Source organism: Phoenix dactylifera, chromosome 16, assembly GCF_051530095.1.
Source record: "Phoenix dactylifera cultivar Ajwa chromosome 16, Ajwa_hap1_PhDact_Kaust_v1.1, whole genome shotgun sequence".
NCBI classification, from domain to species: Eukaryota; Viridiplantae; Streptophyta; class Magnoliopsida; order Arecales; family Arecaceae; genus Phoenix; species Phoenix dactylifera.
In genome coordinates, this window is record NC_143205.1 from 2,182,634 (window position 1) to 2,250,430 (window position 67,797).

Here is a 67,797-nt window from a genome sequence, read left to right on the forward strand (position 1 = left end):
GTGTCTGTCATGAAAGTTAGCATCATAAAATAACGAACAAAATGAAGGAAATAAAACCCTTATAATTTTTTGACCTTTTACTGGTCATACAAACAAAAGAGACGACGGCAAGAAAAGTCTAAGGTGTTGCCATGTCATTCGTAAGAACAATTACAAAACTAATTAGCCACGAAAAAAATATATTCACTTCCGAGTTCCGACCATTAGCAAGTATCCGTAAAAATTGAAAAAACTAGGGGCAGTCCCACCACCAAACGCCTCCGAACCTTTCAACATTTGGGAAGATCCGACTATGGAGGAGGCAGCTTTTCACTGGGGCCTCGGGTGGCAATGCATGAACCACACACCTACACGAGCCCAAAAAAACATAATTTTTTTTTTTTGGTGAAAACGGTAATTCATATAGCTCTAACATGCGTATATCCTGCCAAGTTAGAAGAAAGTAAAAAGTACAATGGGGCGGGAGCTCCACTGTGGACGTCTATAGGAACTCTCAGGAATGTCATGCAACATAGGAGGCGACCCAGTTTGTTGTCCTGTTCGCCTCAGAAAACATGTGCTGTCTGGTGCTCACCCAGCTCCACAACTAGCCTGCGTGTCTCACGAATAAGTGGATGACCATCTCCATACCTGTCCGCACCTTGTATCCACTCAATCACTATATATGAGTCCCTCTCGATATGCACCCGCTCGGCACCGAGCATCCACATCGCATATGATATATCCTCCCAGGCTGTCCGAAGCTCTACCCCAACTATGGTAAGACCTGGCGTGCGGCGACCCTCTGCTGCGATCAGACTGCCGCAATGGTCTCCGAACACAGTTCAATATTCATAGTTAAAACTAAGCGTTGATCGACGTATAAGGATATGGCATGGCCTAGCTCGAGCAGGCATTTCTACATGCAGTTAGTTGTACACTCATCGAGGTGTTGAGATCAGAGCAGGTCGGCATCCGATCTAGCAAGACGTCCAAGCACTCCGTCGACCTTCCGTCGGCGTAGTGCATGTCCGCCACCTGAAGTATCTTGAACTCCCCCTTCATCCCCTTGAGCTGGAGCACATGAGTGCACGAAGGGTGGGAGAGGGGAAGAGCGGATCCCGATCTCTTGTTCGGGCTCATCATATGTTTACTGTGGGCTTAGACATTGATACGCATGCCTACTTCACCGCAGCTACCATGATCATAGCTATCCCCACTGGAATCAAAATCTTTAGTTCGATCGCTACCATATGGGGAGGATGTTCGCCGCCGCCACCGTGTTGGAGGGCGGCTTTCGGCCCCAAGTCGCCACACCTAATCCTTCGCCTTATGCTTCTTTCGGATGCCTCAAGATGTACGGATGCGGGCCGAACGGGTAACGTCGGTTGTGTGCCAAGCTCTTTAAGTGACTATGGGAACCAAGACATGGGGAGGGTCTACTGGCTGTAGCTTGACCCGACCCTTGATTTGAGAAGAAAATAATCAAATACAAGAAGATATTTGGAGAGAAGTTTTAGAGGAAAGCTTGATTGATCCTATTCCCAAAATGAAGCTACAAGCATAAATCTAGAGGAAAATATGATTGGTCTTCCCTAGCCCAAGTCCAAGAGCAAGCTCAAGGACCGAATACAATAGGGCAAAGCCCTCCCAAGTCTAAGGCCGAAATACAACAAGGTTTTAAGGTGTTCAAAAGATCCCTCTCAAGCTTTCACAATACATATTTATAGGCTCTTCATGGGGGGAAAACAATTAATGGTAAGGTGGCTAATGGTGTGGCCTAGATTGGCCAAGGTGTGGCATAGGCTGCCAAGGCTTGGCCTAGGTTGGCCAAGGCCTTGGCTGCCCAATGCTGTCCAAAGGCTGCAGGTGGCTGGCAGGCCTTTGCCTCACCTGCTGGAGGCTGTGGCAAGGTCATGGCAGGCAACTGGGGCAGCTGGCTGGTCGACAGCAGGCTGGACAGGGCGGCCAGGGGCTGGGCACAGGCTGGCAGGGCGCCTGGGCGCGCGGCAAGGGCGTGGCAAGGCGTTGGGGCGCGGCAGGGGGCACTGCAGGGGGCGGCAGGGCGCAGTAGGGGGCATTGCAGGGGGCGGCAGGGGCGCTGGCAAGGCGCCTGTGCGCCAGCGCGGCAAGGGGCGCAGCACAGGCGCCGAGGCGCGGCAGGGCGGTCGGGCAGGCGTCTGCCGTACGCGCACAGGCGGCATGCGCAGGCGGCATGCGCAGGCCGCTGTCAGGCATGCGCGGGCGAGCGCAGGCCGTTGTCGGGCGGGCGCGCATGGTCAGCGCAGGCGGGTGCGGTCTGCGGCAAGGTTCGTTGGCCCAAACCTCGCCCAGTTGTGCTGGCGCGGGTGCGCAGGCGTGCAGGCGGGCGCGGGCTGTGGCGAGGTTCGCTGGGCCGAACCTCGCCCAGGGCATGGGCGCGAGCGCGCACGGGCAAGCTGACGGGCTGGCGGGTGCGCAGCATTGTAGCTGGTGAGGTTCTTTGTCCTGAACCTCGCCAGGCCTGTCTGTTGGCCTGGGTGCGCCCGGCACAGTAGCAGGCGAGGTTCAATATCCAGAACATCGCCTGGCACACTGTAAGAACCTCGCCAGCAGCATGGGTTGCAGCCGGATTTGGCCGCGGCATGGCTCGGGGCTGCGCGCAGTGGGCTCGGCCGAGGCGTGGCATGCATGGCACGGACCGTCCATGGATGTGCTTGGCTGAATGAAGGGCTTGGCCAAGGCTTTCCATGCAAACTAGTTGGCCTTGGCTTGACCCTCCGTTGGCCTCTTCATGGCCCGATGCCCTTCTTGGTTGGCGGCGCTTGCGATGTGGCGGCGCCTGCTTGGGTCCGCAACATTCCCTCCCCCTTGAAAAATTTCCTTGACCTCAAGGATGATGTTTGGCCACCGCCAATAGGGCTCCCACGAACCTCCTTCTCTTGGTCTTCTTCCCCAATGGATAAGCACTTGCCATCTCTTCTGTTTCCTCCAATCTTTTCTTGAGTACAAGGGAAGCTCTACTTGGATGCCATGCTCCAACCGATCAACCCCATGGTTGTTGTAGAAGGGCCTATGCTTCATGTCGAACATTTGAACATCCCTTCACCTTAATGCTTCATGGGTTGTACTCCTCATTATACTTTTGGCACCCTTAAGTGCCCCATCATAGTCTTCCTCCGCCTCCTCCACTCCTCCCCTTGGGATGTAGACAAGTTTGAACTCGAGCCATCATAGTAATTCCCCAAATTTTTGCCGCCGAAGGTTCACCGTATTTTTCCATATGTTGGTCTTGCACTCGTGGTCACAAATCAGCAGCTCGCTGCCGCTAAACATGGCACCAACATGGTCTTCTAGGCCTTCCACTACGCTCGAATTATCTTGAAGATAGATAGCTCGAGATTGAAGGGGTACCTCAGCTTGAGTTGGGGTTGGAAAAGCTGCAGAATTTGATGAAATTTCTGTGGTTGCAGAATTTTCAGCTGAATTTTAATGCTCATGCACGGCCACGTGATGTTGGGCTTCCTCTTCATTAACATCCGCTGTGTACTCAGTTGCAACAGCAAATGGTAGTGGCTTCGGTGCTGCAAGATGGGCTCCAAAATCATCCTTTTGAGTAGCCTCCGGTTGCAAGTAGGGAAGGCTCTTGCTGCAGAAATTTTGGGAATCACACTTTGGTTCTTTCGGCTCCTTCTCTTGAGGCCGTGGCTCTCCCATAGCATCCCTACCATAGTCATCAACACTTTGCTCCTTTCTCTCCTCCATATCTCCTCTTCGGTCTTCAAGCTTTAGATCATGGGAAATCTCCTTCTTGGTTTGTCTCATATGATCATAGCTTACCCCAAGCTTCATACACTCCTGGGCTTTCTCTAACTCCCTTTTTATCATCATCAATTGGCCCTCTCTCCACCTACTTTCCTCATAGCCATGCTCCCCATGGCGGATAGCATAGCTACAGCTTCATCACTCTCCCTTTCTTTCACGACTCCTGGGCCCTCTAACCTTTTGTTTCTCCTTATGTCCTCCCTCATATTTTTCATCATGTTTTGCCTAGGGCCATCATCATCACTTACTTCCTCATACCACCCCTGGCCTTGCCGTGAGACATATGACCTAGGCATGGCTCCATGAGTCCTCCTATACTCCCAACTCTCTATCTTTTCTTCTCTTCTTTTTTCTTCTCTTTTCCTCACTTCTTTCTCCCTTCTTCTCTCTTCTTTTCTTCTTTCTTCTCTCATCCTCATGAACTCATTTTTCTTCTCCTTAACTTTCCAATCCCTTAGATTCATTCTAACTTTGGCTAGGGTCTCATTTGCCCTCTTCAAACAAGCCTCACTCTCCTCCATAATGTTTACCATGTTAACCTAATTCTTTCACTCTAACCCTCCGGGCTTCATAAAAATTTCTTGTTCTTCCAAATCACCACTTCTAACCTCCTTTGGTCGTCACCCAAGGGATGAACCGACCCTTCTCTTTTATATCAAATAAGTTGTACACCACTCAATCTTTTCCAATTACAACAAGGGTTTACAAATTAGAAATCTCTCACCCCCGAGAGAGATGTCTTGATACTCTATTTACTCCCTATCCGGTAGAGTTGGGAAAGGGCACAAGGTACTACCACTAGCCTCCCTCTTGTGCCGTTCCTAATGTACCCTACACCAAATAGTTGGGTCAAATAGTGCCGGGTACTACCATTAGCCTCCCCATTGGCACCATCCCTATGATGAGCAAGGTAGAGATCAATCTGTTCCCTTCACAAGAAAAATGCTCGCTCCTCTTTTGCAAATAAGAATGATAAGTTGCTGAAATTTAAGTACCCAATGCATGCATAATAAACTTCTATTGTACCCTTCTACAAGCTCAACAATTAATATGAAGGTATCATGAAGCAAACCTCACTTCTAAGCATGCAATGTAATGTAAAACAACTTATCCCAACCCAATATAGAATCTTAATTTTTCTTGGGGTTGTAGGCGTTACCTCTTATGAAGAGAGATCTTCGACAGAGCTTCTCTTGGAACTTCTCCCGACGAAATCTCTCAATGAAAGCACTATTGTTGGAGGGCAGCTTTCGGCCCCAAGTCGCCACACCAAATCCTTCGCCTTATGCTCCTTTCGGATGCCTCAAAATGTATGGATGCAGGCCGAACGGGTAACGCCGGTTGTGTGCCAAGCTCTTTAAGTGAGCGTGGGAACCAAGGCAAGGGGAGGGTCTACTGGCTGCAGCTTGACCCGATCCTTGACTTGAGAAGAAAACAATCAAAAACAAGAAGATATTTGGAAAGACGTTTTAGAGGAAAGCTTGATTGATTCTGTTCCCAAAATGAAGCTACAAGCATAAATCTAGAGGCAACTATGATTGGTCTCCTCTAGCCCAAGTCCAAGAGCAAGCTCAAGGACCGAATACAATAGGGCAAAGCCCTCCCAAGCCTAAGGCCGAAATACAACAAGGTTCTAAAGTGTTCAAAAGATCCCTCTCAAGCTTTCACAATACATATTTATAGGCTCTTCATGGGGGACAAACAATTAATGGAAAGGTTGCTAATGGTGTGGCCTAGGTTGGCCAAGGTGTGGCATAGGCTGCCAAGGCTTGGCCATGGTTGCCCAATGCTGTCCAAAGGCTGCAGGTGGCTGGTAGGCCTTTGGCTAGCCAGCTGGAGGCTGTGGCAAGGTCATGGCAGGTGGCTAGGGCAGCTGGCTGGTCAGCAGCTGGCTGGACAGGGCGCTGGGCACGATAGCAGGAAGGCCAGGGGCTGGGCACAGGCTGGCAGGGCACCTGGGCGCACGGTAAGGGCGTGGCTGGGTGTTGGGGTGTGGCAGGGCGCGGCAAGGGGCGCTACAGGGGGCGGCAGGGTGCGGCAGGGGCGCTTGCAAGGCGCCTGGCGCGGCAGGGGCGCCGAGGAGCGGCAAGGGCAGTCAAGCAGGCGTCTGCTGCATGCGCGCAAGCAGCGCGCGCAGGCAGCTGTCGGGCGCGCGCAGGCTGTTGTCGGACGGGTGCGTGTGGTCAGGCACAGGCAAGCGTGGTCTGCGGCAAGGTTCGCTGGCCCGAACCTCGCCCGGTCGTGCTGGTGCGGGTGCGCAGGCGAGCAGGCGGGCGTGCGTGGTCGTGCGTAGGCAGGCGCACGGGCGCGGGCTGGCGCGGGTTGTGGCGAGGTTCGCTGGGCCGAACCTCGCCTGGGGCATTGGGCGTGGGCGCGCACGGTCAGGCGGGCGCGCACGGGCGTGCTGACGGGCTGGCGGGCACGCGGCACTGTAGCTAGCGAGGTTCTTTGTCCTGAACCTCGCCAGGCCTATCTGCTGGCCTGGGCGTGCCTGGCACTGTAGCAGGCGAGGTTCAGCATCCAGAACCTCGCCTGGCACACTGTAGCTGGCGAGGTTCTTTGGCTTGAACCTTGCCAACATCATGGGTTGCGGCCGAATTTGGCCGCGGCATGGCTCGGGGCTGCGCGCAGTGGGCTCGGCCGAGGTTGGGCGTGCTCGGCTGAGGCGTGGCATGCATGGCACGAGCCATCCATGGATGTGCTTGCCCGAATGAAGGGCTTGGCCAAGGCTTTCCATGCAAACTAGTTGGCCTTGGCTTGACCCTCTGTTGGCCTTTTCATGGCCCAATGCCCTCCTTGGTTGGCGGCTCTTGCGGTGTGGCGGGCGTGGATCCGCAACACGCCGCCGCCGGCGAACCTCCTCCTCGTCCTCTTCTGGAGAGGGTGGATCGCTCTTCTTCTAAAGATTCCACTGAGATAGCAATAATGGAGAGAAGTAGTGGGAGGACGAGGAGGAAGGAGAGGAGGAGGCGAGGAGGCATGGGAGAAGCCATCTCCAGTTGTCGTTGCCGTTGGTTCTCGGTTTGGGGGATTATATGGCAATCGCCTGATGATGATCCTACGGTTGTTGTTTATTTTAATGCAATCCAACAATCTTAATAAATGATAAATTGCACGTAGGACCAAGTTGACAAGTAAATCCAAAGCTAAATAAATAAAAAGTGAATTAAGGCAAGTTTGAGAAACTCTTATTTGAACTGTTTAGTCGGAGAAAATTCCATTTCTATTTTAATTCAGAGTGAAAATAAAAATACCTTAATTCTAACTCTTCTCCGATAATTCTAATTTTTATTTTTAATTATTTTAATTTTGATTTTGATCGTGAATTAAATGTACCTTTCGTTGCTATAAAAGCCCTACCTACTTATGGACACAATTTACTATTTTGACTTCAACAATCTTATTTTAATAAGGAAAATGACTTCATCTACTAGTTTGTGTAGCCTTGGATTTAAGCATATTCCATATGTATTCTTCATCCATATAGTTAATATTTTGTATGTTGATTGGATGGTCCTAGCTAAACACCATTGCCAAGTGCAACAGTAAAAGCTTGGGCCGGCAAGTACAATGATCGTGAATTAAAGCAAGTCTGGGAAACTCTTATTTGAATTGTTTTGTTGGAGAAAATTTCATTTAGAGTGGAAATAAAAATACCTTAATTCCAACTCTTCTCCGATAATTCTAATTTTTATTCTAATTTATTTCGATTTCAATTTTGATCGTGAATTAAATGTACCTTTCATTGCTATAAAAGCCCCAACTACTTATGGACAAAAATTTATTATTTTGGCTTCAACAACTTTATTTTAATAAAGAAAATGACTTCATTCACTAGTTTGTGTAGTCTTCGCTGATGTTTACTTTTAAGCATATTCCATATGTATTCTTCATCCACATAGTTAACATTTTGTATATTGATTGAATGGTCCTAGCTAAACACCATTGCCAAGTGTAACAGTAAAAGCTTGGGCTGGCAAGTACAATGATACAAATTCATGTCCCAAAGCACAAACTTTGGAAAAAAAAAATAGCAAAAGATTAGATTTTTGTGCAAAAAAAATTCCACAATTCACCAAAAAAAAAAAGTTGGTAAGGGTCAACCTAATTGTTGCATTAAGTTGGGCATCTTTGTTAATTCAAAAGGATGTGTTCAAATATTTTGATAAATACAAATTTTATAGAAAATCCTCTATAATAAGTTATACATACTCTTTATAACAAGCCGCAATGTGAGCTTGTTCAAGAATCTCAAAACACAATTATGAGTGGATCCGAGGTGCGGACAGGTATGAAGATGGTCATCCGCTCATTCGCGAGACACGCAGGTTGGCTTTGGAGCTGGGTGAGCTCCTGATAGCACATGTTTATCGAGAGGCGAACAGGGCTGCAGACTGGGTCGCCTCCTATGTTGCACGATATTCTGGAAAGTTCTTATGGACGCCTTCTGTAGAGCTCCCGCCCCCATTGTACTCTTTACTATCTTTTGACTTGGCAGGATGTACTCATTGAAGCTATATGATTGTCGTTTCTACCCAAAAAAAGAAGAAGAAGTAATTGAACCTTAAATGGCTCTAGAAAGATATTCCAGCTCCCTCTCGTCCTCCTACCAAGGCTATCAAATGAACTAAGCAACTTGAGAAGAGCTCAAGAGTGGCTAGAGATAAGCTTGAATCAAACTTGCTTCTAAGCTGAACGGATTAAGCCTAAATTAGCAAAACTAGTTCAAACTTAATTTCGGCTTGGCCGAGCCAAGAATCAACCTAGCTCGACTTGATAGAATGCAAATATTTTTATGTTATAATAGTTATAATGCATACGTGATAGTACATTATTGCTAAAGTTTTGTAGATTCTTGGTAAATTTGATTAAAATTTAAATTCTGAAATTAATTAAATTTTAATATATTACATCTTACTTTCATCTCTATATCTTTTCTGAAAGTTTTTCATGTCCAAGCATATTAGCATATCTTTTTTTAAGTTTTTGAGGTCTCTTCTTTTATAAAAGTCTATCATTTATTGAGCTTTTAAAAGAGGAATCTAATAAGGGTTACTTTTGGAGTCAAAAAAAAAAAGCGAACTGTAGCCACGTTTATAGAAATTAAGGATATACTAAGTAATATATAATTTGCAAATCATTGGATTAACGCTTTTTCCTTTTGGGCCATCTGGTTAAAGCTTTAGTTGGTGTATTCATTTTGTTCTTTGAATCAACTAAATGATAATTCAAGCTTGAATCAAGCATCAAAACCAAGCTTAAACTTAACCTTAAATCAAGCTTGACATGAAGAATCAAGCTATAATTCAAGGTTGAATCAGGCTTGTTCAAGGTTGAATTGATTTTAGTTGAATTAAAATTATCAAGCTAATTAATAAAGCTTATGTTTAGTTTAATTTAGCTCAAATAGAACTTTTTAAATAGTGGCAATTGAAATAAGCTTCATCTCAAAATTCAAGCTCAAAATTAATTTTAAACCAAGCTCGATTGGAACCAAGATCGAGCAAGCTCCGATTGATTACCTCCCTTTACCTCTTGCGTTGGATTGGCTCCGGTCTAGCCCTTGCCAGTGTCACCTATCTCATTAACTTAGGCCATACTTTTCTTTATACCCTTTCTCTTCTCTTCATTTTCTCCTCTTTCTCCCTTCCAAACCTTTGGAAATAAGGGTTGCCCACCCTGAACTTGTGGTGTCAAACCACAAGTTAAAAGTGAATACTATAAGCAATATATATGGTCAAAAGAACAAAAGAAGGCTTGGGTGGGACTTGATGGAGTGGACAATGGTAGCTTGGGGAACCATTGTAGTGCATAATCATGGTGTCACCAAGGGTAAGGGCCTGGATTAACCGAAATCCTACGCAAGCCCAACCCACAATTATAATGGGCTTGGAAAGGTTTAGACATTGCCCGAGCAGGGTTTGGATTCAAAATCCGGATCCGATTCAATTTTGAATTGGGTTTAGGCCGAGAGGGCACCCCGATCCAAAATCCGATATTTGAACCCATATAGATATATAACTTACACACATTAAATCTAGCTTCATTTTCTAAAATTTTACTAGTGTTTAGTTTAACTATATGAAGATGGAATTCTTATTATACTTGCTTATCACGGTCCTACCTCATTTTATTTTACTTTAAATGTTATTCATATAGCATGTGAACATTTATAGATGGCTTGGTTAAATTGATCTAATCAACGACCCTAAACCAACCTGATTTTTAAGTTTAGTTCAAATATTTGAGGTCGGATTTCATTTGGATTGAGAAATCCAAATGAAACTCTTTTTGTTTACTTTCTTGCGAGCTTTATTTAGGAAATGCAAAAAATTATTCTAGGGACACAAAAACTTTAGAAAATATTTGAAGCCATCCGTTAAATACAGAAATTTTAGAGAATATTTAAAACTATCCATTTAGAGTCCACATGCAAAGTCCTCATGTATCGGAAGCTGGTAAAAATATCGCCACATACTAAACTCTTCTTAATTATTTTAGAAAAAAAATTATGAGAACATATTATTTGAAACCACTCATTCAAAAATTTCTTAAAGGAAAAAAAATTAGAAAGCCTGCTTTTAATCATTTTAGAAAAATTTTCCTCTATATAGAAATTTTTTTATTTTTTTTGAAAATATAGATTTTTTTATTAATTATTTTAGGAAATACAGAAACTCTTCTTATTCATTTTTTGCCAATTCCATTTAGGAAACATACAAATCATTTTAGAGATGCAAAAATTTTAGAAAATATTTGAAGCTATCTGTTTAAGAGTCTCCATGCATCAAAAACCATTAGAAGTATCACTAGGCACTAGACTCTTTTTAATTATTTTAAAAAAAATTACGAGGAAATTTTTTTTTAAAGCTAATATTTTAAAAAAAATAGAGAAAAAATTATTTAAGAAAGCCTGATTCTTAATTATTTTAGAGAATACTTTCTTCGATATTCTTAATTATGTTAGAAAACATAGAAAATTTTATTAATAATTTTGGGAAATGTAGAAATTATTTTTAATTTTTTCGAGCTATTTAAATTTGAAGTGCAAAAAATATTTAAAAAGTATGTTTCAGTCAAGCAAATATTTCTTAATCATTGCAAAAAATGTAGAAACTCCTATTAATCATTTTAGAAAACATAAAAAATTTTCTTAATTACTTTTTGCTGAGCCTTATTTATATTTGATATGCAAAACAATCTAAAATGATTAGTTCCAGCCAATGTTATAGCAATCCAAGCGATTGGAAAAATTAGGAACCCACCGAAACCAACGGTCGTTATTGGTGCACGGCCACGTGGCGCGTTCAAGGTAGGCAATAATTTCTCCTATCTTTTGGTTCAAAACCCAACTCATTCACATGCGTATCTCCCTTCACGACAACTTCGCTCCATAACTCCTTTCGCTTTTCCCTGGCTCCTCTGGCCTTTTGACCAACGGCAAGAGCAGCAGTATTAGGACCAACTTTTTTTACTGATTTCTTCTCTAAAGACAGCAGCTAGTGGAGAAATATTTGCTATGACTAATTACTTTGCCACTCACACTTGTTCACACATTAGTTGCCATGGATTATTTCTCAAAAAAATAAGAAGAATAGTTGGACAGTCTACGCACAGGATTTCCTCTATAAAAGAACAATATAATACTATGGACTTATTTAGTTCAAAAAAAAATTTACTTAAATATTTTTTCTATTTTTTTTAGAAATAAAATATCGAAAAAAAATTTTTGGCATGTTTGGTTGATCAAGAGAAAGCGACATATTCTAAAGTGGCTTATGTTTGATTAAACATCTACTTTTTTTAAGAAAGTTATATGAAGTACCTATTATACTTTTAATAAAAAGAAAGGTCTTGTCCATGAGTTTTAATAGCTTGAGTATACTTTTGAAAAAAAATTGCGCATTTGAAAAAAGTTGAGAACTAGATTGTTTATTTATTTTCTATTAATAAATGCTTCCATTGGATTCCCTCCAAACCGAACTTTTAGGTGGTGGTCCAGTTTTTGTCTGGCAGCAATGTTGGCACTAGACCACTTGTTGGTTGGCGAGAAGCCAAACTTCGGCAGTGGAGAAGGGAAGGGTAGGAGAAGAGCCATTATGGGGCCTTCCATAGTTATCAGAAGAAAACCGGTTTGAACTGCGGTGGCTTTTTCCAGCACTGGACCCCATGAACGTGCTACGAGTGGAGAGTGATCCCCAAGGAAAAGCTGAAGCCACTGAAGGCGGTGGATGCAAACATATGAACTCCCCCTGACCACCTCACACAAAGCCAAGCTCTTTTGATTACTTGGGAGTACTAGTGATGCAATGAGCAAAGTTGGATGCAATGTTCTTATATTAAAACCTAGCTCGGCCAACTCGTAGCGATCTTTTGTTCTAATAATCTATCAGCAAATTGGTCAGATCTCAAGAAACGAGGATGACAAATATCCTGTTCGCCCACTTGCATGCATGTTCTCACTCTTTCCAAGAACTACATAGAAAAAGAAAGAAATAGCTTGCTTTGGCCCGTTAGAGCTCCTTCCAAAACGGAACCGAGAACTCTGACCACCAGGCAATTATATAAGGACAACATAAATTAATGAGACGGAAAGTAGCAGAACAAATGCCATGGTGAAGCAAGGACATATGCATTAATAAAAGATGGGCTTCTCTTTGTTTCATGAACCTCCACATCTAATCCCTAATAGCAAGAGATATTGCACCCTTCACTATATACACCATGCACACATGGCTACAGAAATAAGATGAGGCGATTGGCGTGGTGCACTACCACGTGGTGTGCATGGTGTAAAGTATTATTTCTCATAGAAAAATCATGCCAATCTTTTTTCTTCAGTAGTCAAAGCTCCCCTCATGGACCAACCCACTACAATTCGATGAGAGAGAGAGAGAGAGAGAGAGAGAGAGAGAGTAGCATCTTTTTATGCACTTTATATAGATCCCACAACCATAATGTTGGTCATATACGACTTTTAAAACTTTGCTCCTATTTTACATGCACTCTTCTACCACACATTCATCGTGATCTTCTAATGGAAGCGGAACAACCAAGGAATTGGTAAGCAACGACAACACAACAAAATACAGTAGAACATATTTCTTCAGATAGCTGGAGAAAGCATGATTACACACGCAAACCCATACGAACTGAGCCGGTTCACTAGTTTGGACCGAGCCGGTTCACAAGGACCAGAGCATTGCTGGTGAGCTGGGCCACCTCGACCACCTTCTTCCTGATGGTTTCCCTTGCACCACCGGACCCGTACTGCGACAGGCTATCCAAGCAAGTGTTCTCGTCGGTGAGGGCGGCGCTGGACCAGGTCTGGACGTTGTTGAGGTGCCACATGAACCGGTCCGAGCCGGCTCGGCCGAGCCGGCCCAGCTCCTGGGCCGAGTCCCGGAGCCGGTCCACGCTGTCGGCCAAGTTGTCGAGGCAGTCCCGGACGGCGCCGGCCTCGCGGGCCTTGATGGCCTTGGAGCCGCCGCCACCGGCCGAGAGGCGGGCTACGTAGGCGGAGGCGGACCGGGCCCGGTCGGCGCTGACGGTGAGGGCGGCCCGGGCGAGCTCGCGGGGGCTGCGGCGGACGGAGGGGGCGTAGGCGGAGAGGCACTTGACGCAGAGTGCCGGGTAGCTGGTGCTGCCGCAGGAGGAGCGGACGAAATCGGTGGAGGAGGTGGCGCCGGAGGTGAGCTCACCGGCGGAGATGCAGAGCAGGAGGAGAAGGAAGAGCCTCGAAGCAGTGGCTTCTGCCATTCTCTATTTCTCTGAACGAGGGCTGCCCTAATAACTGTGTGTGAGAGAGTAGGTTTGGCGTCCTATATATAAAGAATGGAAAGACATGGATAACTATATATATATATATATATATATATATATATATATATATATATATATATATATATATATATATATATATATATATATATATATATATATATATATATATATCGTTGTTTTTTTTAAAAAAAAAAAATGGAGTTGAAACAACGTAATAATCAACTTTTTAAAAAAATAATAAGAAAAATTCTGTGAAAGAAGTTGCATTTACTTATTCGAACAAAAAGAAAGAAAATGGTTATGTTTACGGTTGACTTACACTCCAAAGTATGTGCTAATTTTTATATTGGGAAGTAAATAAATGACCGGAGAATTTTTCGAGTTTTGAATTAATTCATTCAGCTTTGGATTAAAGACAACACCGATTCGTGCTGAATTTTATTAAGGGAGAAAGCTTTTCAAAAATAATGACCATCCATCCTGCACACACTTAATTGTTTTAATATTTTCTTAAGATTATTAACATACTATTTGAGTTGAATTAGTAGGGTATCTAGTTTACGGCTTAAGATTTAAACAATCCAACAAAGAAAGACCATGCAAATCTAAAAGTAAATATGTTTGCTTGTTAGTTTAACTATTTGTAGATAGGAGAGTAGGGACATTAATTTCCTAGTTGTTTGGGTTGAATATAGAAAAATCTGCCAATATTTTATCCCCGTAAAAGGCAGACTATTTTGCCAGACATGCATGAACAATGGAAACAACAAAGAATTAGAGGAACTACTATGGGATTGATAAAATCAAAGTAAATCTAGCTCTATAAACTATTTATAAGCAAAATGTTATAGAGGAGTAATGGCCTACTTCTCAATGGACCCTACTCAATTTTTAAAGCCTCTCAATGTTACTTGGTGGCAATCTAGGAGAATGAGCTTTCCCTTATTTCAGAATACAAGTTTTTACTTCAAGGTAATATCGGAGTCTCGATCATCTTCTAACAGTTTGGGATATAAACAACTGTTTCATGCTATTAGTTTCTAAAGTTTGACAAGTAATAACAAAGGAGAACTAGTTATCCAATTAGTCTACACTGAAGAAACGCAAATTAGTTACATTTCCTTATGGTCTTCACATGTCATTAATGTGGATTTATCCAAGTCAAAACTTGTCATGCCCTCGAGCCGAGTTCATGAACCGAAGGTCGTGTCAACCGCCGTATACTCATAAGGAACCCTCCCCAGAAGCAAGCAAGGCATCTCAACATTATATAATAAATATGCATTGGAACAATATAAATAATAATATGTAAACTTTATTTCAATAAGTAGCTTAACATTTAAATGTCTCATGATTCTAACAATATTTTAGGATAGTACATCAATTTAAATAAACTCTAATCTAGGATGATATGTGCCAAAGTTTTGCTAGTCGCTCTCCTATTTTGAAAACTCCGATCAAGCTAGTTCTCTGAATCTGTAAAAAGAAAATTATGTAATGAGCTAGATAACCCAGTAAGCAATGATCACTTTAATTAAATAAAATCAGGCAATCAAATAAATAATGATTTGCAAAAAACAAGCATATATGCAGTACTAATATACGAATCAAATCTTTCTTAAAATATTTAATTCTGCTTATAGATTCAAATTCTTTTAAATATTCAATTCATTTTATTGATCCTCAGCTATGACCACATCATCCTATGGCAAGGCATAATACCGACTATTCTTCTTGCAGTGAACTACGCATCATCTTGTAGCAAAGTCTTTCAGGACTGTTGGTCTGCTGGCGGTATGTCGCTAATCATTTTGGACACAACTTTTAGGATAAATCATGTGCCAATGTATTCGCCCCCATTGGCGGGGTCCACAATATAGCCAGGTCAAAATTTAAATAGTTCTAGATTTTATATTTTAGTTCTAAAATGATGCGGTGTCATAATCAATCAATTATATTCATAATAAAATTATATATCGTTATAATATTCTAAAATAATATATTATATAATAATATACTATTCATCAAATTCATGCATCGTAAATAATACCACTCAAAAGTTATGAATATAATAATTTTATATATTATTGATTAATTTAAAAAAGTGAAATATTACTTACTTTGCAAGCAAATCTAAAGTTCAATCCAATCAATTTCAAAAAAAGTTCTTCTAAGATTTCGGTATTTAAAAATTATATTTCTATTAAAATCTATCATAATTATTTCAAAAATAGAAATTCTAATTCCAATACTCTCATAGGCCTGATCAAGCAGGAGTGCTTGACATTGCAATTGGTTTGATCAAAGTGAAATTCATCGAATCATGGTTGGACTAGGGCATAAATGATTCAATAGAGATCGGAGGTGATCAAACCTTACAGTGTCTGGAAAGGGCTAGGGTAGGAGCTGACACGTTGCTCGACGACCCTGATCATAACTATTCATTTAGGTCCCTCCAGAAATCACTAAGAGTCGTACTTATGGAGTTCAATCAATCTAGAGGGAAAGTCCAGATAGAGAGAGAAAGTTTGTAGAGAGAGAAATAAGAAGAAAAATAAGAGGGATGGGCTCTCTCTCCTCCTCTTTCTTTCTTTCTTTCTTTCTTTCTTTTTTCTCTTGGGTAAATAGGGGAAGGAAGAGGGTGAACCGGTGGCTGACCATGGTGGTTCGGAGAGATGGCAGTTGGAGGTAGTGGTCGGCAACAAAGAGTGACCGGCGGCGGAAGCTAGCCAACCAAATAAAACACTAAAATAGGGCCCCGAGAAGGTGATTGTTGGCTTGATTGTTCTTGGATATCCCAGCCTACTCGCCGGCGGCTTGGGGGTCCGACTTTGGCCAAGGCAGAAGCAAGGAAGGGATGGGGTCTCGGCAACGAACACTGACAGTGGCGGTGGTCGAAAAAAGAGAAAGAAGGATCGGTAAAAATAGAAGATGTGAAACAGAAGATTTTTCAGTCAATTTCTAGCGGGTTTCTCGGTCGGCAAGTGGTCCTATCACAACAAGGGGAAAAGTAGAAGGTAGATTCGAGCCTTACCTTGCTTCGACAAGCTCTCCAGCCTCGATTTTCGATGGGCACGGTGAATCCAAGCCATGGACTCAATGGGAAAAAAGAGGAAGAAAAGAGGCGATGGTGGCCGGCGATCATCGGTGGTGCTTGAAGAAAAATTGAGTGGACCTTATATAGAGCAGAGACTAGGGTTTTCTAGTCTCGAATGTTGGTTGATTTGGTTGCTCTTGAAGGCGCTTCACCAATTCTTTGATGTTGAAGATATTATCTTTTGGCTTGCAATGAAAAATCTTGAATGATATTTTCTTTGAAGCTTTCTCTTTCTGCTTTCTTTTTTGGCTCTAGTGGATTTGTCTTTGTAATGTTTGAGCTTTTCTTTTTTTTAGTGGTCCTATATTTTTTATATTCTATGGAGAAGGTTGGAATACTTTTCTAGCCATTAGACAGTTAATAGAGCTATTGTAATATAAAAATAGTCGTTTTGATTCACAAGAAAACTAGCTATTACTGTTGTCAAGCGTACAGGGATGACTCACCGTTTTCTGAGGCCACTCGAGATTTTCAATAGTCAACTCGTAATTTTTAGGAGTTGTCTCGAGTTTGCTTTTGTTTTTCCTGTACTCTGTCTTTCTTCAATGGTACTTGTGGAGTCAGCTCTTTTAGTTTAGGGGTCAACTCGTCAGATGACTAGGGTCGACTCTTCAATGGACTAAGTTTTACTACTTTCTATCTTTCCAGTATGGCCGTTTTAGGTCGACTCGACTGTTTCTGGGTTCGAATCTAGTTTGATTGGAGTCAGTTCGTGAATTTCATAGTTCGACTCGCCAATCTGATGATTTTCTCAGCTCTCTATTTTTTCTCTATGGCCCTTTGGGGGTCGACTCGTTTTTGTCTGAGGTCGACGCTTGCTAAGTTGGAGGCGGCTCGAGTACTTCATGGTTCAACTCATCAACGTGAGAAATTCTTTGGCTTTCTGTCCTGTAAGACTGTTATAGGGTCAACATGCGATTTGCTGGAGTTGGCTCATGAAGGCATATCGGTGAGTGACAGTGTGCCGGAGTCGACTCGTTGCAATCTTAGGGTCGACTCTTTAGGTAGCTCAGGATGAAATTTTCTATGGTTGTATGTGAGCTTCCAAAGAATATTTGCATAGCCTTTTGAAGTTCAGCTTCTTGATGTGGAGCTTCAGATGGATCGATGATTTTCACTTGAGAGTGGCTGAAGACTTTCTTCTTTCTTTCTAAAATTTATCAATTAAACTCAAAGCAATTAATTATTCAACTTTTGACTCAACTGTTTTGTATCATCAAAAACAATCCTTTAGGATCAACAGTTATATTCAAGCAATTTCCACATTGTATATGTCCTTCTAGTTTGTAATTGATAAGTTGGTTAATATAAGGTGTTGACTCCTTTGGAAAGAACTGAGTCAACAGGTATAGGGTGCCCCTCACTATTTATCTTCCAGAAAGCATTTACAAGAACGAATACAGAATCCTGGGAATTTTGAACTAATGGGACATGAATCAAGAATTAATTATTGGTGACATATTGGATTGAGAAGGGTGAGAGTTGGACTCGCTTGATCATAAAAAGAAATAATAGGGTTGTAATGTGGATGCTTATAAGTTTTGATATTCTCTCAGTTTCTAGGTTTTGGAAAGGGGTATTGATTCTGCGAATGCATTCAACTACGGATCAAGATTTTAATTCCGAAAGGGAGATCTATTATCTTTTGGAAAAATATTAGGTTGGGATGTCGTAGACTTGCTCTCAATTTCAAAGATTATATAGAACTGCTAGTACAAGATGCTGTAGGAAGAAACCTAGCTATGAGGGTAGAGAAGAGGATTAAAACTTATAAGATGCTGAAATTTCAGTCCGGACCCAAGTTTTGATCAAAATTTCCTTATGAAGATGGGCAGTGGATGCACAATGTGCAATAGAAGCGAGCATGATTCTAGGGATTATGAAATAGAGATTTGTTTACAAAATTAAATGGTTTCTAGATAGAACAGACTAACAACATGGACTTTATAAGAAAGAAGAACTGAGGAAAAAGAATTCATCTTAGAGTTCGGGATTTTCGGGTTTAAAAATGAATTGTCAAAGATTATAGAATTAGATATTTAAAAGATTGTTATATAGCAGATCTATGTTATTGAGATTAAGGTTTAATGGGAAAAGTAGTTAAGGATTGGTAAAGATGAATAGCATTTTGATTCTATGCAAAGAAACAAAAAGAAAATAGAATCTGATATAGAAAAATTGAAGAACTTAAGAAGAAACATGAAACAACAAGAAAGACCTAATGGATAGAGAAATGATAGGAAAGAATAGAACTAGACTCACTCTAGAGAAAATGAATGGCACCCACGGGGTGGTCTCACACTAGGTCCATGCTTCTTGTAAGGAATCAATGTAAAGAACAATTAATATCTTCATACCAAACATGATCTCTATCCAATTATCCAGTCATAATGTTCATATAATATTTAAACTCTATATTTCTATTGTTATATTGCAAAATCTGGCACAAGGTCTCCTCTAATTTTTTATGTTTTCAACTTATATCTCTTAAAAGTTATGACTGTTTTTTTATTATTTTCTATTTTACCTCCTTTAAATAGTCCAAGTCAGACTTGCTCTCCCGCATGACATACAATGCTTCCACTCCCCTCTTAGGTCTAATAAAAATTAGGAAAAGGAAAAAAACCTCCCAATCGCTTTAGGCCCCCGATGTTGCTGTCTCATCCCATCTCTTCAAATTCTTGTGTATTGCATAAAATACTCCTTGCATCGCTAATGTGCCTTTTGCAAATCGAATGTCCTAATTCAAAGCATTTGGTTCTGCTGATGAGATCAAAAGCATCCATCAATTTTTTTTGCCTTAGATTACTTAGTTAGGCTACCATTGACCAAGGAATGCCAAACCAACCAGAGTTAGACAATTTGGCCTATACAAAACCGAACCGGCATCAAATTGGGATGGTTTCACCATGCAGGTTGATTCGGGTATAAAATCCCTCGACCCCTCTTCCCCCCACAATTTGAGCCATCGAGCTTCGAGAGCTCCCTTTGTTTTGCAAGGACTCTTTCTCTCAGTATCAGTTGGATAAATCTTGCTGTTGACTGATCTCATATATGTAATACTAGAGAATAATACTACCCTTCTTCAAAGAACAAGTTAAGAGTTTGAGACAATAAATAAATTAAAGGGAAATTCCATCATGAAACTTAGACTCCTTCAGCAAAACTCATGCATTTAGGAGGGCTTATTCATATTCTGGTCTTCATAATGTGAATTCATCATTTCATGTATCTCATGTAAGAGGCATTTCGATGAAGTTATGGGTGGTATGAAATATTGATCAGCAACTCATGCCTAACATACCGATGTAAGATTGGATAAACCACAACAAAGTTAGACAAAGCATTTAGACAAAAGCATGTGTAGCATGATTCCTCTAAAACCAAGAAGTCAAACAAATATGCAACAAACCTATTCACACCTACAAATATCTTCATGCGAAGATAGACAAATATTTAATCGCTGAGCAGATTTAGCCGCAACTATTGTGGATGATTTTGGAGGATTCAATTTTGTCAGGCCAGGCCTATTCTCGGCGAGTCTTACTTGAGGAAGACTTGGCTACAGTGGTCGACTGGATTCGGAGCAGGTATGTCAGGCCAGACCTGTAATCTTTTGTTTATGATATCTGCCATCTTGTGGGGGAGCTAGACTCGTTTCAAGTTGCGCACGTCTTTCGGAAGGCGAACAGTGCGACGGACTGGATCGCCTCTTTTGCAGCGTACCACTCTGGGATTATCTTCTTGAAGGATTGGAGCACGTGCCGATGGCACTAAAGTGTGTTTTATATCGTGATTATTCTGAATATACTCATGACTGATGCAGTGAGACACCGGTGGAAAAAAAAGAAAGGCATTGCAATATGGAGATAGCGGCCAAGCCTGAGCACAACGGACAATTCCCTGAATTGTGATGGTTAAAGTGGACCAAGAGAGAACCTCTCGAAGCCTCGCCACCGGGTGGTTCTATATACACCCCCCCTATTGCTCAGGACACCCCCCAAAAATTTAAAAAAATTAAATACTCTCTACACCCCCCCATTTGCTAAGGACACCCCTAAAAAATTAAAAATTCCTAAATTACCCCCCACCCTCCCCACCCCCTCACCTAAATTGCTCTCTACACCCCCCAAACCCCCCCCCCACCCCGCTCTTCCCCTCCAAAACACCTCGCCAACGCCCAAAACCCCCCCGTTCCCCCTTCTCCCTCTCGTCGCCGGCATTCTCCCGATCTCCGACCACCTCGCCGGCTTCTCCCGGAACCACCTCGCCGGCTTCTCCCGAAAATTTTTTTTTCACGGTTCGTGCTCCGTTTGGCACTGGATCGCCGAACAAAAGGCTTCTGTTCGGCTGAACAGTGCCGGACAGAAGCCTTCTGTTCGGCACGGTGCAGCCGAACAGATCTGTTCGGTTGAGGGTTGCCGAACAGAAGGCTTCTGTTCGGCACTGTTCAGCCGAACAGAAGCCTTTTGTTCGGCGATCCAGTGCCGAACGGAGCACGAACCGTGAAAAAAAAAATTCGAGAGAAGCCGGCGAGGTGGTTCCGGGAGAAGCCGGCGAGGTGGTCGGAGATCGGGAGAATGCCGGCGACGAGAGGGAGAAGGGGGAACGGGGGAGGAGGGGTTTAAGGGGGGTTTGAGGGATGTTTTTTTTTTTTCTTTTCAAAACGAAACGGAGGAGGAGGAAGGGGGGTGTATGAGAAAATTTCAAGGGCAATATGGTAATTACACTAAAGGTTAGTTTGGGTATTTTTTTTTTGGTTTTTGGGGGTGTCCTGAGCAATAGGGGGGGTGTATATAGAACTACCCCTCGCCACCTCCTTTTGTCCATACTCATTGATGGTAGCATTGAAAGTGGATCCCACCTCAAGAAATTGGTGGCGGCGGTGGTGGCCATGAAGGCAACTAATTGCCCTTTCATCTCTCATTTACTTTTTTAGATAATTTGGTGCTTACTTAAAGCTAAAGCCGCTTGGGGACATGCTACAAAATTGAAACGTATCTTATCCTCTTATCATATGCAATCTGGACAAAAGATGAATCTAGCAAGTCACATGCGTGTTTCATTGTCAAATCTCTTGAAGGTATTAAGATCAGAATCGTGGAGACAACGAAAGTTTATGAAAAAGTTTAGGAACTTGGAACTACTTAGGTGTGCCATCTTCTAAATGCTCTTGTCGGCTCATTGAATTCAAGGCCGGATGCATGGAAATGGAGACAAATTTTATCAGATAGGTAGACTAATCTTCAACCTTGGCATCAATCCCAATATACTCAGATGTCCATTTATTGTAGTTGCTGCTATCCATAATCGAAAAGATTATCCACTATATCTTACGTCCGTTTGCTTTGTTGTGCATACTTGTTGCTTCGCATAAATGAAAAGGCTATTCTTTAACTATAGATCATATATTAAGAATGTTTTAAAATATGCGTAGATAGATGAATGAAGATGTTTGGAGTGCTTTAAGATCCGTGCAGCGGGTGATTCTTAAAGCACCGGTCATATGCTAAGGATTCTTTAAGATTAGCTTCACCCATAAACAACTAATATAAAAAAATATTTAATTATTAATTTTAAATAGGCTCGGCTTGGAGTCCGATTAAAAATAAGTATATTTTACACTCAAAGCCTGACCCACGATTGGTTCTAGTGGTCACATGATACCATTCTATGGAGATAAACAACAAGTTTTGTTTGGGACGATTTGGAAAGTTGAAGGGTTGGTCGGAAATTTTTTAAAATTAAAATACAAGATGTTCAAAATTAGAAGGGTTTCACTATAATTTTTTTAAAATCTAAAAACTTTGGAAACTCACATTTTTTTTTTATTTGTTTGGGAGGCCGGTGCGGCGTGGGAGCACGCTTTTCCCACTCCATTTTCGAAAGCGACGGCAGACCCAAAGCGCACCAACTCACGGACCGCGCTGGCATCCACACTCTTTGCCGGGTGGCCCAGCGAAACAGCTGTCTTTTGCGCGGTTCGCCACACCCCGAAAAAAGCGAGCTATACAAATAGCGTGGCACGGTGGGGGGGCGTTGGCGTTCAGATCCGATCAGCGTTGGCGTTCAGAGCGGCGGTAGCGGAGATGGCGATCCGAGGGAAGAATGGCGGTCCGGCGGCTGCGGTGGTGGCACTGGCGGTGGCGTTGCTCATGGCGGCGGTGACCGGATCGGCGCAGCAGGTGCCGGCGTGCGCGTCGAAGCTGGTGCCGTGCGCGAACTATCTGAACTCGACGAGCCCGCCGGAGTCGTGCTGCGGGCCGCTGAAGCAGGCGGCGAAGGATGAGACGGCCTGCCTCTGCTCGCTCTTCAACGACAAGACCGTCCTCCAGGCCTTCAAGGTTGACATCGAGCAGGCCCTCAAGCTCGCCAAAAACTGCGGCGTCGACGCCGGCACGTCCATCTGCTCCAAGTCCAACACCACCGCCACCGGTAGGTGTAACGTCATCGAGTTCTTTCCCTTTCCCACCTTGCCATTCCTTGTTTTCTCCGCCGCGTCCTTCTCTCGCGATCTGATCCGGATCAGTTGAGCCGTCCGATAAAGATCGCGTGGATGGAATCTCTTGCCGACCAAGTTCCTTAATAAAACAAAAATCCCTGAATTTTTCTTTTCTTTTTCTTCTTCTTCTTCTTCTTTATTTTTTTTCCTTTTTCATTTTTTGACCCCGTCTAATCGACCGTCCTTTCTGGGTGTTTTTCTTTCCCCGTTTGCAGCTTCGACTCCGTCTGGGTCCAATGCTACTACAGGTATGCCGATTGTGCCATAATTTTTTTTAATTAAGTTGAAGATTGTGGGTTTCAGCTTGATCATAAGTTTCTTTTGGCCCTGTTTGGAAGCAACTTGGTTTAGATGATATTGGCTATTATTGTTGGTTGGAATTGTTCAGTCTGGAAGAGTTTATGTTCTGATTAAGTATGCAGTAGTTTATGATTAAGGATTACAGCTGCAGGTCTTGCTAATTGGGTTAATTTGTTAATAAATTATAATTATCGCTGTTAAGTATTTAGTGCTTCATAGATATCCTCTCATGTCATTATTATTGTTGTTGCTCTTATTGTTGCTGGTGTTGCATGTTATGTATTTTCTTTTATTTTTTAAAATGTTTATGGAATACCAACTGCCTGAATGTCAGACATACTACATATGCAGTATTCAGGCTAGATGCTACAATCTTTCGGTAATGGTTTATGAAATTACATAAAGTCGTCACATTGTTTATGTTTGTTATTATGAATATAAGACCATTGGTTCATATGAAGCATAAAAGATTTCACTTCCTTGTACTATATGTTAATGGTATTCTTGAGCATTTGTTTGCTCGCAAGGAAAATTTCTTGGGAAACTTATTTTCCTAAGAAGATGTGGTTTTCCATTTGTTTCTTTTGCTGAAAAATTGGGAATATCTCACATCATGGAGAGTTCTTATTTTTCTTTTCCCTATACTTCGTTGCAGCCAGGCGGGCTTGTTGCTGGAAATGATATAAAAATTATTATTGAAATCATAATCAGTTATTTCAATTATTGAAGCCTATCGTCAATTGTTTCAATTATTGAAATCAAACATCAATTTCCCCTGTGGTTGTCTTCTTCTACAAAGACATTCAAGACAATTATATATAGGTGTCAGAATCATCTAAAACAGATCCAAAGATTAGTGGGGTTGGCATAGGTTTGTATTGGAAGAATGTTAGAGTTTGAAATAGAAAATTGTAAACTGATGGATACTCAAATTGATAAGGGTTTGAAGCTAAGTGATGATCGATGGTCAATGGTTGAGAAAGAGATAGTGTCCCATAGTCTAGTGGAGTCAACGGTCTTATGTACACGATGCTTTACACTTGTAGGTATTTATTTTGATGTGGTATTGAGTCATAGGGCAGTCATATTTGTTTCAAATCCGACCCGTTGAAGGTGCTGTTCGGGTGTAGGTATTAAAAATATCATCGACCCATCGGGTCTTTGAATTGGATTTGGGTATGTTAAGACTTGTACCCCACCAAATGTGCATTGGATTTGGGTTGGGTGTGGTTCAGTTCCAGGTTCCCATCGGATACCAAGTAATATATCTTGAGTTACTAATCAAGCTAAAATCATCCATTCTTGGGAATGTTTATAAATGGAACATCCAATTCATGCTTTAAAAATGAAAACATGACCATGTTTTTGTTTCTTCCATTACAATTGAACAAGTAGTTGACAGTTAACTATATAACAATGATTGACTAAAAAATTGAAATGATATACTTAAATTAAAGTCAAACATAAATTCCTAAATATGTTCCTGTGATTAGTTTTATTCTTCCTCCCCAATTAAATATAAAACAAAGTTTTTTATGTTAAGATCTTAGAAGGTATATAAGTACAACTAATATTATCCATATGTGCGTATAATAAACTAGGTAATTGGTCAGGACCATGTCGGTTTAGGTGTGTAATTGGTCAGGACCATGTCGGTTTAGGTGTTTTCAACTCTTGAAACCTCACATCAATGCCCGTATATATCCCCTTAGGCCTAGTTTGATTCTTGGATAGCTAACTAGGGGGTGGATAGCCTTAGCCATCGGCATCCACATCTTAGACATTTAACCATGAAGCTGAAAAGTGTTTCGATTGTTGCTCAGCTAACCACAACAAAAATGTGGGAAAAAACATTTGTTAGGTGGTTAACTTATATCGATAAAGAAGGCAGCAATAAGAAAATGTAAAATGTGAAGGCAGAAGGTTGTCAGATGGGGAGAAAATGAGGGAAACGGAGCTTAACCAAGCGGTTAAAGTTATGCCCCCTCGAAATACCTTTGACCAAGCTAGCTGGGTAAGTGGGCATTGATTGGCCCAGTTAACCACCCAAAAAGTGGTGGTGCTTGGCTTATTAAATAGATACCACCACTTTGTGAGGGGTTAGCTAGGAACCAAACTAGGCTTTGCTGGGTTAGGTCAGGCCGAGTTTGAGTTAGGTATATCTTTCATAGACCAGATCCAAAATTTTCATTCGTTCTGACTTTGGACTCATACTTAACCAATTCATTGGCACATCCAAGTTGGGTCCTGGTTAGGTACCAGGTTTATGGGTTGGAGTGACAGCCTTAGTGGATGTTATCATAATCTTAGGTTAACTTGGTGGTTATCTAACAAATCCTTTGAAACTTATGCGGTACAAAAGACGATATACCTTGGTGTCAAGGATCCATTCTAAGGGAGCAACATTGCTATTATGCAGATTGGGGAGTTTATAACAGTACATCAGGTTATGTGTTCTTATATGGTGGAGCAATCTTCTAAGCTTTCAACGAGTAGAGAACAACAACTATATCTTCAACAAAAGCGGAATATATAGCATGTTGTAATGCTGTTTGAGAAGCTATTTGGTGCAAAACTTTATAAGCAACTTGAACATTGTCCATGTTAGAGCTCCTATATCATATTTTGTACAATATCTCAACCGTCACGTTGGTAGAAGAGCTCAAGTTGCATAAGATGTTGAAGCATGGACTGCCGAATCAGTACTGGGACTCGTACTGGTCGACGGTCGGTACGGTTCGGTACCGAACCAGAACCGGTACGGCTAGGGCGTGTCGGTTCCATACCGACACACCCAATTTTTTTTATTTTTCAAGAATATTTAATTGGTAATTATACTTTTTGAAGTTTTTCAATATTTTTAAGTGCAATTTGACTTTTTGTTTGGTGTTGTCTTGATATTTTTTGATATTTCTATGATCTCGGTTTAATCTAATGATACATTTTATTGTTTTAAAATTATACAAATCATAAATTGATTAGTAAGATATTGTATGCTACAAAGAATAACATAAAATATCCTTAATTTAAATAGTGACGTAAAAAATATAAAATAATATAATCACTGATATACATTTAAAGTACAACATACATACCGATATCTAAAATCGGATCTAGTGGCGATGATTATTCTAGATATCTGGATCATAAGCATAGTCAGAAGACATATCAACCCATCCTTTAACCAAATGACATTGTAGTCTTGAACGTTCATCCCATAAGGAACGCGCGCCGGGTCATAAGCACTCTTGAATTTTTCGTTGAAGCTTTAGCTCTGACAGATGTCCTTTGGTTGATAATACGGCTGTGGAGGGGCCCATCCGAATATATCGGTAGCAAAATTCTACCCGTGAGATGCTCTGGGCTGTCTAGGATAGTAGCCACGAAAAGATGCCTCATATGCACCAGATCCATATCCGTATCTGTATGGGTCATGAGCTGCCTGTGGCTGTAGATAATAGGATCCAGTATACGACTCGGAATCTGATACATCTATGAATCCTACTCCACGTGCGAGGTCATCTGTAGCTGCATTGTGTCTTCCTGAATCACCTCGAGAAGCCTGTGTTTTATATGCAATCGTATCATCGCGGACTCTACCAGATCGTGTATCGTGGTTCCTTAGTGTATAGCATGCGTAAACTGGGATCACCGATATATTGAGGACCACTCTGCGACTGTGTCTCATAAATAGTGGTCTTCTCTCTTCCACTTTCTTCATGGCCAGCAGATCCATGACTATCGAAACTGTCATCGCTGCTGCTCCAAGACTCTTTGATACTCTCATTAGGGCTACAGGTGCCTTTTATTTTTTTTGGTGTGCTGGATAGCTGTATTCTTACCCTTCGTGCTTCTCTCTATTTGGCTATGTTGCCCTCCTAGCCGAGTCCACCGGATAGTGTAGTGGCCTTGTCAGTTGGCTATCTCTGAGAGTGTCTTGGACAAAGAGTTATGTGGTGACTGCGTTTCCTATGGCTGTAGCTGATCAACTGCCTTGCTGTTCGTAGAACTGGAGCCTGACTCGTAGTACGAGGGTCCAAATCGAGCTCTATGCTGGGCCACCTCATCCAGCTATCACTGATCATTCAGGCTCGCCTGCATGGCAGTTTGGATCAGTGCCTCCTCGTCATTTGGAGCAGACACCTCTTCTGACTTTCTGGAGTGATAGAAAGGTGACTCTACCGCTCGACGGTCCACCTCCGCCTTCATTTTGGTAATCTTCTCGTTTGCTGCTCTGAAATCAGCGAAGTGCTTCTTCATTAGCTACTGAACCTTTTGTGGGCATTTCCGATATATAAATACATCGGAATAACCACCAGCGAAGTGCTGCTTCAACCTTGTTACCACTCCTTTTTTAAACTCTGTGTTGCACCAGTTGGACTGCCAATGGTGCCGGCTTGAGAGCATTTGCCTATGCTTCTAGCCAATATTATGCTCTGGATCTTTTTTTCCTTGATGGCTTCATTCGTGCAGATTTATCAAGTATGTCAGTTTATCAATTATTTAAAATTAACAAAATATTAATACGACGTCAATATTTTTTATCTCAAAAAATGTATTTGATTTATCTAATACATAACCCTATTTTTTATATTTATTTATATATATTTTAATATTTTTTTAATTTTAAAAAAAAATTTATATATCATAAATTCAGAAAAATATGATTTCTACCTCATATATTACTTCTGAATTATCTAATATGTACTACTAATTATTTTGTAATTTTTGGAATTAACTATATATTTGAAATTATTTTTATATTTAAAATTATTTTTAAATATTAATATTTTAAAATTTAATTTCAGCTTAGATCCAATAATAAATGCTATATATATTTTTCTAGGCTCTCGAACATGCATAAAAGACTACTTATTTCTCATTTTTTTTAAAAATTTAGGATTGGGCTATTGTGCGCATGATTGAATCAAAATTTGAATGAATGGACACCAAATTTTTTTATAGAGAGTAACTTGCATGTCCTTAAATATGTTTCTGATTTTACATTTTTTTTAAAAATATCCTTTTTTATCTAAAAATATATTTTTAATTTTTAAAAATTATATGGAATCCAAAAATTAAAATTTTTTATGTTAGTGTGTACATCGTCCATAGATTTACACCATATAAAAAATATCAAGCCCAAATCAAAAAATTTGGCATGATTTTCTCTTATTTTATAATTTTTGAGCTATTTTTTCAAGCCTCCTCTCAAAAAAAAGAATGAAGAATATAGGAGAGAGAAAGCACAACTTATTTTGCCTTGGCTTTTTCTTCTGATAGTCTGAATCTTGTTTGTGGCTTTTTTGGAAAGAGAAAGTGACAAAGCCTGTGTTAAATTCCGTTGGGAAGGCCTTCTTGGGCCTTCCCAACACCTTCAGTGGCTTTTAAAGGCATTTTGCGGCCACTGTGGCATTATTGCCATAGTGGCAATGTAGCAATAATGCCACAATGGCCGCAATAATGCCACAGTGCCCATAGTCAATCCGGTCAAAACCGGGTTGACTCGGTGCAAACCGACCGGTTCGCATTTGTAGCAATAATGCTGCAATGGCCGCAATAATGCCACAGTGCCCATAGTCAATCCGGTCAAAACCGGGTTGACTTGGTGCAAACCGACCGGTTCGCATTGAGTCAGCATCAAATCGGCTGGTTTCGACTCGAAAAGGATCGATTCCGGTGGGTCCCTTTGCGGTTTCGGCTCATAGGAGCCGGAACCGAATTTAAATGGCAAACTGACCCGGTTTCGCCCTGGTTAGTTCGGTACTGCTTGAACCGGATGGTTCGGCCTGATTCAGCAAATCTTGTGTTGAAACATATCAAGAGGAAACCCTTATGTACATGAACAAATGGAGGAGATTATTCTAAGCATTTATTGACAACAAATTTTGGTAGGCCCAGTGATGGCAATGACTAGACCATTGGATCGACATGCGTTTGCATTCCATGATTAGTTAGGACTGTGAAGTTTATGAGTACCATATGCATAACTTATTATGATGGATTTAATGGATTATGTTCTTATGTATTATTGTTCCTATTTTGCTTATGTATTTTACATTCATGCATAACATAAATGCACCTTTGTTTTGAAATCCCGTGAACAAGCATTGTTCAACATTTGTATGGTTGAAACCATATACCTCAGCCGTCATGTTGGTGGAAGAGCCTAGGTTTCATAAGATGTTGAAGCACATCAAGGGGGAAAATTAGGTCCAAGAACAACTAGAGGAGATTACTCCAGACTCTTTACCAACAAGAGATGTTGGTAGGCCTAGTGAGGCATTGTAGACCATTGGATCGGGATGCTTTTGCATTTCATGATCAAGTAGGATCGTGAATTTTATGAGTAGCATATATATAACTTATTGTGATGGATTTAATGGGTTATGTTCTTATGCATTATTTTTCCTCTTTTGCTTATATATTTTACATTCATGCATAACATAAATGCACTTTTCCTTGTGCAATCATTTGAACAAGCTTTATTCAACATTTGTATTGTTGAAACCTGAAATCATATACTTCAGCCGTCACACTGGTAGAAGAGACTAAAGTTGCATAAAGTGTTGAAGCACATCAAGGGGGAAACTAACTATGTACAAGAGCAAATGGAGGAGATCCCTCTAGGCTATTTACCAACAAGTGATGTTGGTTGGCCCAAGGAGGCAGTGACCAGGACATTGGCTCGAGATGCTTTTGTGTTTCATGATCAATTAGGATTGTGAAGTTTATTAGTAGCATTATATGTGACTTATTATGATAGATTTAATTGATTTTGTTTTTATGTGTTATTGTTCCTATTTTGCTTATATATTTTACATTCGTGGATAGTATAAATGCACTTTCCTTGTAACATCCAGTGAACAACCTTCATTCAATATTTGTAAAGTCGAAACCATCCTAATTAAGGAGAATGAGAAGGTGCGTGAGTATGATAAGCACTTTGCCTTGGCTTGAACAACATGTGATCTTCATTTTTTTTTTTGGTGCACTGGCGTCTCACTACATACGGTCGTGAGTATGTCCGAAATACTCACAGTGCAGTGATCTTCATTAAAGATTGATATAATTTGCTTATTGTTTAGCAAATTATGCAGCCTATGTGAAGCTAGATATAATGATTGAGATGACCAACACGAGGTGTTATACTATAGTATCTTTGACAAGTAGATGATGTTAAGCCTTCATTCAGGATTTGCCGAACCATCCCAACCCAACCAAGAACCAGGATGATTCGACTTGTCGGGATGGTTTGATCTGTAAAACCTCCGAGACCCCCTCAAACCCTTCTCTCTCTGCCCCCTTCTCCCTCTCTCTCTCTCTCTCTCTCTCTCTCTCCTTTTGCCTGATTAGAGCTTCGAAGCCTTACCATGCAGTCGCTGAATGCTCCGCCGATACTTGAGATGATGCCACCATCATCGTTCAACATCAATGCCAAAGCCAATGCCCTCAATCAACACCAATGTCGACACTGACAACACTTGATCGATGTCAATGCCCCATATGCCTTTCTATTTTTTTCCTTTTCCCTCTCCCTCTTTCTCCCCTTCGTCTTCTCTTCGCACACCCAATTCTCCTCCTTATAGGGTTATCATTAGGGTTTTCTCCCTCTCTCCCCTCCTGTTCTCTCGATTCGTTGTCTCTAGTTCACTTAAGCTCGGTACGGCATGTTTTTGTATCATACCGAACTGATAGCTGGTTGGTATAGCCTTCGGTATTGGTCTGGCAAACCTTGCCTTCATTCTTGGCACCATGACATCAGACGTGATGAGATGTTCTTGAGATGATATACTATAGGTGACTCGATTGATTCTCATTCATCATTAAGTAAATAGTTACATGACTTTGGTGCCTTCAGCAATTGTTCACTTTATTAAAAGGATATAAATTAATGTGGCTAGTTTGACTATATATTCTCAAGGTTACAAGTTAATTTAACGCCTATAATGAATGCCAGCTATAGTTGTATTTGGGAAATGCCTCTTATCGATGACAGCTATATTTGTTTTTGGCGAATATCTCGACATCACTCTTTGACTACGAGCAAGTTAAAATAGGCAGTTTTGTTACTTTTTCATCGGTGATATTTTTTAGCTTCAAGTTATCCAATGCAAACTCGATGTTTTCCTAAAAAAGTTACCAATCCTTATATATTTACATCTAGGTTTGCATATGATCTTCTACTCGATAAGGTAAAAAGAAAACATATCCTAGAGCGCACTAGGTAACTCCCTCTCTCCAACCCAAAGAGTGTCTCTAGAGTGGTTGGCCACGTATGAAGCTATCTAGTCGGCAACCCCGTTGGCCTCTTTGTAGATGTGCTTAGCCTAAAAGGCCACCTCGCCACAGACCAATGCTCGGATGTCTTGAATTAAGGGGTGGTACTCACCTATGCCGCCAACACTCTGCTGGACCCAACCAATAACCGTAACCGAATCTCCCTTAAGCAGTACAGCTCTAGCTTGCAATACACGCCGAGCATAACCTAGACCAATCTATGCCACCCTCAGCTCAGCCTTCGAGATCGAGGTGTCGAAGATCTGGCAACGAGCAACCACAACCCTCCTGGAATCCGGGCCTGTGATAACAAAGCCTGCTCCTCCCCTCCTGCCGCCATCTTGCACGCATCCATCGAAACTGACCTTAAGAAAACTCGGAGGTGGAGGCTCCCAGGTGATGAACACCAATCAAGATGCTATATAAGCAGAAGTAAAGCCCCAAGTGTTCTGAGCTATCAAAGGTTCAGCCAAGAAATCCGTCTAACTAATCTCTGCTGCTTGAGCCCGGGCCCGCTCCACAACAAACCTCGGCGAGGGACAGCTTTCTTCAAAAGTTCAGGCATTCTTGGCTAGCCAGATCTGATAAGCAGTATAAGTCACCCCAATACCCGTCTGCTGAGACTGCGGGGTGATAGCCCACTATTTGAGCACTTGCAGGAAAGACGCTGAGTGACATCAAACGTCTGGCGGGGGCGCAGCTAGCCTATAAACCCTCCTAGCACGTTCACACTGGAACAGGATGTGGTCCACAGTCTCATCCACCTAGCACTTAAGGCACTAGGGGTGAATGCCCAGTCCCCTCCTACACAACACCACTCTCGTCGAGAGCCGGCCTCAGGCCACCTTTCAGAGGATTAAGGCCACCCTCGTGTGGAGACCAAATCACCAGATCCAGGCACAGTCCAACCCTGGCTGCTGCACACTCTGGAGTAAGCAGGCGACATCACCTACTCCGACCCTGAGTTTGCAGGATGTACTCCACACCTTGACGACTGGACTGGCATTCCCCAGGATCGGAAGCAACTGGATTCTCTCTGCCAGATGATCCCCAAACAACCGACCAATCTGGATGGTATCCCACCCATCCCCTCCTAGGCGAAGAAGACCGCATACTCGAAGTCCATCTAGGGCCCCGAGGTTGACCATAGTCGGCCAGAGCCACACCGGGAGTGAGTCTATCCAAGGATCCTCCATTGCATCCACACTCCGCCCATCCCCGATCAGCCACCTGGAGTTAGACATGGTCATAGGCACATACCTGCAGATCTCCTGTTAGATAGAGGAGCACCTTCGGCCACTTTGGGTTGCCTCACCAGTCTACACCGGACCATATCGAGTTGTCATCCCCTGACTCTAGAAATACTGTGGCTCCAAGACAAATCTCACTGTATGCTAGGCAATCAACGCCTCTCTCCTCATCAGAAGAGACTGCACCCCCAACCCTCCCTCGCAGGTCGGCTGGCAAATCGTTTCCCAAGCCAACAAATGCACACTGTGGCCACCCCCATAGGATCCCCATAGAAAACTCCGAAGAAGCTGCTCTATACTCATCAGCACAGTCTTCGGAACTACTGTATTGGACATAAGGTATACAGGCATAGAACTCAGGACCAGCCTGATCAGAGTCACTTTGCTCATCATGGACAGGCCGCCTTCCAACCCTCCAGCCGCTCTTGAATATGCTGTAACAAACTATGACACTCTGACACCCGCAGCCTCTTCCTAGTGATAGGAACACCCAAGTAGCTCCAAGGCTCCTCCTGCTCCCTCATACCAAGAAGCCCTTTGATCTCCTGCCTTACCTGTATCTCCGTTTTCGGACTGAAGCAGATGGTAGACTTGTAGATATTCACCCTCCGACTTGAAACCTCATAGTAGTTCTCTAGAACCCCTCAAGGGCCTGCACATCCCTCATCCTTGCTCTAGCCAAAAGGAGGCAGTCATCTGCAAAAAGGAGGTGAGAGATCGGTTAGGCTTCGGGGGCTGGAATATAAGCCTTCAACTCCCGCTCCTGACAAGTAGCCCGCAAGGCTCAAGAAAGCACATCAGCACAGATAATAAATTGATACTGAGTCAGGACTTGCTGGTTTATGGGAAGAGGAGGGGGAAAAGTGTGGTCAAGGGGAAAATGACAAAGTGACTTATGTTTTGTTATAGATATTAAAGGAGAGAGATCGGAAAGTTTTCCTCCCATGGGAATTAGTTTCCCACTTCCCATGGAAAATAGAAACCCATGTGGGATATAGGAAACCCACTTTCCCATGGGCTAGGTAAAATTCTTTTTTTTTTAAGAAATACCCTTAATCCTAGTGCTTATATCCTTTTTTTTTTCTTGTAGTCAATTTGTTAAGGGCATAAAAGGTATTTTACACAACTTTCCGCTCAACCAAACATAAGTCACTTCGGAAAGTATGCTTTCTATGCCATTTTTCCATGGCCAATCAAACATACCAAAACTATTTTCCTAGTTATAATATACCCAAGCATTAGCTTTCAAGGAAACAGTGAGATAAAATTCTGTAAAATTCTTCCTGTGAACCAAGCGAGTTCTAATATATTTAGTGTGTGCTATCATAAGAAGATCCCATCAGAAGAGTGTGCTATCTCTAACTGAAGGATATATATATATATATATATATGTATGGATGCATGCATGTATGCATATATGCATGTATGTATGGATGCATGCATGTATGGATGCATGCATGTATATTAATTGGTCTAGGTCTTCAATTTGAAGCGGCCATGAAGAAAAAATTTTAACTGATTAATGGCATACGGGTCATTGCCAATCAGGATCACATCATCAAGATAGACAAGTATAGTTATCAAGGAATTTCTATGATGGCAAATGAAAAAAGAATAATTGGACTTTGATTGAACATATGGAGCATCATGAAAGCAATGAAAAAATTTAGAAAACCATTGGTTTGAAGCTTCTTTTAACTCACTTGATGTTTTGCAGATGGGGAACATGATTCTCCTCGTGTCATGCAAAGCTAGGTGGGATAAGCATATAGAATTCCTCGTGTAGATATGATGATTTGCAAACAACAAACATGAGTCCCCCTGTCATGCAAAGCAAGAAGATTTGAATATAAACTTCCTCATGCAAATCCCCATGAAGAAAAGTATTGTTTAAATCTAGCCTATGCCAATGCCAAAAATTGGAGTCACGAGCTTTGAATTATGCGGAATTATCAACATATCAACGGTTGTGAAGTTCTCACTATAGTCTTGTCTCTCTCATTGACTACAGCCTTTGCCACAAACCATGTTTGTAGCATTAGTTGGTCCATCAAATTTGGCTCCTGTATGCCCATTTACACCCAGTTATTTGCTTTCAATGTGGAATGGTCGTGAGAGTCCAGCTATTACTTTCTTCATATGTCTGAATTTTTTTTTTGGTTGGTCATAGATTTTGGGACCTAGGATCATTGGCTGCCTAGGAAAAAGGGTGGAACATGCTTACAGATAGGCATATGAACGATCATGAGATTGGATTGAGAGAGTTGGAAAAGATGTGCAATTAAAATCATTAATCCCTTAGGAAGGGCAATTAATGAGATTCTCTTATTAAGCATCTTGAACCAAGATCAGGCGCTAAAATAACTTCTGATTGTAAAGGTCATCTCATGGTAATAGCAAGGTTGATGCATCTTCTTAAATAAGTAGGGTTTCATCCAAGATTTCAGATCATGGTTTGCTGTTCTATCCTGTACCATCCAATGTGGAGCGTATCGTACCATACCGAAAGAAAATCGATACAAAACTTAAATTCAACTTAGTACAAGCCCTGTACCACCCGTACCGAGGCGTACTGCCCGTATACCAACCTATACCGAGGTTTTTCGAGGTGAGTACTGGTCCGTACTGAGGCATACAGACTGTATCGAGGCGTACTGAGATAAAAATTGAGAAAAATAGCTGGAGAGCTATTTCGGTACAAGAATACATCGTACTGTACCTTACCAATAAAGTACTGATACGATACTTGCTACCGAAATTGCAGACCTTGTTTCGGATACTGCTGGTACGGGCTATGCAAATAGTACCATACCGGTCCGGGATCTTTTGGATCGGTACATAGTGTGGTGCTATGGGATGCAGTCCCTTATTGTGTTGGTGACTAGAACTATACTATTTCTACTAAAAATCGGTACAACTTCTAGTACCAGTATTTGAAACCTTGGTCCTTTTTCAATTGAAGTAGCTAATTGGAATGATAGCATAGATCTTGATCCCGAGCCATGACCTTAGAACTAGGATTTGGTAGAACAACCATTGAAGGGCTTCTTTATGAGAACACAATGTGATTATGGTCTCACGATACACCATATCTCATGAAACAAAGGTGCTCAAGAACTATGTAAGCTTTCTTACCATATAAGGAAAATGCATCTCTTGGCATGAGGATAAAACTTAAAACAACCATTTTAAAGTATACTTGAATAGCAGATAGGTATGTTGGGCTCTTACTAATTTGATAGGCAGCAGTTAGGATAGTCTCCCTCCGAGTATTTTTATTCGCAATAACTCCATCCTATTGTGGTCTATCCATGCAACTAGTTTGATGAAACACCCTCCATTCCTGATGAAATGAAGTTGTGTCAAATTTCTGTCAATGCTTGCTTAGCTTTTTGACTAAATTGGGTTTCTGCAAGAATAAAGAAATCCTGTAACAATTTTCGAGCATTAGATTTATAATGAATTAGATAGACCCTTGTGCAACATGAGAAATTGTCAAGAATACTAGGGAAGCAATGACATTCATTAAATGAAGATGTTTTACAAGTCCCCCATATATTGGCATGTATCAAATGGAAGGGCCTATACTAGAAATAAACTAAAAGGAAATGAATATGAGAATTTTATTTTGTCAAGGGAATAACATCACAATAAGAAATAGAAGAAATATTCATTCCAACTTGTGACTTAGATAAGGCTTGTAAAGGTGCCTAAGATGGATGCTTATAAAGTCTCATTGCTGATAAAGAGATTTCCTTACTCTAATTAAACAATTAATTTGGTTAGTTTGCTAGATAATATCAAATTGAAACCAAATCAAGAAACTACAAAGGCATCTTTTAGAAAAAAGGAAGGAGAAAGAGCGACAATGGCGATCTGATTCCAATTCGACAATTTGAAGGTGGACTTCTTGAGAAGTTACTGGAATTAAGACAATCAAAAGATACTACCATGTGATCTACTGCACTAATGCCTAAAATCCAAACTAAGAAATTTGGTAGAGGCAACTAAACAAAGAGATATATCTGATAGGCGAGTAGTTGAGTGAGAAGTACCTGCTTAGTGGACCATGTGCAGTAAACAATTAGAATTTAATCGAGCAAATGACAACACTATTTGGGCATAAAAGGAAAAGAATTCTGAGATGACATTGGAGATGGTTTTTCTGAGCTTTGACTTGCAACTAGATTCGTGAAGGAAGAAGTAGAAGAATCACTCTTGTGCAAGTGTTGTCCTGAAGGATAACCATGCAAATTGTAACATTTATCAATCATGTAGCCCACCTAATGACTGTTGTCAAACATAGGATGATAGCGTCAATTACCTTAAGACTAAATTTTTCTTAGGGATTTTTTTTACATTTATCACAATCATGAACTTGAGTTGGTGGATTGGCTGAGCAGCTAGGCAACGAACTCCCTTGATTGAAGATTAAAATCGGAGATCTCTCATTGTTCTTCTTGAAAGACCTATCATAAAGCTTTGTTCATTGGTGGTATTGGATCTATGAGAAATACCTGACTTTCCATAGCAGAATATGTCCTTAACCCCATTAAAAATTGCATAGTTTGCCTCACCTATTGATATGCATGAATGGTTTTCATAATCCCATAAGAACAAGTAAGTTGGGCTGATTTGCACTAAGCTCGTCTCATAGAATTATCAAATTTGCAAAATATTTTGCATCATTATGTTGCTCTAGATGTAGCCCACCTCTTTCAAGTTCTTTACAAATTGAGTTGATGATCCTAGATATGACTATGTTGTTGCATCTGACCCACTAAATGTTTTGGGATAAAACCATTTGTGAAGCCAAGTTTATTCTTGGCACTTGATGCCCTTAACATAGCATGACACTAAGATGGATAAGTGTCTCCAAACAAAAGGCCGAGAGATGGGAATATTCTCTAATTTATGCAAATGCTGAAGAAAATATGGAGTAGAGAAATCATCATACTTCCCACTAGTGTTGTTTGAAGGAACTATAGAGTTGTTAGAGCTTGCCATTATTGTGACGAGGGTGAGTGTATTTGTGATCTGGTTGTGGATAGGATCAGTAATGAAATGACCACGAAAAGGAACTAGATAGTGCAGTGTTTGGAATGTAGGAATCACCAAGTAAAATGATGTTGATTAAGTGACAGTGGTTTAAAAAATGTGGAAAGAACATTTAGGAGTGAATGTTAAAGACTCATCTCATGAAGTAGGAAAACATAATGTATTACTATAATTACAAGTTTTTAAATATTGTGGGATAGGGCTTTTTTTTATGGAACGGGATGTCCCTGATCTCGACAATTACGATGGTGGATGTCTCGACCTATCGCGGTCCATTTCCTGACTCGTCCTGTCCCAACACTCCAGATGGTGCCTTGTCTCGGCACTGAAGATGGTGAGATGCCTTGTATCCAATTGGTATTCAAAACCTTGCTATAATATTTAATATTTCCAAAAAGCTTTTTGATTAATGGGAGAAGTTACGATGCATGATGATCTCCACCAACTTTTTCTTTTTTTCATAGTTGCCACCCTCTAACAAATATTAATACTGTTCATACTATCAAGGATTCGAGTCCCGACGGGATGTCCCATGGGACACTAGGACGGGGTATCATCCCGAGTGTTGGGATAGGACCATCCTGCTATTGTCCTAGCGTCTCGATTGGTATGTCTTGGGACATCCCCTATCCCATGTGTCAGGATGGGGCAGAATAGCGGCACGTCTCGTTCCACAGGAAAACTAGGACAACCGCATCCCACAGGATTTTAAAACTTGCATACTACATCAATCATCCTGAAATCCTTTTGGATCTTAGATTAGTTGCACATCCAACTTGACCTTTGGTCCTTATTGTGTAGTCAAAAAAGTTCAGAGAAACGATATCTTTAGAAAATACTCTTCATGTTGACTGTAATCTTGAGCACAAGAGTTTTATTTTGTATTTTCTTGGATAGCTAGACAACATTTTAGGTAACTTGGATGTTCTTTTCTTTTTCCTGTTGTGGATGGATATGCTGGAAATGCCACCATGCCACTGTCCAGGTTGAACTGGTAACCTCTCCCCAAGGAAGAGGGATGCCAAAGTGCTAAGAGCTGTTGACAACTTGAATTGTCTGATGTACATAATATTTCCTTCTTTGATTTCTCATTGTTTCTTAACAAATCTAGCATACATCAATGTTGCTGCCCATCATAATTATAACTGATATAATTTGTCAAATGCATATCAAATCATTTCTAGCGGTCGTTTGGTTTTGCATCTTACTAAAATGGATTGATGTGAAATCTGAAACGCATGGGTTTTATGGAAAATGCATGTTTGGTTGCTTATCATGAAACTTGTCTTTGCAAAATCCAACAGATCGTGAACTGGAAAAATGAGTTTTATGATAAACAGGTCTCCCCTTATTTTTCTATAACCTGTCTTATAGAAAATCAAGTTTTGAGTATCTGTTCTAAGCAAGGTACACTGTACAGACCCAAATCGGGTGGTATAGGGTGTACCATACTGTATCGGTTCGGTATTGGTACTTGGTATGGATAGCATACCGACTCGGTATGTCTGTCGGTATGCCAAAAAAAATTTGTATCGTACCATACCGATACTGTGCTAGTGTGGCACAAATACATGATCCTATATTGAGATGGCAAACCTTGATTCCAACAAATGTCACAGATAACTAAACAATCTCTTAGCATCTTGTTGTAGCCCATATATGGAGCTAAGCCATGTGTGAGGGTCTATCATCTTGGCAACAAGATTTAGAAATGTAAAATTAAGAAAATTTAAAGATCATAAATGATGCATTGGTAATCTCAGGGGAGAGAATGCTCAAATTGTTCAAAACTCATCCTTTATAGTGGCAAAGTAAGAAATTTCCCTTTCCTTTTGAAGTCAAAACAAAATTGGGGAAAAACCTATACATGATAAATCTGAAATATTTTTAAAATTCAATTGAATGATAGGCACTACCTGCAACAAGGATGCTTATTCCTGACTGGATGTGTGATGCATGTATCTTGCATAACATGTGAATCTTCTAATGACTTGCACATCGATGGATACTTTGAAAGGATGCAGTTTTCTTTACATAAGACAGATGTATCAACATATGAATCTTTCAAGTCCATTGTTGAAAATTACTACACAAGGTTTGCTATATCGATCGGTACCATACCATACCGGATGAACCGTACCGGTACTGAACCGGCATGCAGTCTCGTACCGTATCGAGTGACACCTCGTCATTTTGTACCATACTGCATACCGATATTATGATAGAATGGTACTAGTACTGGGTCCGATACCGAGATGGCGAACGCTACTGCTATATCTTTGTTCACGGAAGTTATATTTGTTTTGATTCAAGGGTGACAATGCTTCACATAACCGTCACAGGTAGTGATGGCTATTTTTTCGAAATAAGTTTGTACCTTTATTGAAACTCGATCTTGCAAATTATGTTTGAATATTCAAAAGGAATTTAATACTCCTAACAGGCTCATGTGGTATTGTTTTCATTTTTAACTTGTCAAAAGGCTCCCTTTTCTCAGGTCAACTGATTTTGTCCCTTCCCAGTCATTTGTCATTTGGTTTTTATTTTTCTTGGATTATAACCTCTTTTCTGTTTCCACTACCAGAGTGGTCGCACAAAGTTGGCTCTCGCAAATTAGAATTTAGCATAGTTATGTTGCTTGTCTCATCATTGGAAAAGTTGGTGTTACTTGGACACATGGCACAGGAATCTGAGACATGAATGAAACCTCACTTTGGGGGATAATTCTATATCTTTTAGATGTATTCTTTTATATACAATCTATACATATGATGAATGGCTTCATAAATTGATAGAATCTTTGCTAGATGTTATGTTAGACTTGACCACTTGCATGCGAAAGTGCTAAAAGTTGTATAAGTGTGTGAAACATCAGGAAACCTAAAATATGCAATGTGTACATAACAAATCCAGAGCACTGAAGAACATTCCAATGTTGTTGTACTTATGTGGCTAATCTTTTTCTTTCTCAAGGTGATCCAATTCATGATAGCCAGACCAACATTGTGTTATCAATGTTATGAAGAATTCACGCAGTCGTGAGCTGGAAAAAGCTTATACTTTGTTGTTGCAGCTCTTGCATCATTTGTTAGTTTCTCCGACTGGCCTTGTGTCCAGCCTTTAATCTGCTTGCATTTATACTACTATGACATGTTTATTTTCTATGAACAATTGAAATAGTTAGGATCTTATGATATTTGACTGAATTCTACTCCATGCTGGGGGTGGTGGACACTAAGTTGTTTACTTAAATGCCATAAAAAACTATAATCTATGCACACATACAGAGAGAAGGTAAGCATAAATTAGTCTCTGTTTTCTATTTCTGGGTTAAATTTTAACAGTTTGAATGGCATTTCAGCCTCTTCTGTGGCAAAAAACGACAACTCTGCCATACATGGTGTAGCCTGGTTCGGAATGTCAGGCATGGCGAGCTTGCTCTTGTTCTGGTGGTCAGTCGTTGCATAGGAAGTGCTTGGTATCAGCCTCCTAGTCTAGGGAAAAAAAGAGAGAGATCTGAATACAAATTTCGGTAGGTTGTCAGTGCTTCTAGTCTCGATCTTTTTGTTTGTGTCTAACTTTGTGGGGTGTTTATCCATTGTGTTGCTAGAGATCCTGTACTTAATAAACTCTTTTCATCGTATTTTGAAGTATTATCAATAAATATCTGTTCTTAGTATCGTGTTCTTTAGCTGAATAAATATTAGTTTTTGTTACATGAAGGCTTGTAAGTTCCCATTCTTATCTCTTCTTGCAAACATTCGCTACAGATTTAATTTTATTCAATGAACTAACTACCCAGCAGGCTCCTCTTACCACTCCCTATCCCATGGTCCCTATTCTTAAATTCACACCTATCTATCTTGCCCTCACCTAATAGTTCAGGTGGTATATGGTGGCAATGTGGGGGTGCCACCTCTGGGGTTTGAGCAGATCCTTCTTGCCACTCATTATCCATTGTCTGTTGGATCTTATCTTTTGATTGTGGTTAGACCTGCATTTCTTGCCTCCTTCCATGCAGCTAAGCTCACTCCATGCACTTTCCCAATGCTCATACGATACACCGAGGGGGGGGGGGGGGGGGGGGGTCTCTGTTATTTGAACGAAACCCTGTTGCCACTCATGAGAATTTGACACATTCCAGGTTTGAAGCTGGAACCTCTCTCCCCAGTGCATGCTCTGTATAGGTACGACCAATAAGAAAAGCTAAGTCCATCTCCATGGTGGCTGATAAAACTTTAATAGATGTTGGATGCTAAATTTAATTGGCCTGAGCATGATGTTTGCTTTGGTAGATTCGCTTGCAATACACCCAGGTGGTTCCAGTGCATGTGCTATTGCACTGGTGGAGTTTAGATTAGTTATAAACTTCTTTGGAATGTGATTCCTCAGAGTTGTCATGGCTTGTGATCCAAGTATCTATTCACAGAAACCATTCCTTTGATTCGAAGATAGTGAATCAAAAACATGGTTTTCTAAACCTGCAGATGTTGGCAGAGATGAAAACCTTGATCAGAAATTTCTTGTTTACCAGTCTATTTACTGCATTGTTCAAGATAAGTTTGGTCTAGTATCCTCTCTGTATCGTGCTGAAATGCTGGCTCAATTCATCAAGGGTCCAAATCTGCGAATACTCTGTATCTGCTGCCCTAATTCTTAGAAACATACAAATAAAAGTTTGGGCTTTCTGCTCATATATCATCAACACATTTGTGATATCAATAGTAACATCTTGCTAGAGCCAAAAAAATTGCCTGCTAATCGAGCACTGTGTTGAGAATGTCAAGATGGCTTGTGTGGATCATCTTTAGCCAGGGATGTTGATGATTTCTGGCAAGATGGCTGTATGTATGGTAAATTAAATGCCACTGTGTACCCATGTATGATCCAGGTGCAGTAGGTCTGATTCCCCTCAAGAAAAAAGTGAACACCGCGTTCCCGGGATCCTTGCAGCAGACTGTGGAACCCTATTCTTCAACATTTTTGAGATCCTCTGCAGACAATTCTTAATCAGAATGGAATGATTTGGTCGTTTTTGCTGTTTCAGTGTTAAATTTAAATACAACATATTACATCTACCTCAGTATGATAGCATCTAGTGCTCACACCAAAAACTTTTGATAAAGAAGTAGCTGGAGTAAAGAGAATTAGAATGTTGCTAATACTAGGCTAATTAATCAATTTTGATATGGAATGCAGATCCATGTGGAGAATTTTCCAATCTCTCTGGCCGGTGGAAACTCTTTTTCCTATTCTGGCTCTTACTAAGCAATAAGCATTTCTCATGTACCTGTGTTATGTTATGTTGCTCTTGGCGACCTTCTCGGCTTATTCTGAATACAATTTTCTCCGTTATTTCTGCTGCATGACTATCATGCTGCACCGATATTATTGTTGCTTAAAGTGTATCATGACTATCATGACTAACACGACTACTAGCAATCGATCAGGTTTAGGTCAGTTCTGTTACAGTGTTATTGGAACTTTAAAGTCATATGGGCAGGACTTCAATTTTTCATCTACTTTTCGAGCTTATAATAGCGGACATGAAATACTCAGGTTCCATGATGGGTACCTAGTACTGATTGGACACTCGTTAGCTTTGGGTATTGATCCTACAACCACTTCTGATAGGGAGCCCTGCTCCCAAACTATTTCTGCTTTGCTTTCTTCACTTGTAGTGAAAGGGTGTTCATACTGGTGCAGGTCATCAAATAGTTCAGTATTCCTTTCCGAGCGCATCTCCCTGTTTCCCACACGTTTCGCATTGCAAACAACGGAGTACAAAGAGAAGAGTGTTCGTGTTGTGTTCGTTCGAGTGGGCGATTGCATCCAAATTTGTGGGCAATCCGGGATGGCTGAGAGTGAACAAGGCGGCGGGGAGCTCAGCCGCCGGTGGGAGTTGGGGACCGCCGGTATGGGGTGAGGAGAAGGAAGGCCGGGTGAAGTTGGGGGGATGGGCTACGCACCGGACCTCAGAGGAGGAGATGGAGAATCTCCAGCAGCATTTCATGGCGGTTCTCAAACTGTCGGAGGAGCAGATCGACGCCTCGAGAAAAGCCTGGGAAAATCGGGTGGTGGTCATCCGGAGTCTTGGCCGCCAGCTTCCGGTGGAATGGGTGGGCCAAGACATGGTGCTCCGAAGGAAAACCAAGCACGAGGTGGAGGTTGTGCCACTTACCAAGGATCATTTGGCCCTCCGCTTTAAGACAAAGGCCGACCGGGACATCGCTCTCACCGGTGGTCCTTAGGTGGTGGTGGGGCAGTTGCTAGCCGTAGAGTCATGGGCTCTCGACTTCGTTCTAGGGCCGCACATGGTGAAGACGGTGGTGGTCTAGATTCGAATGCGGAAGCTCCAGGTGGAGTACTCGGCGAGTGAGAACATTCTGTAAATCGCCATGGTTGCCGGTCGGCCGTTGGCTGTCGACGGCATCACGGAGTAGCAGAGGATGATGGGATTTGCGAGAATCAAGGTGGCCATCAACGCCACCGCCCCGCTGCTGCTCGGAGTCCAGATTAAGGGTAACTCCAAGGTTTTGTAGTAGCCCTTCGTATATGAAAATGTGCCCAATTTCTGCTACGACTGTGGGCAAATCGGGCACGCTGAAGCGACCTACCAGTTCCCGGCAGAGGGGGACGTGCAGGATTGGATGAGGTCCCCTGCTTCCATGGTGGTTGAGATGGGTGGAGACTTGGGAGGCCGTGGTGAGTCGGATTCGACCTTCGACGAGATAGCCTGGTGACCTATCTTCATCTCTTGGTTGACGGCGATGAAGATTCGACTGTCGCGAGCTGTGAAGGGGTTGCCGCAGTCGAGAAAGACGGCCGAGTCAACCCTAGAGTCGTAGTCCTCAAGGCCACAGTCCCCCCCTAACCGACCAAGTTCTTTTGGTTCGTCGTCAGGCTCGGACGGGTGGTAGAAGGCAACAAAGGTGATGCGGCGGCGATCTTCCCTGAAGGACCGCCAGGCCGATGAGGGTGCCAACTTAGGATCTGGGTCTGGGGTGACTCAGGGAAAAAAAAAAATTCTCTCTTAATGCGATGAGTCTCAAAATCTATTATACATTGCGCTATTATATAACTAAAACAAAGTTTTCATTACACAGCAAACCTAACTTGCATTAATTGTTCTGTTTTCATGGAAAACTATTACATGGAAAACCATCTTATTCTTTTCTTTGAAAAAATAAGATGGCGAAAATTTTGTACCAACTATGGTGTAATCTACAACCATATATGAATATGTGGTCTAGGGTGTTAGATGCTATAAATCTACAAACGTCACACATTCAATCGAGCTCATATCGGATGGGGGGGTCCAGGAGCAGTTGGAGTGTCTTGTCCATTCACTGGAGTGTTCATTCTCTCCTTCCATGCTGCAACAGTGGACTTCATATGCCATCCCTCTTAACTAATACGATAAAGTCATGGGCAGGGGAGATGAAGGGCTTCAGCTTAAAATATACACTTCGATATACAGCAACTCAACTGTTTGAGGATGACGAAATAGGTGATGGAATGGTTGAGTAAGAGTGCAATAAGGGAGGGGATCTGCGTGAGAAAAGAAACAAGCCAAGTTGGAAGCTTAGGAGAATAAGAGCTCTTATGTGCTGGCACATCATCAACCATCACCATCACACTAGAACAATAATACACACGGTCAGGTCATTGCAGTTGCCGGGCTCCTTTCAGAGGGAGGCTTGTGGAAGGAGAGAGACCAAAGGTTGTGTTTTTAAATATAGAGTTTGGTGGGTGGGTGGGATGGCTCCGGAGTCCTTAAGGCATCGCCGGAGCTGCGCGTGAGAAATGGGGAGGCAGCCGTGCTGCGACAAGCTCGGAGTGAAGAAGGGACCGTGGACGGCGGAGGAGGACAAGAAGCTCATCAGCTTCATACTTACCAATGGCCATTGCTGCTGGCGAGCCGTGCCGAAGCTGGCAGGCCTGCTGAGGTGCGGCAAGAGCTGCAGGCTCCGGTGGACCAACTACCTGCGGCCCGACCTCAAGCGAGGGCTGCTCACCGAGGCGGAGGAGCAGCTGGTCATCGATCTCCATGCTCGCTTGGGGAATAGGTCATCTTCTCTTCTCTTCATTCACCTCAATTGAGCATGCACGCACGGAGGCACAGCCATGCACCCTGCACCTATCTTTCCGCTTAATTTCCCCTTCACCTTGCATGCATTTATATGACCATGACGTAGAGATGATAACCATAGTCACCAATTTGGACTCACAAATTAAGTGAGGGAAAACAGATTGTATATTAGAATTGCTTTACAAACTATACGAAAAAGAATACTATTATTATTTGGTTAATGCGATGTAGAGGACGAGAGAACATGATATTAGGTTAGATCACCATAATCTGCCATATATGTATTTTTTATTTATTTTGAGAAATAATCTGCCATCTATAAGGTGAAGGAATTTATTATCTCATGGTGTAGAGTATCCATCATGGTAGGTGCTCCTTTCTATCTCAAGGTGACCTAATCCACAGTTCTAGATGAGAACTCGTACAAACAATATTCATGCCATAACTCTTAACTCTTCTCTGTGGGCCCTCTCTCTCTCTCTCTCTCTCTCTCTCTCTCTCTCTCTCTCTCTCTCTCTATATATATATATATATATATATATATATATAGTCTGGATGACATGATAGTTCTTAGCATGGGCTTGATGCTAAAAATTTAGTGAAAATTTTTGATGTGCCAATTTAGACACAAGGATCAACACTATACACGTGGATCAACCCTTCGTCTTTTTTTTTTGGGTCAAAAACCCTTCGACGTCTTCAGTGCTTGACAATGGAAGGAAACGCAAAACATAAGTATTGTGGATGTTAGGTCACATCGGTGTAGAAGTAACTAGGTATTAAAATTTCCATTTTATTTAACAAAATTTGGGTGAAGTGGTTGACAGGTCACATATGGACGACCACAAACTTATCCATGTTTCAAACCTCCGTACGGTCATGATGCTGAAATATCCATATGACTAGGCTTGAAGAAGAAAAAACAAAAATTATGAATAATTTGCATGGCCAGCGTATAAAAATAGGGTTATTCCTTAGAAATCTTTCTAAAGTGTATTAGTCCTCAGTATAGCCTAAACCTTGTTTTGTTTTGGTGGGTTACTTAGAAATTTTTCTTGGTATATTATCATGGTTTTCCATGTTTTCCCCGACTTTTCCCCCCGTATATTATTTCATGATACCTTTTAAGGCCAATACTTCCCCGGAAAGTAATCCAAAAATTTAATTTTAAGGCCAAATATTGGCTACTGCCTTTTCACAATTTTTCATTTATTCTATTCTTCTTCCAATTTCTCAAGAGGCAATTATACGTGTCGCATGACGGTTCAATCTCGTTCACTTAGATAATTACATATGAAATGTTTTCATATCTTGTTCTGGCCAAGGCTTCTGATTCAAGAAGAGCCCATATAATTGAGCAGGGATGACTTCGCATGTATCAATTAGATGTTAAAGTTGTGATCCTGTTGGCTGCATCGATACACCAATTTGAAGCACTAGTTATAAGAATTTAGAAATTAGCTAACATCTCCTTTCTACTACCATGAGGCTTATTAGCCGCTAGTTCTCTCTCCTGAATGCTCACCAGCTACTTTTGACCTAATTAATTGGTTGGTGAAGGTGGTCCAAGATAGCTGCAAAGTTGCCTGGAAGAACAGATAACGAAATAAAGAATCACTGGAACACTCACATTAAGAAAAAGCTTCTGAAGATGGGAATCGATCCAGTCACACACGAGCCAATCGACAGGCAACCAAGCCTGCAGAAAAGCTCGCAATCCACTGCAGCAACTGAATCGAAATCAGATGACCTCCAGTTACAGTCACAAGGATGCGAAGGCCAAAACCACTCTTCTGAGAACTCGAGCCCACCGGAGGAGAGCTCGAACACTAGCAGCAACGACCCGGTGGTTGGCAGCCTGTGGGAGGAGGATATACCTCTCATAGATGAATCATGGATGTTTCCATGCAATGAAGACGACTACAGCAGCGTCGTCGGGCCATTACCATGGGAAGGGAGCAGCGAGTGGCTGTTGGATTATCAAGATTTTGGAATAGGAGATATGGGATTGGGGAGCTCGGCTATAGAAAATTAGCTGGGCTTTTAGACAAACAAAGCAAACGATCTTGGAGTCGTTACTGTGATATGAGCGAAGCAACAAATTGTAGATAATTGTAGATAATGAAATAATGATTTGGCTAGGGAAGGAACGCTGGATCCCTCAATTCTAGTTGATGGGAAGTGGGATTCAAGTAGAAGGCTAGTTACCCTTACATACTGGTACTTGCTTCCCAGTCCAAATGCATGTATTATGGAGTAAGGGAAGTGTTTGTCCATAAGACTTGAAGTATGGTTGTGGAAAGTATTATACAAGGTAAATGTGTATGTTGTATATATGCATACTAGCATCGACGTCTATATGTGAAGGCAATTGATGTTATAATGATTTAAGCAATGAACAGTTATGATTAGATATATGTCATGCTCGATCCAATTGCACAAGCTAGGCACGAGGTAGATGGCCGCATGTCCATATAATTTTATCCCTATTGGATATACAAGGCTTGTCTTTCACAAATATTTCACATATAAAAATTCAGGCAGTTACTATAACACTAAATTTAGCAAAATAATTTAAATTATTCTAATAGTCTCATGAAATAAAGAAAACCTTACAAGTCTCTTTTCAGTTCATTTATTCAAGCAAGATACATAGGAAATTGACTAAACTCTAATTTTATCTCCACTCAGCCAAAGGATCCCATTCAAATTATTCCTCCGCATCTTAAAAAAAAATATCAAAGAAGATGAGTGAGATAAAGTCTAGTAAATCACCTTTTACCTCTAGTTGGACCAAGCATATTCTTATTATAGTATAAAATTTTTGAATTATGATTAAAACTTCTTGTCAACACAAAATAAAATTTTTATAAAGGTATGCACGCCGACAAAATTTTCAACCTATTTAATATGTCAAATCAAAAAATATTTACGACAACAGCCACGACCAGCCTCATGATAAGCTCCGAAAGAGACTAGCTCCTTAAGATAAAATATGCTCTCAATCAGCATGTGCCAGTTATCAGCCTTGATTGGCTAGGCCCGAAAAGATAGTAGCTTCAAGTCACACGAAAAAGCATGCAAACTATAGTATGCACCAATGATCAGTCTGCCTAGCAGGCCTGAAAGGAAATTAGCTCCTGAATCACATGTGGCAATGATCAACCTTGTTAGCTAGGCTCCAACCATAGTAAGTTCTAAAGAGCGATCTGCATAATATCCATAATCAAGTAACCTAGCCAATCCAAAAGTTATGGTTTTTGCAAAAAATAATTGATCAGCCATGTTATATAGTATGGTCATGTTAAAACAAATCAACACACATTTCAATGTATATAATTCAGTGTCATGCTCAAGTAAGGCATTTTATGCTTGATTTATAATTTAAAATTTATTTTCATACATGAATCTACAATAATCATTCTGAACGTAAATATAAATATGCATATTAATTTTTAAATTTTCTTTTCAAATAATTTAAACTCTTTATCGACAACATATTTTCATAAATTATTTCTACACAAATCATGAGGCATGCACAATAAAAATTTAGAGGTAAAGGTGCTTACTGCTTGACTCATAGATAAGAAAGCTTTCGAACTGGACTATGCACAACCTAGACAAAAAAAATCAATGGTTAGGTTTACTCTAAAGCAACTCAGTTATTATTTTAAAATCTTGGGTAACTAGAAGTCTCCAGTTTTGTAGGATCCATTCGAGACTCCACAAGCTAAGATCCATCTAGGATAGGGATTGTGATCCTAAATTTGCCAACTAGTGGCCAAGATCTAGGTGCATGTCCCTTGAGTCCAACCTAGCCCCCAAGAATACTATCTATTTCCTAATCCGAAAATAGATTAGGGCTTATGGTTAGCTTAGGTGTGGGGCTTGTCCCATCGAGTCAGGTACGCTAACAATATCCCTTTGATTTGCAAAAATCATTAGATTGGATTAGGGGAGATAAGAAGAGAAAGGGTCTCAAAGTGATTCATCAAGTCACCATGGGGTTCTAGATGGACCATAGGGACTGTCGATAATCGATGGAACTTGCCAGCAATTGATGGAATCAACTCAATAGAGTGGTGCATGGTGATAGGAAGAAGGGAAAGATGGTGGAGGGTGAGACTGGGTCCTCCACCATGGCAACAAACACCATAGGGAGGTGGAAAAGAGAAAGAAAAGGGGGTGGAATAGATGGTTGCACAGGGTTTCTTCCAATCAGAAAATAGGAGATCTAGTAGGAAAGGATGAAATTAGGATAGCCACTGACTGAGTGGCAAGGTTCGGCCACTACTCTAGCCCCTAAGGTGACCACGACTTTAGGCCCTAAGGCAACGACGATCACTATCAAAATGGCACTTGTCCAATAGGGCAGGAGATTCTTTATCTCAAAATAGGGCACCAAGTCGAGGATCAATTGCTGCTCGTGCAATGGGATCTAGAAAGGATGTAAATCAGCAAGCAGTCCACGGGGATAAGAGACAGATCTAGTGGCGAAGAGAGGAGAGGTGGCAGTCCAGTGAGCTTACTTGCCCAAACAAGGAGGGCGGTGGGATTCTCAAAATGGAGGAGGTGAAGAAGAGGCTAGATTTTGGTAAAAAGAAGGGGAATGATGATTGATCAAGACTAAAGAGGCGATATTAAGATCTAAGAGATGAGGTGGTGGTGGAGAAGATTCGAGAGAGAAAAATAGGGAGAAAAATGAAGAAGAGGGAGAAGAGGGGTCTTGAGTGCTACTGCCCAGCCTCGCTAGTAGTCGCACATGTATTACTAACCCAACCCAAGAGTCTCGCATCTGTTACTAGTGTGGAGAGGCCCTCGGCCTTTCCAACAGCTCTAGCAGGGGTCTCGCTCGGTTGGTAGCTTTAGTTATTAAGAAGCAAGTCTGTTACTTGGTCAACTCAGCTAAATTGATTAAGTTGAGGCCGAGTTAGACAATGGATTGTGTTGGTGAGCTTAGAGAGGGGATGTGTTACAATATATCTTTTATTCTTGAGAGAAGAGTGAGATTGCATACATCTCTTTAGATTTTCTCAAAAAAAAGCATATATTTTCTATGAAGCAACAAAGGCATGCAATCCCCTTCTATTAGAGACACACACACACACACATAGAGAGAGAGAGAGAGAGATGACGTTAGTTGTAGTGTGCGTCAAATCAAGTAATATCTAACTCTCCTAATTACATGTGCTCAAATTTATTTCATTTTTATGAGGAACAAAATAATACAACAACACACTTTTCCTACATGATGTCTATAAAATAAGAGAAATATACCGCGAGACAATGAAAAAAGTCTTTTTTGGTCAAGGTGGCAACTAGATTTGTAACTGGGCATCCTATATGGTAATTATATGACAGTTTCCTCTCAATGATAGAATGCAGTTTTGATCCTTGTTAAGAACCAATTTAATTAATGCGCTAAGTTTGTCAAATAGTGCCTACAAATGACATGTTTCATCAATTAATTCTTTATGAGCTTAGTCCCAAAAGAAAATAATAGCCAGTCTTTTTTTTGTTTGTTGAGATTGCAAGCAAGTTGGTTACTTGCCGTAGGTTTTTTCTTTTTTAATATCTCTTTCACTTCATAAGATGCATATATGAATATTCAAATAAAAAGGCGTGTCTAATAATTCAAGTGTATTAAATACTTGTTATATTAGTTATTTCCACGAGGGTTGGCTTTAATGCTTCAAGTCATAACTAGTATAATTTTATTTTTCTGAATGATGTCATAGCCCCATTAAAAATACGTGGATGTTCATCTCAGAAAATAATCCAATTGAAATTCCATATAGATCATCATAATCTGCACCCGCTAGAACATGAATGATATTTTAGTTCTCTTGCAACCTCTCTATCATAAATAACATAGAATCAGTCCAACCACCTTTCATAGGTAAAACTTCATTCCAAGTGCATTTAATGCATAAGTGAAAAGGTTATCGCACTATGTAATTCCTTGCTTTTGGTCTTTTATACAGTCTTTGTTGTAGTAAACAATGTCGATTTCAATTTCATTATCACTTTGTCTATTTTGGTGATGTTAATTATATGTTAACTTTGAGCTACTAGAAGCAAGATTATGTCTTCTAAATGAAGCGAGAGTGTACAATTTTGCTAGCTTAAAGACTGTCCTTATAACTATGGCTTATATTTTTGTTTTTTTTTTTTTGCTCTTTTGTGGTAGCTACTGGCTACGTGTCTTATGGATCGAGGATATGGATTGGTCACGACCCCTTCTTCACTTACTCTAGAAATGCTTTGTCACTATTAGGTGATCATGAACTAACTTAAAATATGACATAAGAGAGTGAGAGGGTCATACGGGGATTATTAGTGGGTGGCTGAGAACTTATAAGGTTATAAATGAATAATAGTTGTTTCTCAAAAAATAGTAATAGTAATAATATTATTAGTATTATTCCTACTATTACTATTAAGAAAAAAAACCGCAATTGAGCATCATAAGTGGAAGAAAAATCCTTTTGAGGTTCTGATTTAACCAATCAATTCAATAAAGTTGCCCTAAAATGTCCCTCTCTAGTGCACTAGTTTTATAATTCAGTCTGCCTCTTGGGTGGCCCTATGGTCTAAAGTAGACTTTATAGGTGAGGAAAGTATAAACAACGATTGGTCTTGAAATGTATGATAGTTCAATTTTTGGACACGCATGGTTGTTTTGGCTAGTAATCAACATTCTTTGAATATATTATTTGTCATATGAGTTGGTATGGTATAATTCCCAAAAGAATCATGCATCTAAGTTGGTATAATGGTGCACTTATCCAATTTGTTGAAAAGTTATCTAAGAATAATTTACATAACTCTCTCCTTATAGAATTTGGTCCATTTATTTATTTGCTTATTTTTTATTAAATCATGGATCAAAAGTGATTGGATGAATATTCTTTGCCAAAAGACTAGTGTATATTTAAGCAAATATCTAGGTCATATCTACCAATACCAAAAAACAAGATTCCAATAGTAGGATCCACACTATTAAGGAAAAATAGAAGGTCATGATCCAAGCTAATGTAGCTGTACAAATATATAAGATTAGCCCAGTAACATTAAAATCCTTCACCCGGGCCATGTCATTAATTTACAACCGATTTTTCAACAACAACTTCAAAGGCTCCTATTGCTGCTGAATTTGGAACCGAGGCCAGAGTGCAGCTCGGATGACCTTAAGGTCGGCTAGAGGTGAGCTGAGCAAGCTGGCCAAGTTGCAGGAAAGTGGATCCTCTCCGAAGGTGGCCTGTAAAAAATCTACTTGCGAGAGAGTTTCTAGCGTGAGATCTTCGATGCCTAAGTCAGAATAGAGAGGCAACAGTATGGAAGGAAGAAATTTCAGCAGATTGTTCTCTTTGAATAGTATATTACTTGCATATCTAAGGTCCCCCAAGCTGCCCCTTTATATAGGGGAGCCTATTTTGTCGTTACTTGGGCTGACATGGCATGCACTGATGGCTAGGTAATGGTCGGCAGTACGGACGCGGCATGGGAGTCAATCTACATGGGCGGCGTACAATGCTGGTTGGGTACAGGCTGTGGTGTTGTCATGACTATGAGCTGCCAGAGTTGGGCGCATGCTGTGGTGCTACCACGACTGCGAGCTGTGGCTTGTTAGAACTGTTAGTCATTGTCGACACGTGCTAATTATTTTTCTCGGCTGATTGGCTCCTCAACTAATTAGCTCTTCGGTCGGGGCCAAAGTCATTCTCCTTGGTTTATGTCCTAGGTGAAAGAGGTCGGTCTGCACCGAGATCGAGGTGTCCAATATTTTTTTCATCACTTACCCACTACTTCTGAGGTTGAATTGCATTCCAGTTCGGAAGACGAAAGTTGAGTCATCACCTCGATCGAGGATAAGATATTGGTCAGGGGCATTAAATGCGTCAATCAATCTTCTCGAAGCGTTGTTGTATCTAGGGTGTCCGAGGTATTAGCATTGTAGGATTTTCTTCGAGAGGTCATCATTGTAGTAACCCTGGTGAATCATCATGTCGTATTTTGAGCTAACACATGGCTTGATTTGTCCAAGTAGCTGAATCGACGCTTCGATCAGGGCCATTTATGTCTCTATATAAGGGTGGCCCCTTCCTTCAGTTTGTGCATCTTGCCTCATTTACTTCTCCACCCGAGTGCTCGAATGTCTAGGCTCCTAGGTGGTGCTCCGGCGAAGTCCCTTCGTCTCTGGCTTTCGTGTTCTCCTCATTCTCTGATTTTCGATGGGTACCCATTTTTTGGCTGCTTGGCCTCCTCCCTTTGTCTTCTTTTTCGCTCCCTAATCTTCTCCTTCATCTTTTTCTTATCTTCTTCTTCATCACCATGAGCGGAGGTGAGGTTAATGCTTTGAAGGAGAGTTGGTCGTCTGACAGCTCTTCTCGAGGTCGGCAGCCATCTCCTTTGGGTGAGGCTAAGTCTAAGGTCTGGTTGGGCTCAGATAATGAGTTATCCATCCTAATCGAGGAGGAATTGGACCTCATCCGAGATCAACATTTCATTCCCCCTGAGTTCAACTTTGGGCCTGCTGGTCCCAATATTCGGGTGACGAGTCTTTTTCTGTCTCAGCTCTTCCTATACGAGGAGACTCAAAGGGCCAGATTGAGACTTACCTATCGACCCCTTCTTTATCAAGCTAATGAGGGCCTATAGCCTCATCTGGACCCAACTGGTCTCGAATTTCTAGTAGGTCCTCGTCGACTTTCTTTCTTTGTCTTCTTTGGGGCATCTATGCCTCGGTTTCCCTCTTTCGAAGATGCTTCACTCTGAAAAGGTATCTTCAAGATAGTAGTTGCAGGTACTTTTCTTCTCGAAAAGACTGCTAACTGATCTGAGGTACTCTCTCCTCCATCAATAGATAGAAAGGAAAGTTTTTCTCTATTTCTTCTGAGCAGCCATGGTGGTTCGAAATCATATGGAGGATGCCATGGAGAGATTTAAATTGGCTCCCGAGGTTGTCTGGCGATGATTAAGGGGCCTCGAAAAAGCTCATGAAATTTCAATCCAAGATTCCTACACTTTAGGAGTTGTTGTCCGAGGAGACGTTGATTAATGTCAGCCTAAGCCCCACGACCCTCAGGGTAATCTTCTCCTAGATTTTCTCTATTTTTTCACCTCGGTGTTATTTACTAGCCTCATATTCAATTTTGCAACTCTCGCTACCATAAAGATTGACCTCGTGTTGTTCTGTTAGAGGAGAAAGATGAAGAAGATGTCAGCCACAACATTCGGAGGAGAAACCCCCTAAAGGATGAAGTCAAGGGAGGAATCCTCCTCAGCTCTTACTGCCGAAGCTATCGCCAAGGTCATTATCGAGGCCTCGGTCCCTGAGGTCTCCCTCGAGGTGCTCGTATCTCAGATGCAGACCTCGGACCTCGATCCGAAGGTTGAGGTTGTATCGCCGATCAAGTCAGCTCCTCCGAAAGGGCTCATCCTTGCCTAAGCCCTTGCTATTGCAATGCCTCCAAGTTGATCATCCCTAGAGGCTTGCACCTTGGTTGGTCAGATCTGGGCCCATTCGCTCCATCCGAGAAGGGCTGCTTAGCTCCGGTCCACACCTCCGGGACCTACTTACCAAAGTGGTTGGTCGAGGAGTCCGATTCATCTTTGGAGAGCCCCGAGGCAGTGAGGGAGTTGGTTTGAGCCATATAGCTCCGGGCCGACAGGAAAGTCGTGTGTTTCCTTAGCTACGCCGAGTTCTTCAGCGGGGCCTTCACCATGGTCGTTCGAGTAAGTTTCTGACTTATAAATCTTCATTAAGTTACTCACTTCGGCAACTAACCCTCCTTCTTTTTAGCATGCCCTCGAGGTTGGCTACTTTCTTGAGAGGATCATGACACTTTCGAGGCTCAACTCAAAGTTTTGGAAGAGGGTAGAGGGTTTTGAGAAGCAAGCCAAGGAGGTTGAGGAGCGGGCCGATCGGGCAGAGGTGAGGACGAAGGCTGCCAAAGACAACATTGAGTCGACGGAGGCTCATAGCTCAGCCGCATGGGGCCATGTCATAATTAAGCAGAGCCACCTATCTGTGGCCAGGAAGGCCTTGAAAGTCAATGGGCAGAAGGTCATGGAGCTTGCTATGAAGCTAGCTTGGGTGGAGTAGAAACCTAATGAGGCCTAGAAATTCACCAGGTGAGCCAAGAAAAGAGTCGCCGAGGCTCGAAAGCTTGTCGTCCAAGCCGACTAGAAGGCTGCTAAAATGGTCAAGGAATACCGTGCCTCGGCGGAGTTCTGCAAGGAGACCTTGAAGAATGCGACTGATCTCTTTAGGAAGGGCTTCGAAGAATGTCGAGCTCAAGCTCAATGGCTCTTTTCAGGAATGGATTTCTCTGGCCTTGATGACGATGGCGGCGGTGAAGGTGGGGGTGGTGAAGGCAGCAACGATGGAGGAGAAAGCAACGACTGCGATGAGGGCGAGGTCGGTGGCAACCACCTTGGCGGCGGCGAAGGCAAGGAGTGAAGTCCTGCCTTTTTATCTCATTTGTTCTTTCTTCCTTTTGCTTGGATAAACCATGTTTGATGTACTTTTATTATGCTTGGCCTCTATTGCGGTAGTTGTAAAGGTTCACAATTTTAATGAAAGTTAAAATTTTTTAAAGTTCTTGGCTTCAGTTTTTGTCATCGTTGTTTGCCTTTTGTCTGAGTTTAAGTCGTCACCCTAAGCTTCGACTTTCTCCTATAGCTCTTTTTGCTCAGCTTCTACCGAGGTCAATGTATGTACTAAAAGATAATGAATGGTAAAGAATTTTCCAAAGTACTTAACTTCAGTCTTTACTTGTGTTGTTCGTTTCTTGATTTAAGTTTGGGTTGTTGAACCAAACCCTTCTCTTTGTGGAGCTTTAGCTTGTCTTAGGCTCCTTGGTCGATCTTCCCAAAGTTCAGCTCTCGAGGAATTCCGCATGAACTCAGCTTAAGGAGATCCCAAGTCGGCCTGGGGTATCTCCTTTCATGTCTAGACTATGGTCCCAAAAAATTTTTGAGTGGGCTCGGTCTTAAGGAGGTCCTAAGTCAGCCTGGGGTGTCTCTTTTAATCTCTAGAATATGGTTCCAGAGGCATCATTGGACTACGGTACCAAGCGAATTCCGAGTGGGCTTGGTCTTGAGGAGGTCCTAGTTCGGCCCAGGGTGTCTCCTTTAATCTCTGGACTATGGTCATAGAGGCATCTTTGGATTATAGTCCTAGGAAAATTCTAGGTAGGCTTGGTCTTTAAGAGGTCCTAGGTTGGCCCGAGGTGTCTCCTTTCATCTCTAGACTATGGTCCCAAAGGCATCCCTAGACTATAGTCCCAGAAATTCTGAGTGGGTTCGGTCTTCAGTAAGTCTCAGGTCGGCCTGAGGTATCTTTATTCATTTCTAGACTATGGTCCCAGAAGCATCTCTAGATCCTAGAGAAATTCTGAGTGGGCTCGATGTTGAGGAGGTCCCAGGTCAGCCCGGGGTGTCTCCTTTTATCCCTGGACTATGGTCTCAAAGGCATCCCTAGACTATGGTCCAAGGAGAATTCCGAGTGGGCTCAATCTTGAGAGGTCCCAAGTCAGCCCGAGGTATCTCCTTTCATCTCTGGACTATAGTCCCAGAGACATCCCTGGACTATGGCCCTAGAGGAATTTTGAGTGGGATCGATCTTCAGGAGGTCCTAGGTCAGCCCGAGGTGTCTCTTTTGTCGATCATCTCTGGAGTTTTCGCTATCAATGGGATCCCACGCTAGCTCGATTTAGGAAGGCGGCCTCAGGCATCCCTAGGGTGTCTTCTTTATTAGAGCCCAGGCATCCCTGAGGTGTTCCAAGTCAAGGACATTTGTCATAATTATCCAATTAAGCATGTAATACATAGACCTTACTGATAAAAGATGCACTGGTTGTCGAAGTTCCACATCCGTGGGATCGGAGGGGCGTCGAGCTGCTCCAGTCCATACGCTCCTGGTCGTACAACTTTGATTACTCAGCTTGGGCCTTCCTAATTTGGGCTTAACTTTTTGAATTCTCCTAGTTGGGATGTTTCAGTCTTTCTCAAGATGAGGTCGCTAGGTCGGAAGGGCTTGCTTTTGACTCTTGAGTTGTAATACTGAGCTGCTTTTCGCTGCTATGTTGCCTTGCAGATCTGAGCTTGCTCTCTAGTTTCTTCCAGCAGGATGAGATTGGTTCAGAGCAGATCCGAATTTGTCTAATGAGAGTCCGATCTCCAATGAGATCACTGCCTCCATTTCGAAAGCAAAGTTGAAGGGCATCTTCTCGGTAGGGGCTCGAGACATTATTTGGTATGTGCACAAGATACTATAAAGCTCTTCGTCCCATAGCCCTTTTGCCCAATCTAGTCTCACTTTCAGCCCTTACAGGATTATTAGGTTGGTCACTTCAGCCTCTCTACTGGACTGGGGGTGTGCTACCGAAGTAAACTGGTGGTCGATTACAAGCTCGATGCAGAACTCTTTGAATGAGGCATTGTCGAACTAACACCAATTATCGGTGATGATTAATTGAGAAAGCCCGAACTTGCAGATTATGTTCTACCAGATGAAGTCCAGAGCTTTCGCCTCGGTAATCCCAACTACTAGTTCGGCTTCCGTCCATTTGGTGAAGTAATCCATCGCTACAAAGAGAAACTTGTACTGCTCGATTGCCAGTGGGAATAGTCCGAAAATGTCAATCCTCTACTACAAGAATGGTCAAGGGGCACTGATCGGCGTCAATAGCACCACTGGTCTCTGTTAGATGTTTGTGTGGCGTTGACACTGATTGCACCTCTTCATAAACTTAGCAGCATTCTTTTGTAGGGTCAGCCAGTAGTAACCTAGCCGTAGGATTTTGTAGGCCAGAGACCTGCCCCCCAGATGATTTCCACATATTCTCTCGCGTACCTCCCGGAGTGCATAGTCTGCCTCGATTAAATAGAGGCATTTGAGGAGCGGCAGCAAGAATGACCTCTGGTATAACTTGTAGTTGAGGAGGTAGTGCAAGTCTTGGTGCTTCACCCTGCAGGCTTTAGCCCAATCTGCAAACACTTTTCCGTCCTTCAAAAAATCGACAAGGAGATCCATTCAGCTCGGCTCGATATCGGTGTTTAGCACAACCTTCGGTTGATTAATGCTCGATGTCCTTAGGACTTCGAGGTAGGTGGCTTTAGTTAGCTTGGCAATCTTCGAGGTGGTGAACTTTAAGAACAAGTTGGCCTTGTATTCTCCATCAAATGGATCTGTTGTATGTCAAACCTACAAAAGGCCAAGGTGATATCCATTATCTTTTGTAGGTATTTAATCATTAAAAGCCTCTGATCCTCGAACTCTCCTAGTACTTGGCCGACCACCAGTTGCAAGTCACTTAAGACCTTTAGTTGCTAAACTCCGAACTTCTTGGAGAGCTTGAGCCTATGATGAGTGCTTTATATTCGGCCTCATTATTTGAGCTCGAGAATTCAAACTGTAGAGCGTACTCCGTGACTATTCTGTTCGAGCTGGTAAGTATAAGCCCAACTCTACTGCCTCCCGGGCCTGATGACCCATCTATGTGTATGATCCACAACTGCTCTGTTGTCTTCATCTTCATGGGGAGCTCGACAAGATCCTCATCAGGAATGGTGCACTCCACCAGGAAGTCTGCCAATACCTGCACCTTGATAGATGGCCGAGGTTGATACTCTATGTCGAACTCTCGAGCTCCGCCGCCCACTTTGCTAGCCGACCTCTATTTTTAGGCTTGTGGAAAAACTATCTCTTTGGTTAGTCGATCAGGACTGGGATCAAATGGACTTGGAAGTATGGCCAGAGCTTTCGAGCTGAGATGAGGGTATAGACCCTCTTCTGCAATTTGGAGTATCTGGTCTTAGCATCGTGCAGAATCTGACTTATGTAGTAGGTCGGTTTTTGGCATCCTCCTTCTTATACTAGAACTGAACTCACACTAGTGGGTACAGGTAGAGCATTTCTCCGACCTGCAGTTTTATGAAGAGAGGCGATGAGTTGAAGTACTCCTTTAGTTGGTCGAAGGCCTACTGACACTCCTCAGTCTATTGAAAGTTTTTCGTTGCTTCAGGGTCTTAAAAAATAAGAAGCAGTGCTCCTCCAATCTAAAGACGAACCTTACTAGCACAATGAACCGACTAGTTAGGCGTTGAACCTCTTTGACTTTTTTGGGGGGCTGCATGTCTTGCAATGCTCGAATTTTCTCCATATTTGTCTCGATGCCATGCTACATCACCATGAACCCTAGAAATTTCTCTGAGGTAACTCCGAAGGTGCACTTCATCGGGTTGAGCTTCATCTAGTGCCTTCTGAAGGTTGCAAAAGTCTCCTCCAGGTCGGCGATATGTTGCTCCGCTGCTCGACTTTTCATGAGCATGATGTCCACATACACCTCCATGTTGCAGCCGATTTGCTCCTTAAAGATCTTATTGACGAGGTGCTAGTAAGTTATCCTTGCATTCTTTAAGCCAAAGGGCATTACTTTGTAGTAGTATAGGCTTTTGTCAGTGAGAAAAACCCTCTTCTCCTTTGTCAGTGAGAAAAACCCTCTTCTCCTTGTTCTCTTCATCAAGTTGAGGTCACATCTATGAACTAATCTATCCTTGAGAGAAGAAAGCTATCTTTTGGAGAGGCTTTGTTCAGGTCGGTGTAGTCGATATAGACTCGTCACTTTCTATTAGCTTTTCTGACCAGCACAACATGGCCAATTAGTCAGGATAGCTAACCTAGTGAACAAAGTCGACCTCTAGAAGCTTGTCAATTTCTTGGTTTATAATTTGCTACTTTCTGCAACGAAGTTCCTTTTCTTCTGTTGCATAGGTCGATGAGTCGGGTACACGAGTTTGTGAGTCATTACCTTGGGGCATACCTAGCATGTCACTAGCCGACAAAGTGAAGATGTCCACATTGGTGTAGAGAAAGTTGATCACTTTAGCTCAGTTTTCTTCACTTAGAACGGAGCCAATCTAGATAATCCGATCGAGCTCATCTTCTTACAAGGGGACCTACGCCAGCTCTTCAGTCGATTCTTCTCGTTGCACCTTCAACTTGTCCCTTGTCTCTAGCCTCTTAATCGGTAAGGTTTCTACCGACTTTTTCTTTTAAGGGTGGCTATGTAGCACTAGCGAATTACCATCCGGTCACCTTGAATTTCTCCCACTCTGCACCTTGTGGGAAATCGCATGAGCCAGTGGTGGATATATACCAAAGGTCAGAAAGCGTTTAGACTAGGTCGGCCCAAAATTGCATTGTAGGCCGAGGGGACTCAAATTATAAGAAAGTCTAGCCTCAAAGTGTTACTTCAAAGTTCTTGTCCTGCAGTGACTGGTAGATTGATCACCCCTTCTATGAAAACTGAGTCTTTCGAGAAACCGACCAGAGAAGTGTTAACTCTCTGAAGTTGCTCAGCAGGCAGTCTCATTCTTTGAAAAGCATCATAAAATAATATGTTGACCAAGCTTCCATTATCAATAAGTATTCTCTTTAACATCGTATTTTGTGATAATAAAAGAAATAACTACAACGTCATCATGAGGGGTCTGGACTCCCTCAGGGTTGGTGTCAAAGAAAGTGATGACATCTTCCATGCACTGTCTCTTTGGGGTTGCCTCGATCTCTTGAGGAGCTTGCCTACCTAAGGTGCCCAGGACCTCGGCGGGACCACCAAAGATGGTATTGATGACCCTAGCAGTCAGGTGGTTGTCGATCGACTTCGAGGGCGGTAGACCCGAGGTTGAAGCGGGCGCTCCTCGGTCCTGCTGAAAGCATACATACGGGTCTAGCCTCCCGCATCAGATAAGTGCCTCAATTTCATTTTTAAGCTAGATGCACTCCTCAGTGTCATGGTCGTTGTCCTGGTGGAAGCGGCAATACATTTCTGGTCTCGCTTGGCTGTTAGGGTCCTCATAGGATGCGGAGGGCGGAGATAGCCTTGACCCTCAATCTCCATAAGGATCTAAGTCTTCGGGGTGGAGAGTAGAGTGTACTTTCTGAAGTTCCAAAGAGGGTTTTTGGGTCATTGTGTGCATCTTTCGCACCGAGGTGAAACACTTTTCAGCTCTCTCCGCCCCTCACGGCCCCTCTTGCCTCCTCGAGGTGGTCTCCTGCTAGCAGACTTATGGTGGGAGGCCACGGCCTCCTCTGGATTGGCATAATTCTCTACCCGTGCCAGCATCTCGGTGAAGTCGGTGGGAAGTGCTTTTCTAAAGAGAATAGGAAGCGCGATGACTATAGGCCTCTCTTCATCATCGACATTGTGATTGACTGATCTAGATTACAGACCTCCAACATCGCCGTATTGAAGTAGCTGATATAGTCCCTAAGGGACTCTTTCTTCTTCTACTTGATGCCGAGCAGTGCATCCGAGCTACAACGCCATCTTCGGCTGGAGACGAAGTACGTTGTGAAGAGGCGAGCGAGCTACTTGAAAGAGTGGATAGATTCGAGCCGAAGCCCAAAGAACCAAAATCAAGCTGCCTTGCACGGGGTTGCAGCGAAGGCCTTGCAAAGCACTACATCGATGGTCTGTGCAGCATCATAAGAACCTTGAAGGTCTCAAGATGATCTAGAGGATCAGAGGTGTCATCATATAGTTTTACTTGAGGCATCTTGAACCAAGGTGGGATCGGTTCCGTCATGATATGCTTGGTGAAGGGGGGCTTTGAGGAGAAGTTGAGGTCGTTGTTCGCTTTCAGAATCTGTCCTCCGAGGTTCTGAATCAGTCAGCGCCCGCACTTGTTAAATGAGAAAGTTGAATTGCTCCTTGCCCATAGGCAATGTAGGTTGCTCCAGTGGAGCATGTTTTGGACTTTGTAACGACCCTCGAAAGGTTGGAGCGCAGCATTGCAAACCGTGCGATGTGCCGCAAGCTTCTTTTGACCTCATGCTAGTTATCACTCTCTTCGATTGAAGATGATGTAGATGGGGGGCGGACCCTTTCTCTAACGCCAATCTATTGCTGTCGAATCCAAATCGAGATCGGAGTGCAGCTCAAACGACCCTAAGGTCAGTTGAGACGAGCTGAGCTAGTTAGTTGAGGTGTCGAGCACAGGTCTCCTCTGGGGATGGCCTGCAAGAAGTCCATTTGCCGGAGAATTTCCGGCGGAGGACCCTTCGATGTCTAAGTTAGAATAGAGAGGCCATAGTTTAGAAGGAAGAAATTTCAACAGAGTGTAGTTCTCTGTGAGGAATGAATATCGTGGAGTACATGTTACCATGTACTTGAGGTCCTCCGAGCTGCCTATTTATATAAAGAAATCCGTTTTGTCGCTACCTGGGCTGACGTGGCGTGCACTGATGGCTAGATAACGGCCGGTTGTACGGCTACAGCTCAAGAGTCAGTCTGCATGGATAGCATGCAATGCTAGTCGGGCACAGACTATGGTGCTACCATGATTGTGGGTTGCTAAAGCTATTGGTTGTTAGGACTGCCAGTCCTTATTGGCACGTGTCAATGGGTTCCTTGGTTAGAGGCAAAGTCATTTACCTCGATTGGTCAGCTCCTCAGCTAGGGCCGAAGTTGTCCGAGGTCGGTTTATGCTGAGGTCATGGAGTGGTCGGTCTTATTCGAGATCAGCTTATGCCAAGGTCATGGAGTGGCCGGTCTTATTCGAGGTCGAGTGTCCAATATTTTTTCCATCAGTAAGAGTTAACACCTGATCATGCTTAGGCTCACAAAAGAGTAGGATGTCATCACAATGGTATTGACCATTCATTCCTTCAGAGCCACCAGGAGGATCGATGCAATTGATTAAGTTTTGCTACCGAGCCTTGTTAAGGAGTGCTTGTTAAGGAGTGCAGTAAGCAAATTAAAGATAGAATAAACAGCAATGGAGACAAAGGGATCTCCCTGCCTGAGTCCTCTCTCTCCCTGATGGACCATTGATGAGAACAGCTACTCTGGTTGTTGTCAATATTGCTTTTACCCATTCAATCCATTGCATGGGGAATCCTCTTTTTTTCATTACAAGAAGAATAAATTTTGATCTCAGCTTGTCATAATCCTTCTCAAAGTCAAACTTGTACCTAATTTTTCGATCTTTTTTTTCCATTGCAATGATGATGAATCTCATGTGCACAAAGAAAATTGTAGGTTTGAAGCCTGTTATGAAGCCTGTTTGCACCTTATCAATCAATTTATTCATCATAGATTGTGCTTGGAATTGCTTACAATCATTGCAAATAGAGTGCAAACAATAACGAATAATAGAGCAACTTTATTATATTATGTATAGAGCCATACTTATGTTAACGAAGTACCGAAGAAAAAAAAGAAAAATCCTATCTCCTACTCCTTTAAGTTTCCGCAACATTAAGGACTTCAATTAGGGTAGAGAAAGACGGATCTCTTCTCTTCTCTCTGATCAGATTGCTAAAATGCTGTTAGTAAATGTTCCCACTTTGCCTTTATCAGTTATAAGATTAGCAGTGATTTCTTTCAGAAAACACCTATTATAAGTTCTCTTTCTTCAATAAGATACATGCAATGTTTTCTCTCAAAAAATAAAGGATACATGCAATGAGTGTTTAATTATCTCATAGAGCATATTCACTTTTATAAATAATTCTTTCAACAAATAAATATCTCTATATTTCTTCTCCCAAAAAGAAACATATGTGTTGCTTCATTGCTTTCCATTCTTAATAGACTGCTTGGTAGCGTGACGGCTTGCAAACATCTGTCAACAAAATACAAAATAGGAGGTGGGTGGGGGGAGTCAAATGAGTAAAATACAAACCATAGATAGTCTCATAACCATAACTTGTCATTTCTTAGCATAGGCTAAATCGGAACCAGAAAATTACCGAACTAATAGAAATCGGCGAGCACGCCTCGAAGCAACCTATGATGACATTCAACATGAAACAGATGTGAGAGGGACAGTGAGAAATGTGATGCACACATTGCATCTGGTGCAATTAACATTGGCAGCCATGATTGGGAAGGCAAGAACAATGTGACAAAGGATTATTATACCAAACTTGACTCCCACTTGCAGTTGATTAGTCACCACACCACCATCAAGTTTGGTGAATGCACAAAAAACACAAAGGCAAGGCATATAGAAAAGGAGGTTGGTTGGTCCATCCTTTTCAAAGCATTTGTTTTTTGCCTTTAAGTTAAATGCGGCCCCAGCTAAAGATTTAGATGACTATTAACCAAAGAAATCATAATTAACACACTTCAAAGTAGGAATTTGTTCTTCTTTCCAATCATGTGGAAACAAGATATAGAACTGCAGGAAAGGAAAGGAAAGGAACAGTGCTTCTTGGCTTGACGTCAATGAATGAAGAGAATTTGCTGCTAGCTAGACTCAAATTTGTGGCCAACTAACATATGTATTCTAGTGTCATGATGCTAGCTTAGACCGGGAACTCGACCAACTTATGGGATCTTTTGTGTAACACCTCTTGTTCTACTTAAGCTGAGCATGAAGGCTAGTAGGTGGCTAAGGAATTGTTTGTTTATAAATTGGACCAATCCAGCAATTCACAAGGGAAAGCTCACTAGAGCCAAAAATAGGGCAAAGAACAGAAGATCCTTCCTTATCTATGGAATACATGAGGATTCAAATGCTAATTTGTGTCATAAGCTATCAGCCAGATGTTTGTGGAACAAGGGACAATGATCAAGAAAGAATTGAAATTCTGGGTTCCATTAAGAGCCAAGCCAGAATGTCGGCACAGAGGCAAGGGAACATGCTAAAGCTAAAGCATAAAAGCCAAAAGGAGCAGAGAACTGAAAGTAAAAGCTGGTTCCCAAGTGGATATATAGTTGAATCATTCTCACGATTTTAAGAATGAATCTTTCTCTAGAGAAGGCTTGACAGGAATTTGGAAGGTTATTTCTTGAATAAATCTAGGTATGATGTAATTGTAAGTAAACCTAACCTATATTTTCCTTTGTCTAATCTTAAACAGCTGTCAATCTTAAAGAAGATTCTCATCTTGGTAGAGACCTTGATTTATGTTTGTATTGAGCACCAAAATCTTGGACTTATTATCTCGACTGATACATCCTATATATCTACGAGATATCGGCAAATATAAAATCTATTAAATACAAAATAATGAAGAGATTTCAATAATTAAATACAAAAATTAATATCTTAAGATAGTAATTTATCTTGATTTTAACTAACACTGCAGATATTCTGATCTCAAGAAAATTAATTATTGGCCGATATAAACCTAGATCTCGTTCATCTTGATATTGGCCAGCCACTACTACTAATTTTTTTTTCTCTATCATGGCCATTCTGGATGTGCACCTTAGCTGGCATTGACCACTCTATACCAGGTACAAGTCCTTATTTGTTGAACAGGTTTATTGGGTTTATTTCCTAGGCTGAATGGGCCACAAGAATTGAATGGACATGTATGCATCATATATAGAGTTTATTTTATAACTCTCTTTATTAATATGTTGTCATTGTTGTATCTATTAGATTAATTCTTGTTGATAAAAATAAGAAGAAAACATTTTTTTGGAGTATATAATAATTTTCTGTACAAAATAAGGTGTCTATCTTGAGGGTTACTGATGAATTAGTTAGTGCAAAGTCAATGTAGGTCTGTATCATCTTTGGTTGGGCTGGGCTTGAGGTTAATTCAGCAGATTCTGTCATGACCTTGAGACAGCATGATCAAGATTTAATAGACAATCAAACTAACAATGGCCCCATCCATGACTGGCTCATCAATAACACCTTTTTGTTTTGTCACTGGGGTGTAATTGAACCGAGTTTGATCGAGTTTGCATTTGATCATCATTGGTGTCAAATGAGTTATCAGCCTAAACTCCAAAATCAAGCTCCATTTATTTATCATTAGTTCAAGGTTAATTTCGAATCAAGCTGAACAGGAGGCTATTTGATTAGTCAGATAATCCTAAGTCAAGCTGAAACTAGCCCAAGATTAAATCAATGATATACGAAATACAGGATATATAACTTAAATATTATCAAGGTTTATTGTGCAAAGCTTAATTGAGATGGCTCGATTTTTGGCTCGGCTTGATTTTAATTTCGAGCTTGTTTTGTTTTAGTTATCCCAAGTAGTACTAGGCAGTAAAGCTTGATTCAAGGCTAGCTTGAGGTGAGCCAACCTTAACTTGCCGCGATCCGTTTGATCTAGAACCGATCCTAGTGATTCAGGCAATATTTGCCCAAACTGATGCCCTCTTGCACCACCAAAGGTTTGGTTTAGTATGTATCTATTGGTGTATGCTGGATTCATTATGTCATACCTTCTTTAAGTAATTTCTTTGCAATATCAATGGCACATATATAGTGTATCTTCATTTGGTCAAGTGTATTGTTGTAGGGACCATTTAGCTACTTTTCCCTCAAAATAACCTGTTCAAAACTAAGGCTATATGGGATGACAATCAAGTGAGCACCAATTTTGAAGTCTATAGTAATCTAAAGGTAGCCATCAATGCAAGTAGGCAAAAGATTCTCACTTAGCCTTCATTCACAACCAACAAAGGCATAAGATTGAGTTTTGATTTGGAATTAAATCAATCTACAAGAGAAAGATCTTATCCCATTTTATCTAAAAGCTTAAGGGCATATTTGGGGAAAAAAAAATATTCTAATTTTTGGCAGGTAGATATTGGACTTTTCTACATCCCACATGAGTCTTTTTCTTTTCTATAAAATGTGGAAATCTAATTCTTATTGAAAAATT

The 67,797-nt window shown here is 41.7% G+C and overlaps 2 protein-coding genes and 1 pseudogene across 3 annotated transcripts; 2 read left to right on the top strand and 1 right to left on the bottom strand.

Annotated features, from left to right (window-relative positions):
* Window positions 1-12,926: 12,926 nt before the first annotated feature.
* Window positions 12,927-13,578, bottom strand: LOC103700662 (pectinesterase inhibitor 9 pseudogene; annotated as a pseudogene).
* Window positions 13,579-22,644: 9,066 nt separating this feature from the next.
* On the top strand, window positions 22,645-41,732 carry LOC103721841 (non-specific lipid transfer protein GPI-anchored 9-like). 2 transcript variants are annotated; one of them, XM_088712835.2, is made up of 3 exons: window positions 22,645-23,098; window positions 23,381-23,413; window positions 41,415-41,732. In XM_088712835.2, the coding sequence occupies exons 1-3, from the start codon at window positions 22,753-22,755 to the stop codon at window positions 41,519-41,521; spliced, it is 486 nt and encodes a 161-aa protein (XP_088568961.1). In that variant the 5' UTR covers window positions 22,645-22,752; the 3' UTR covers window positions 41,522-41,732. The 2 variants fall into 2 exon arrangements, with proteins under 2 accessions (XP_088568961.1, XP_026666113.4); XM_026810312.4 differs by having other exon boundaries at window positions 22,685-23,098; window positions 41,027-41,732.
* A 4,002-nt stretch (window positions 41,733-45,734) lies between these two features.
* On the top strand, window positions 45,735-48,560 carry LOC103721840 (MYB-like transcription factor ODO1). Its single transcript, XM_008812200.6, has 2 exons — window positions 45,735-46,122; window positions 47,706-48,560. The coding sequence occupies exons 1-2, from the start codon at window positions 45,860-45,862 to the stop codon at window positions 48,178-48,180; spliced, it is 738 nt and encodes a 245-aa protein (XP_008810422.1). The 5' UTR covers window positions 45,735-45,859; the 3' UTR covers window positions 48,181-48,560.
* Window positions 48,561-67,797: the final 19,237 nt, after the last annotated feature.

Excerpts from the sequence above, each read along its gene's own strand:
- LOC103721841 (XM_088712835.2), top strand. The coding sequence starts at position 22,753 with ATGGCGATCCGAGGGAAGAATGGCGGTCCGGCGGCTGCGGTGGTGGCA. Across the intron at positions 23,099-23,380 it reads GTCCAACACCACCGCCACCG|CTTCGACTCCGTCTGGGTCC; the intron begins GTAGGTGTAACG and ends CCCCGTTTGCAG. Across the intron at positions 23,414-41,414 it reads TGGGTCCAATGCTACTACAG|CCTCTTCTGTGGCAAAAAAC; the intron begins GTATGCCGATTG and ends ATGGCATTTCAG.
- LOC103721840 (XM_008812200.6), top strand. The coding sequence starts at position 45,860 with ATGGGGAGGCAGCCGTGCTGCGACAAGCTCGGAGTGAAGAAGGGACCG. Across the intron at positions 46,123-47,705 it reads CATGCTCGCTTGGGGAATAG|GTGGTCCAAGATAGCTGCAA; the intron begins GTCATCTTCTCT and ends TGGTTGGTGAAG.